The sequence below is a fragment of the Chiloscyllium plagiosum genome, chromosome 33 (genome assembly GCF_004010195.1).
Source record: "Chiloscyllium plagiosum isolate BGI_BamShark_2017 chromosome 33, ASM401019v2, whole genome shotgun sequence".
Lineage (NCBI taxonomy): Eukaryota > Metazoa > Chordata > Chondrichthyes > Orectolobiformes > Hemiscylliidae > Chiloscyllium > Chiloscyllium plagiosum.
In genome coordinates this window covers 26043013-26099871 of record NC_057742.1, presented here as the reverse complement: position 1 = coordinate 26099871, position 56859 = coordinate 26043013, and the positions used below count along the sequence as shown (strand labels likewise).

Below are 56859 nucleotides of genomic sequence, written 5' to 3'. Positions count from 1 at the left end.
AATGTTGTTTCTTATCTCAAGAGGGTTGGAATATAAAAGCAGAGATGTACTCCTAAGACTTTATAAAGCTCTGGTTAGGCCCCATTTGGAGTACTGTGTCCAGTACCTCAGGAAGGACATACTGGCACTGGAACGTGTCCAGCGGAGATTCACACGGATGATCCCTGGAATGACAGGTCTAACATATGAGGAACGGCTGAGGATACTGGGATTGTATTCGTTGGAGTTTAGAAGATTAAGGGGAGACTTAATAGAGACGTACAAAATAATACATGGCTTGGAAAAGGTGGTTGCTAGGAAATTGTTTCAGTTAAACGAGGAGACTAGGACCCGTGGACACAGCCTTAGAATTATAGGGGGTCATTTCAGAACAGAAATGCGGAGACATTTCTTCAGCCAGAGAGTGGTGGGCCTGTGGTATTCATTGCCACGGAGTGCAGTGGAAGCCGGGGCGCTAAATGTCTTCAAGGCCGAGATTGATAGATTCTTGTTGTCTCGAGGAATTAAGGGCTACGGGGAGAACGCTGGTAAGTGGAGCTGAAATGCGCATCAGCCATGATTGAATGGCGGAGTGGACTCGATGGGCCGAATGGCCTTACTTCCACTCCTATGTCTTATGGTCTTATGGAGAAGGGATCAGAGGGGCATGTTTGGTTAAAAGTCACCAACTGGGTGAGTACAATCTCAAGAGTGCTGAGGAACAGCCAGCAATGCAGGAAGAAAGGCAATGACCTTCTCCACTATACCAGAGTAAGTGCCACTCTCTTCTCTCTGCCACTTCACACTTACTCTATCCTAACGACTGCACCCATCTCCTTCCAAGGCTCATGCTCTGCCACTCTCACATCTTTCCACAGTCACTCTCCCATCCTCCAGTTTTCTACACCATTAACCCTGCATGTCCTCTGTGCTGCCACCTTAGTCCTTTGGAATGCTTTACTACCTCTCCCTAACATGTACCACCACTAACAGCCATGCCATCCACTGTCATTTCACTCATTTCTCCCCTTTATCTCAAGATAACCCATGACACAGCAGAGAGAGCCCACACGATTGGTGTCGGACATGCACATCCTCAAACCCTATGAGGATATAATCCTGATCTTTGCAGCAGGAGATGGGGATCGCTCCTGAGGATATGATGAAACATTTGTGTTCCAACAACCAAGTAAGCACCACTCTCTACTCCATTTAACGCTCTCGTTGACCTCACTGACCGTCTCAATAATTGCACACCACTTCTCAGTGGCTGCAACACCTTCTCTCTTTTGTCTTGCAGATTCCACTAACCTCCCCACGAACTCTGTGGAGAAATGCCTAATTCCCTCAGAAGCACCCTCCTTGACCTCCATGGACGAGAGTACAGAGGCCTCAGTGGAAACACTGGCAAGGCTGCTTCCTGCATTCCCCAACCCCACTAGCTCAAATACTAAATCCTGGGGAGATCCTTAGACATTGAGATTGTGAGACCACAATCTGGCAAGCATCCCATTACAGCACATCATCTTCTGGGCAAGGAAGAAACACCTCAGGCTACCGGTACTCAGAGGACTCCCAGAGATCAGGCACCAGCTCAGCCAGAGGCTGGAGAGGATCCTGTGATGTCAACAATCCGGGTTTTTGTCCACAAACACAGGGACAAACAGCAGCGAAAGACAGCTATGTCGGATAGAATGGCCCTCAATACCAGAAGCTGCAGCAATGCAGCAAATCCTGCAACCATCTGTCTGCCTCCATGGCATTTATGTTCCAGATTTTAATGCTCTTGTGGTTATGAATCTCTCTGTGCAGATGTTATACACACTTTCACAGCAGCTGGCAGCACTTCATGGCTAGTCAAGGCTCAATGGATGAAGGTCAGTGCTGAGTCTACTGTACCATCTGGAAGCTGGGGCAAAAGTGCATACTCATGGCATTGAGTCACACTGACACTTTAGCGCTCCTTGTTCAATATCCTGAATGTATAGTTCCTTCTGTGCGCAAAAGTGTTGCTGTCAAAGAGTTGACTAGCAGTGACTGTGCTAGAGAGATGCAGCATACAGAGAGAGAGTCGTTGCTGTCTGATGGCCAGGGAGCAGGCATCTTATCTTGTGTGCCTGTATTCTGAACATTGCATGAGTTTTAACCAATGTTCTTTCCCTCTAAATTTCCATTGCCTGGCGGTTGCTGCAGACTTCTCCCTCACGGGTTGAACCACTTAACTTGCCCATACTAAGTCGGCTTGCAACCACTTTCTTCCCCACTGGGGATTTTTTGTTCCCAGCATGATGGAAGGTAACAGTGAACACTTCTCTGCTAGTGGCTTCCAGTGTCAGCCTGAATGAGCCCCAAACATTCATATTCTCTTTTTAATCACCCACAGGCTCCACATTACCTCAGATCCCTATCCAGTCCATTTCATTTTGTTACACCTGCCTATCTTTCTCACTGAGGCTCTGGCAAGAGGTGAGCATGCCTCATGTGGTCATTAACTGTCAACTACCATGACTACCTTTGAAGCCAAGTTTTACCTGATTATGGATGGCAGCCTCCTCCCACATCATATCCTTCCAAGCTATGCTTTATTGCATTTCCACTTTACCCTCCCTGAAAATCTTGCTGCCTCCGCTCTGCACAATTGTATTGTTCCCCTCTCCAGAGCCTGCAGTCCTCAGTCCTGAACACCAAACTGCCAAGGCCCAGTTCCAAAGCAATGGCCATCTTAGCTATCTGTATCCCCAACTCAGCTCCTCATTAGTTTCTATGAACAGATCTAACAGAGTGACCACAGATCTCCATGACCAACCAGCTCTCGGCAAGACATGCCCAGACCCCTCATTGATGCCAAAACACCTCCCGCTGAGTCAGGACATGGATGAACTTTCTGTAAGACCTTTTCCTATTCCTATTTCTTATGTTAGGGAGCTTTAGTGCTTCTCATTTAGGACTACAACTCACTTTGCTGAAGCTGGGACTCAGTTACTTGAATTAAATCTGGTTTTATTATTTTTGCGATTATAAAATATCACAAAATTGTATGAAAACTTCCAACAGAAGCTACGTAGAGTTGTATGGAATGAGCTGCCAGAGGAAGTGGTGGAGGCTGGTACAATTGCAACATTTAAAAGGCATCTGGATGGGTTTATGAACAGGAAGAGTTTAGAGGGATATGGGCCAAATGCTAGTAAATGGGACCTGACTAGTTTAGGCGAACTGGTCAACATAGGACCAAAGGGTCTGTTTCCATTTTGTGCAGCTCTATGACTCTATTACATCTTTGGCCTATACATCACGTGTGTACTCTTCTGTGTTTTCCTTTTCTCAAGCACTAGCAAAGGGACTAGATTCGATTGTGATATCTGGTTGGAATGGATGAGTTGGACCGAAGTCTGTTATACTGATAACGTTCTGTTAAATCAGTGGTATTTACTTGGTGTTTCTATTGTAGCAAAATTATCAAAGTAGCTTTGATTTCAATATCATTTATCCCTATATCTTTCTGTTCTTGTTGTCTTTCTTTGATTTACAAATTATAATACTCATCTCATGATAAATGCAAGAACATAAGAACCAGGAGCAAGGAGTAGGCCATCTGGCCCTTCGAGCCTGCTCCGCCAATCAGTAAGATCATGACTGATCTTTTTGTGACTCAGCTCCACTTACCCACCTACTCATCATAATCCTTAATTCCTTCAGTGTTCAAAAATAAATCTCAGCTTTAAAAACGTTCACTGAAATAACGTCAATTACTTCACAGGGCAGGGAATTCCATAGATTTACAACCCTCTGGGTGAAAAAGTTCCTTCTCAATTCAGTCCTAAATCTGCTTCCCCTAATTTTGAGGCTCTGCCCTCTTGTCCTAGCTTCACCTGCCAGTGGAAACATCCTCTCTACATGTATCTTATCTATTCCCTTCATAATTTGATATGTTTCTGTAAGATTCCCCCTCATTCTTCTAAATTCCAATGAGTATAATCCCAGTCTATTTACAATCTCCTCATAAGCCAACTCCCTCAACTCTGGAATCAATGTAGTGAACCTCCTCTGCACCCCCTCTAGTGCCAGTACATCCTTTCTCAAGTAAGGAGACCAAACTGCATGCACTATTCCAGGTGTGGCCTCACCAGCACGCTAAACAGCTGCAAGACAACCTCTCTGCTTTTAATCTCAATCCCCTTAGCAATGAAGAACAAAATTCCATTTGCCTTTCTAATTACCTGTTGTACCTGCAGACCAACCCTCTGTGAATCATGCACAAGGACACCCAGGTCCCTCTGCATCGCAGCACAATACATTTTAACATTCAAGTAACAATCCTTTTTACTGAAATGGATGACTTCACATTTATTAACATTGTATTCCATCTGCTAGACCTTTGAGAAACATAGATACTTTGAGTGGGCAGAAAGTTTCACAGGGCTCTGCCATGCCACTTATCTTAGTGACATCTGCAAACTTTGACACACTACACGTGGTCCCCAACTCCAAATTATCTGTGAAAATGTGAATAATTGCAGTCCCAATACTGATCCCTGAGGCACGTCACTAGTTACTGATTGTCAAACAGAATAGCATTCATTTATCCTGGCAGCACAGTGGCTCAATGGTTAACACTGCTGCCTCACACCACTAGGGAGCTGGGTTTCATTCCAGCCTCAGGCAACTATCTGTGTGGAGTTTGCACATTCTTCCCATGTCTCCATGGGATTCCTCCCACAGTCCAAAGATGTACAGGTTAGGTGAGTTGACCATGCTAAATTGCCTACGTTCAGGGATGTGTAGTTAAGTGCATTAGTCAGGGGTAAATGTGGAGTGGGTCTGAGTGGTTTGCTCTTCGGAGGGTCGGTATGGACTTGTTGGGCTGAAGGGTCTGTTTCCACACAGTAGGGATTGTATGAGTCCCCAATCTTTGCTGCCTGTTAGTCAACCAACCCTTCTTCCATGCTAATACTTAACCTGCAATGCCATGCATCTTTATCCTGTGCAGCACCTTGTCAAAGGCCTTTTGGAAATCTAGGCACCCCGCATCTACTGGGTCCCTGTTGTCCACCGTGCTCATAACGTCTTCATAGAATTCCAAAAGATCAGTTAAGCTTGATCTGCCCTTCATGACCCCATGCTGCATCGGCCCAAAAGGACAATTTATATCTAGATGTCTTGCTATTTCTTCCTACAGAAGTTAAGCCAACCAGTCCATAATTTCCCATCTTTTGTCGGCCTCCTTTTTTAAAGTGTAATCACATTTGCCGTTTTCCAATCTTCCAGAACTGCCCCAGACAAAATAAGTCAAATATTTCATTTGGAGCTTGGTGATAGAGAGATATTCAACAGGAATAGATTCAATAACATTTGCAAACAGTGGGCAAATATCACTTAGTGAAAATGTCACTTAATTGAGCCTCAAGAGTGGTATCACTTCATTAATTGCCATATAATCAAATGTCATATGTTCAAATCTCCAGGAATACACAAACCACAGTGAAAAATCCTAATGTTAATAAGTAAGTGATAAGGTACCCACACATTAAGCTACTTAAATGTCTGTGGATTTGGAGCTAGTGTATTAGCATGGATAGAGGATTGGTTCACTAATAAAAGAGAGTTGGGATCAGGTAGGCACTTTCAGGATGGTAACCTGCAACTGTTGGAATGCCACTGGGGTCAATGCTGGGCCACAATTATGTAGAATGAATATCCATGATTTAGGTGAGTAAACATATTATAGCCAAGTTTGTATGACACAAAAATAGGTGGAGAAAGTGAGGTCTGCAGATGCTGGAGATCAGAGCTGAAAATGTGTTGCTGGAAAAGCGCAGCAGGTCAGGCAGCATCCAGGGAACAGGAGAATCGACGTTTTGGGCATAAGCCCTTCTTCAGGAATGAGGAAAGTTTGTCCAGCAGGCTAAGATAAAAGGTAGGGAGGAGGGACTTGGGGGAGGGGCGTCAGAAATGTGATAGGTGGAAAGAGGTCAAGGTGAGCGTGATAGGTCAGACTGGGGTGGGGGCGGAGAGGTCGGGAAGAAGATTGCAGGTTAGGAAGGCGGTGCTGAAATTGTAAAAACCGTACCCTTGTTTGTTGTCCCAAATTGCAATACCTCGCATTTATCCAGATTGAACTCCATTTGCTATTTTTTCAGCCCATTTAGAAGATAAGACCTAGGAGCAGAAGTCATCCATCGGCCCTTCGGTCCTGCTCTGCCATTCAATAAATTCATGGTTGATCTTTTCATGGACTCGGCTCCACTTACTGCGCTCTCACTGTATCCCTTAAATTTTTTATTGTTCAAAAGATTCTACCTTAGCTTTAAAAATGTTTACTGAAGTAGCATCAATTACTTCACTGGGCAGGGAATTCTATGGATTAACAACCCTCTGGGTGAAGAAGTTCCTTTCCAATCAGTCGTAAATCTGCTCCCTCTAATCTTGAGGCTATGTCCTCTTGTCCCAGTTTCACCTGCCACTGAAAACATCCTTCCTACTTCTATCCCTGAAGAAGGGCTTATGCCCGAAACGTCGATTCTCCTGTTCCCTGGATGCTGCCTGACCTGCTGCGCTTTTCCAGCAACACATTTTCAACAAAAATAGGTGGTAAGGCAAAGGGTGAGGATGACAAAGAGTCTGCAGAGGGATATAGACAAGTTACGTGAGTGGGCAAAAACTTGGCAGACAGAATAAAATTTGGAAAAATAAAAGCAGCTGACTATTATTTAAATGGAGAAAGACTGCAGAAAGCTACATTTGGGGGCCTTCGCCCATGAATCACAAAAAGCTAGCATCCAAATTCAGTGGTTAATAGGCAAGGCAAATGGAATATTGGTCTTTATTTCAAAGGGAATGGAGTATAAACATAAGGAGGTTTTGCTAAAACTATAAAGTGAGACCAAGCTGGTATATTGTCAACAATTTTGGGCCCTTTACACAAGGGATGATATACTGGCATTGGACACACACGGTTCACTAAGTTCATCCTAGGTATTGAGGGAACTGTCTTGAGTGAGGTTAAGCAAGTTGGGCCTGTATTCAATGGAACTTCGAAGAATAGAGTCAACTTTATTCAATCATAGGAGGAGAAATTGAGGACTGCAGATGCTGAACTGCGAATCCTCTTGCAAGGATGCCTTCCTTGAAGAAGCTCTCTTCCTCCCTCTACAAGGATTTCACTGAGTCCCTCTCTCACTGCACTCCCCAGGTCATCTCCGAAGGGCTTATGCCCGAAACAGCGATTCTCCTGTTCCTTGGAGGCTGCCTGACCTGCTGCGCTTTTCCAGCAACACATTTTCAGCTTTATTCAATCATACAAGATTCTGAAGGGTATTGACTTGGGAAATGCTGGGATGTTGATCCCTTTCTGGGAGAGGCTACATCAAATGACATAATTTCAAAATAAAGGGTATCAAATTTAAGACCGAGGAGAATTTCTTTTCTCAAGAAGGTAGTGAATTTGTGGAATTCTTTACCAGAGGGTTGTTGAGACTGGGTTGTTAAGTGTATTCAAGGCTGAGATAGACCAACTTTTAATAAGTATGAGAATCAGTGTTTATAGGGAAAAGTGGAATTGAGGATTATCAGACAGCCACAGTCTCATTAAATGGCAGAGTAGACTCTATCCTGAATGACTCACTTCTGCTCCTACACATATCACACCAGATTTGTGCGCTCAGTCAAGGGAACATTGTTACAAATATAGGACTTTACAAGTTGTGTTTTAAGATGCTTCCTTTAGCTGAAGGGGAAATAATTTTCTGCTCCTGCGGATGGAGGCAAAATGGAACCATTGCCAGCAAAAAGGCATACGCAATCTAGTTGCCATGAAAAGAAACACAACTGAAACTTACTGAAAATCAACTAAGTGTTCATGACTTGACACAGAAAAGGACACCTTTTTTTGGACATAGAGATACCAAAACAAAGAAAGATGCTATTGAGAAGAGTAGAGTGTCTGTGCCTGCACTCAGCAGAAAGCTTGTTCTCAGTTTAAAAAGACAAAAGAAATGGGACTTTGAGATTAAGGGACAAGGAGTTGACAAGGTGGAACTTACTAGTGGAGATACCTTAATTTGAGTAGAGTGGAGGTAATTTATTTAGCAGGAAGAGGCGAGACTGCTAGAAAATTGGGTGCATGCTAAGTCTGGACCTTGTAATGTCATGTATCTATACAGCAAAAGGAAGATGTAAGACATATCCTGCTTGCATTAGTTAAGATGAAAGTACTTTCATTTAGTTTTATCCAAGTTGTCTATTAAGTAATGTTTGGTCTATGCTGATTTTAAGTTTGATACAATAAAAATCTTAAAACCTGAAATCTTGCCTCAGCTTATTCCAATTAGTCACTAAGGAAATTATATTTTTGAAAGAAATGTGTGCCCATAGATATCATAACATGTAGGGTTTCTTTGTGCTTTAATGTTTCGCCCACATACTTTCACCATTCAATTGTTAAAGTTTTGACATGAAATGACTCCTGATGATCACTGATCAGCTTGCTGAGAGGTCAATGTCTGTTGTTATGAAGATGTGGATGTACTGTACCGCTAAGAGAATTAAAAGTAACAGAACTACCTGACAGAACCAAGTATTCTGAAATAAAATATATTGTAACATTTGGGCGAACAACTCAATTAGCTGGTTGCCTGGAGACAAAAACAAATTCAAATTCGACCAATTTTAAATTATACCCAAAATACCAACGTCCAATCAAGTTTGAAATGAGTATATTGACAATCTTAAAAGCTAATGGAACAATCCAATGCTTTGGGGGGGGTACAAGACCAGGGAAAACCAAACAGATGAGAGGAGAACTGCCAGGCTACCAGCATGTAGAGACTGCTCGACAAATAGCCCTCTTAAAAGCTACCTTTATTGATCAGTAACCTGTGAAGCAGAGTCCCCAAGGCGACAAAAAGACGACAGGAAATCAAAGAAAACCCAAAAGCTGCTTGGTTTTAAGATAAGTTTTGTTTTGTAAATCTAACTGGGATTTTTAATCAGACCAGTATTGTACAGTAAAAGATAGGTTAGAGAAAGGAGTTGTACATAGTTGTTACTTAATTATTCTCTGTTATGCTTTAAGAAATAAAATTGTTAATTTTTACTTTAACTAGTTCCTGGCCTCTGGAATTTTCACAGATTACTGCACGGGATAAACCTTTTCTGTGTTGCTGGTTTAAATTAAGCAGGAGGGTTTACCCTGTGTCGTAACACTGTTACTCCACTGTCCACTGGCATACTGGCATCTATAAATTCTCAAGAATTCAATGTCTGAGCCAATACTGAAGCACTAAGTAAACTTAAGTTTGGACTTATATCTGGAATTGCTTACTAAAAAGCCAATCAGTAAAATCACATGATACAGATGGAGGCAATTGAACAGTCATGCCTGTACCAACGTTTCAACAGAAATACCTGATTATCACCACTCATATTTTCTTCCCATACCATTGAAAATATTGCCTTTTCATAACCAATTCCACATCTTTTCAGGCAGTGTATTCTAAGTAACAAAGCATGAAAAAAAAATCTTAACTCACTTTTTCCTCTTTCACCAATTATTCTCTCTAAATCGGTTTCTTCTGGTTATAGACCTGCATGAAAGGAGGAAGTATCTCACCATCTACTCATATCAAGAGCCTTCATAATTTTGAACAGCACTTTTAGACTTCTCTTTAACTTTCTCTGCCACAAGGAAAACAAGCTTCGCTAGTCTTTCCACACAATAATTAATAATTCATCATGTGACCTTACTTGTAATCAAATATCATCCCAATGTTTGCTCATCTCTACTAAACAACCGCTTAAACCTGGAACCAATTTTAAATTCTTCATCTTATGTTCAAATCCATTCAATGGCCTTGCACTCTCTATGTAATCTTCTCCAGACCCACAACCATCTGAGATATATGCATGCATTCCTGTAATTGCCTTCGTTTACACCTCAATTTCAATTGTTACACCATTGTGTTGTGAGCTGCCAAGACCGCATCTCCTGGAATTCCCTCAAATTTTTCAATATCCTTTTGTCCTTTAAGATGTCCCTTAAAATCAATCCCTTTTAACAAGTTTTTTGGTTACCCTAATACGTCTTTATGTATCTCAGTGATAAGGTGAATTGGCAAGGTCTTTTTCCCCAAGGTGAGGAAATCCAAAACTAGAGGGCATCAGTTTAAGGCGGGAGGGGAAATATTTAAAAGGGATAAATGGGGGCAACTTTTTCACACAGATGGTGGTGCATAAAGAGAACAAGTTGCCAGAGGGAGTGGTAGAGATGGGTACAATTACAAGATTTACAAGATATTTCAACAGGTACATTGATAGGAGCGGTTGAGAGGGGTATGGACAAACACAGGCAAATAAGACTAGTTTAGTTTAGGAAACAAGTTGGACGAGTTGGGCTGAAGGGCCTGTTGCTGTAATGTATGGCTGTGATTTTATTACATCCTTCCTAAATCAGAGCCCAAGCTTGACAAAATTCCAACTGAGGCCGAACTAACACTTCTGAAGGTTTACCATAACTTCCTTACTTTTGTGCTCTATTTATAAAGCCGAATGTCTGTATATATGCTTTCTTAACTTTAAACGGATAATCAACTATAAAACAGTAGTTTTAAATATCATACTGATCGGCATATTAGGAGGACAAGGTTGCCGCATAAAGTCCCCGTTTTACAAAATGGCTGCCATGAAATAGGTGACATCACATTAAAAGGTGCGATAGTAGCAAGTTAATAAGTAGCTATTTACACATAAATGAAACATAAAGGCGTAAATTAAAACTGTAGTATTTTCACATTTCCAGTCACTATTTCTACCTACACATTAGAATATGCACAATGTACTTAGGGACTGGTTAAGTGCTTGAGAAAATCTCAAAGTAAAAGTCTTGCAAGATACATTTGCCAAATGCTTCTGGCCTCATTTCCAGCTTCAGCTTTTGGCTGAAACCAGAAGTTAAAATTAATTTTTATCAAGGTTGTGAAGTTTAAATTATTTACATCCTAATTTTGTAGCATGTTGTAAGATGTTGTAACTTGTTTTGTTATTATAAAGTTCTTAGTTCAGAAGATCAGACGTAGTAAAGTATTTTTCGTTGTAAACCTAAGTGCTCTGAATCTGAAGGATCTAAAGCCACCTGGAATACAAAGGATAAAGAGCCAGATGCTGCACATGTACAAGTTGACGGCAGAGAACTAGTCAGAATCAGCACACTGCAATGATATTAGACAGTAATGATCATCACACTAAATAGCAGTGTGACAAGGTTATATAATTCAACATAACATCATGAACTCCTGATGCGTACAATGGTACTGATAGACCTTTTATGATCAAATGCTGAGTGACACCCTTGTACAGCACACTAAAAGACATTCTGTACAAGAAGCCAATTATCAAAAACTGTTTTTATTTGTTGAACTTTGAGACCCAAAAATATGAAATAACGTTGTACATTATTTATTCCCAAAAAATGTTAAAAATCAATAACTGGATTAAATACATGAGAACAAAAATGATCAATGCAGTCTTATCCAGAGCTCCACACACCACCTTAACACAAAACAAAAGTGCTTTCGTGTTATTTTCAGGATTCAAAACAGTTAACATTCATCATTGCTTTTCAACTCCTCTATGGATGTAGAAAACTAAGTTGCTGATGCAAGTCTTGACAAGAACTGCTGTAAGGCAAATAATGCTGCTAGGGTCAGAAATTGCACCTTGACCTCATTTGTTTCTTCTGCCAAAATCTACGCTATTCCTGAGATTATGAAATGCCTGTTAACCCAGACCAAGATAAGCTGTTTTATGAATCGTTTCATAAACAGTGCACACTTTATTTATTTGTGGCTCCAGCAAGTGGAACTGAAGAGTGAGGGATAGAAATGCATCTTCAACTTAGGCAATTTGAGTTCTGTTTTCCTATCTAAAGTTTAGTACAAGTATACCTATAATTAGGTATGACCACTCACTGATTATATCATAAAGTTCTCACATCTAGCTCCAAAATGTTATAAAATTTCCCATAAACTGCAAATGTCACGTCTGCCATCTCATTTTACAACCACTTCCAATTGGAGAAATCAACCCAATGATCTACAGATGTAGATAAGGCTTTTTTGCCCTCAACCATACAAATAAGGCAAACCAAACAAAACCAAAACTTAGTTTACACTATTGATATGATTAACCTACATGATATTTCATGATAAAACCTCATCATTACTGTACTTTAACTCAGTAGCTGCACTGTACTTTATTTACACATGATGCTGATATTGAAACAATTCATTGATCAAACTAGTCCACAGTGCTGTTAATTCTCCGTAGAAGCAGAGGTCCTAACAGTCCTTCTATCTAGTGCCTATTGCATATTGCAATTTTCCCCTTTCTTTCAATAACCACTTAATCATCTTAAACATTGGAATTAGTAGTTGAAACAAAGACCATGCCAGTGGTACAATCCAGTCTCAAAAATATTTCTTCCTCCTCATCCAAACTCTCACATTTAATCTTTGATCTGTATTCTCATTTTCTTTGAATTAACAACCAATGAAAATTGTGTTTCAACTGACAATGCTCCAATTATACATAATTGTAAACAGCTCAATTAAATCAATACTTTTAGTCCTCTGCTCCAACCAGAACTATTCGATTAATTATTTATCTTCACTGAAAGGCATAGTCACCTCAAAGGACCATATAAATGTACAAAATATTGTATACTAAAGATATGGTTTAAAGCTTTTATTTCAAAAATCCTTGCAACTTGCAAAAGTCATTCCATGATCCATGTGGGACAATGGGCAAAGAACAGATGGTTCTCTGACATGGTGTGTCTAAATGTAATGCAATTAAATCAGATTGTAGTGGGCTCATTTCTTAACATGTGCTTTTTCTTCATCCCTCTAAAGTAGCTATTAAAATCACAGTACATTTATATGTAAATAGAACAGTTGAATTAGAAGCAGTAGTAGACTATTCAGCCCTTATAGCCTCAAAGCTCCACCATTCAGTAAGATCATGGCTGATTCAAATGGCACCAAATTGCGCTTAATTTCACACAAACTACAGTAACTTTGGGCAGTAGCAAACAGGAATAGATAACAATCCTCACTGCAAATTGCAGAAGCTGGAGTTGAGAATAATCTCTACAGTTAATGATTTAAAAAAATATACTAGCTCTTAATTGTTACCTCAATACATTTTGGGTGTGTTTTTTAAACAATTCAAGAACTTGAGTTTTAAAAGTAGAACACTCAGGTCAAGTTGATGACTTCCAAGAGTTACTGGCTTCTCTCTCCACATGCTGCCAGACTGGCCAAGTATTCTTAGCTTTTATTTCAGATTTCAAGCATCTGCATTTTCTTGCTTTTGTGAGGCTTGTGAAGAATTGAAGTAAACACCTTTGAGATGTTTCAAAAAAGGTCATGCAGATGAACAATTAGATAATGCAACTTTAAGCTATGATTATATAATATCTGTATCCAAATCATACAGAACCATTGATACACTACAGACAAAAACATGAGTAAGCTGGTTTCTGGAGTTTTAAAGACAATTCAAAATGTACAGAGAAAATGCTACAACGTAATTAAGCAAAATGATAGCAAAGGCATTAAACACGCAAACAATACAAGAAAATTAATAGGGATAATTTTACATTTAAGAAATTCAGGATTTTTATTTAACAATCCATGCTACATGTCAAGAACCAAAATCAGTTCTAGAATTTTATTGCAACAGAAACTGCTAGAGAAATTCAGGTCTAGCAGCATCCGGCAGAAGAAAGCAGAGTTAACGTTAAGTCCGGTGACTCAATTCTGAAGAGTCACTGAACTTGAAATGCTAACTGTACTTTCTTCCCATAGATGTGGCCAGACCTGCTGAGTTTCGCCAGCAATTTCGGTTTTTGTTTCAGATCTCCAGCATCTGCAGTTCTTAGTTTAAATCTAGAATTTTACTGATAGCACTTACTAATCAAGTCTGATACGAGACATTGCTTTAACATGTCCACAATAATAAGTTAAGTATTGCACAAAGTGTTGGTGTAAAATCTTAAAGTCTTAATGGACACATAAATCTGGGAACTTTTTAAAAAAAGTGAACTATTCCAACAGTTAATTAAAATAACTGCCGAAGGAAAGAATTTAAAAATAAATGAATAAAGCTCAGGCAACATCACAAATTATCTTCTGGTTGAATAACTGGCTCAGTTTTTAGTGATGGTTTTCTTATTTGCTTTCCCATATTTGGCATCTAACCCAAGTCCTAATGAGAGAAAAAATAGAAAATGAAAATATTATTAATGAGCTCTATGAAAATCCAACATCCTAGCTTCCTGGATGTTTACTAAAATGCAGTTAAGCTAGATTCTCTGAATCTCAAATCAATTTGGCAGCCAATGAGAAGAATCCATTTTTACTCATGGATTCTGAGGATTGAATGAATAAGAGATTTTAGGAATTTTCAAACAGACAAGTTAAAGGATCACTCATATAAAGATAAGTGATTAAAGGTCTAGCAGTGTGATTAAACATCATTCGTTTTACATAAATAAACTACAATTGTGGATGGAAAAAGAATCAATTGGCCCAACTTGAAGAGCGAGGAGCTCAGTTACCACTATGGCATTTGGTGGAATTTAAATTCAATTTAAAAATCTGAAATTGAACGCTAGCCTTAAAGTCTAAAATCTAATTGTGACCATGATATAACCTTTGATTGTCATAAAACCCATCAGGTTCAACAATGTTCTTTCGGGAAGGAACTCTGCCATCCGTATTAGGCTGGACTCCAGAGTCTCAGTAACGTGGCTGAATCTTACCTGCCTTCAAAAATAGCCTAACACACCAATTGCTTTAAGGGCAAATTAGGGATAAGCAACAAATGCTGGCTTTGTCAGTGACACCCACAATCCAAGAAAAGAATACAGCAAAGTTTGTGAGAAGATTTGTAGCTCGGGTGCTCGTTGTTGTGGTTCTGTTCGCCAAGCTGGGAATTTGTGTTGCAGACGTTTCGTCCCCTGTCTAGATGACATCCTCAGTGCTTGGGAGCCTCCTGTGAAGCACTTCTGTGATGTTTCCTCTGGCATTTATATATCACGATAAATGCCGGAGGAAACATCACAGAAGCGCTTCACAGGAGGCTCCCAAGCACTGAGGATGTCACCTAGACAGAGGACGAAACATCTGCAACACAAATTCCCAGCTCGGCGAACAGAACCACAACAGTATACAGCAAAAACAAACAGATGCTCTAACAACTTTAGGACACAGAACAACTGACTGCCTCAATCACTGGCGAACTTTCATAAAATAGAAATGGCATTAAAATGGCATTAACATCTAAAATATCTTCAAGATATTCACACGAACTACAAAGATGATCTCCCTCTGAAGCTGGGAAATGTAGGAAGGGAATTAGGGCAAGCTTTCGTTCAGTACTTACCAATTTTTATAAACAGGCTCAACAAAATAAATTCATATTGGGTTGGTTGTTGATTCAAATGTCTGAATTACTACGCAGAGAACTGTCTTAATTAATTTGATATTAACTTTCTTCTTTCAGGCTTATCGAATTACAACAGACCCTTCACGCCAATTCATTCATGTCAAGTTTCCTAAACTAAATCAGTCCCATTTGACACATGAAAAGCTTATATCTCTTACCTAGAAATACAAAGGCAGTGCCTAGCCACTGCAAAGAGCTAATCGGATTACCAAAAATAAGTACCGAACCAAGGATAGTAAAGAATTTTCTGGTTGTAGTGATGATTGAACACGTCAAAGGTCCAAAGTAAACAACTGTCATAAAGATGAAACTCTGGAAAAGAAATTAAAATCTTTAATTTGACTTTATCCCATAGTACACGTATATTCCACAATGGTTTTTTGTTGATGCCAATATTAGATTAAACAGATAATTCTCTTTTAAGATTTTGAAGTCAAGTCTTTCTACCCACAGCTCATTGTCAACTTTATACAATTCCTGGGCACCTTTACATTACATTATTACATTAAGTTGAATTTATATTTTGCATCGTGTGTTAAGAAAGGGACATCGCAGTCTGCCATTTTTAATTTCATTTGAGAGTTTGGGGCTGTGGTGCCAAATGATCTGGAGGTATGTTTTGATCACATGCATTTTTAATGAGGTTTCACAATCGTGAAGAGTTGGGACAGTTAACAGCTCAATGCAATTAAAATAAAAGCACATTTTTACCTAGCCTATGGATGGGGGTTCCCTACAGTGGAGGCAAGGTAGCCAGACAGTTGAGTTTTATAGAATCATAGAATCTCTACAGTATGGAAGCAGGACATTCAGTCCACACCAACCCTCCAAACAGCATGCCTAGACCTACCCCCAACCCTATCCCTGCATTGCCCATGGCTAATCCACCTAACCTGGACATCACCGGATACTCCGAATAACATATTATGCTAAATCCACCTAACCCGCACATCTTTGGATTGTGAAAGAAACCCACACAGACATGGGGAGAACATGCAATCTCCACATAGTCACCTGAGAACAGAATCATACCCAGATCCCTGATACTGTGAGGCAGCATTATTAACCACTGAGCCACCCATGCCACCCTATTTGAAAGAACAAGAAAGAGAGAGTCTGGTTTGCAGTTTGCTTCTGGTGGCTTGGGGAAAGAGAGGGAAAAATCTGCTAAAAGGGAATTGATTATAGCTATCTCAACAAAAGTCTGAGCAGGAAGCTTTGAAGCTGACGATGACTCTTCACTGAGGTTTGACTGCTCGTAAGGATATTATTCGGATAAAAGTGGTAGCATGAAGCTGAATCTTTTTCTGATGCATTCCAACCTTTCTCATTCCTCATATTGCATATTTTATATTTATGTTTTTTCTTGTTTAATAAACACTTTAAAAAATTTATGTTGGAAGTACACTGGCAGACTCGTGAATGTGTTCAATATCTGACCTCCACAGTTTTTTTTTTAAAAAAATCAGATCTAATTTTGGATCTCAGTTTCACTCTGGGATCTTATCAATACAGCAGCATTAGCTGGGATTATATCAGTGCCGACAAAAAGCTGTTGCACAATTGCCCTATCTTCCCTTGCTTGTCTTTCCATCCAACTTCTAAATTCTAAGCACAGTTAAGTCAATATAGGCCAAAGTCAACTTCAAACTTCGTCCTACTAGATAGTCACATTCGTTCACTAATTCATTGGGATGACCATTTTAACACTTATTTATTTTAACATGATTTTCATCATCTTTCCAGATTTGAAGCTTTAATACTGACTTCCCAATTGATTCCACAATTCTGAATCCACAAGGGGTCAAAGCTTTGGGTATGAAATACATACACAGAGCAAGATGATGGGATTGCTATAAATCGCAAACCCAGAGAAAACTATCAGTTTGAACAAATAAACACAAGTCAAATTATTAAATAGCATCTGAATGTTAAAACAAATTATAGTTTATATTTCCCAAAATGGATCCAAAATATAAACTACATGAGAAGACTGGCTACTACTTCCTAAACCTTTGCATTACCATATCTATATACATTTAAGTAAATGCCAAATTTTTATCACAACTATTTTATCAAGAGCACATTATACAAAAAAATCTTGTGTATGTTATTAAGTATCCAGTTGATGTTGTGTGAGCCTTAAATGCTCCATAGGAATACAAATGATACTGACCTGGCCTAGGGCACTAGTTAAACTAAACAGAAGTATCTTGTGGAGAATACTGGGGTGGCGTTCAGCAAAATACAGAAATTCCCATAATTCTCCAGTACATAGGACTCCTAAAAGAAAAAGAGTTGTTAATAGAATAAGAACTCATTTGATATTTAAAATAGTATATGAAAAGCGATAGGTAAAACAATGACACTTAGGTATCCAATTTACACAATGTATCTAAATATATTTTTGACAGCAAGTAAGGGAAATTAGAATTAATTGCACTCGCTGGACAAATGGAAGATAACAGAAAATTTCACTGTCTTTCACATTTAATTTCTTTCCTAACTCTGGATATGAATCTATAGTGGCAAAATAGGCATTCAAAGATTTTTCGAAAAATCTTTGAATTTGCCTCAAATTTTAAATCTAATCTGAACCAATTCTTCAGAACAGTTAACATCAAAGCAATAGACATTTTGTTCCAAAAATGAAAAAAGAAATTGCAAGTAAGTGTGTTTTCTTTGCCTAGCCATTCTTTATATTTTGCAGTCTGAATATCTAGATCCCTTGGCAATGAGCATGTTCAAATAATGTATATTTGAAGATTCTTTCCTGTTTTCTTGATATGCTAAGCAACTTTCATTACCTCAAGCATGTTTCAAATAGCAAAGTGATCTGAATTTTATTATATGTTCAAGAGCAAGGTGGCAAAACCAGAGCTCAGAATAGTTTGAGCAGAAAATAACATTAACGCCATCCAAAAGAAACAGATTTAGAACTGATGATGGAAGAATGGGAGAAAGTATTTTTCCATTCATTTTGTACAAAACAAAAAAAGCCGTGTTCCAGAAATATCATGCTAAACTACCTTTCATGGAGTAAAATACCCGGAAAATCTAGCACTAACCTTTATATGTAGAGTAATTAACTATCAAAGTTAAAGGTAATCATCCCACGTTGAACAACCAAAAAAAAACAGGCATTATGAAGGAAAACTATTCTATAGGGTTGGGAAAATGCCAAATATACTGGCATCGATTCTGAGAAAATGACAAGCTCTTTGGGGAACTTGCTGACAGATGCCACTGGATTTCATATGGGAAATAGAACATTTTCTGTGAACTATACTGCAGCTACTCAGTTATTTTAAATTCACTCAGATAAAAAGATGTCACATTTAAATAAAAGATATTTTATCTTCAAAGCATTTACTGGTAGGGACCACTTCCTTTCCAATATAAGAAACGCATTCACTGGCTTACAAACGTGATGTAGCGTCAGTTTAATTAAACTGGTTTATCACACATATATCAAATTAGTCCATAACAAAGAAAAACAGCCACAAGAACACATTCTACATTTCACATGCTAGTGACTTTAAAAATATCTTCCTCAACTCCTCCAAAAGAACAAATTGTATATATTTTTAAAATGAAAATCAAAACAGTAACATACACTGCTGTGTGATTTGAGCTTGTCAGAGTTTTGATTCCAAAATGAAATGGGCCAGGTCCAGACATCAATAGCGCCCCCTACCCACAACCACATCCTCCTTCCAAACCATTACTCGCCCCTCTCAAGCATGAATCTTTAATTCAGTAAAATCTTGAGCATGTCAAATGATGTAGGATTGCTGCTCTAGATGAATTGATAACAAATGATGAACGTTGAAATAAATATTAAGCATTCCATAAGTGCTTCCAAACCATAACAAAAATCTACAGCAAAATGGGACTGTGTTATAGAGAAATGCCAAAGCCTGCAGTATCTCTGCCAGTGCATTACCGACTTTTTCCCTTTCATGTTTCAAATGTCACAAATATTACAAATGTTTACATTAACTACTAATAATTGGTGTGCTCAAAACCCCAAAATTGTATTAATATAGCAACTTTTACAACCTAAGAACATTGCAAAAAGCATTGCAGCCAATTAGTTATTCTGAGGCACAGTCGCCATTATAATGTAGGAAACATGGCAACTAATTTGTGTCCAGGAAGAGTTCAAAAACTGCTACAAGATAAATGACCAGATTTTATTTTTTAAAAAGATGTTGATCGAGGGATAAATATTGGCCAGAACACTGGGAACACACATTTTTCTATGAATGGTGCCATGAGATCTTTTATCTGAGAGGATATCACAGCCTTAGTTTAACGTCACACCCAGAAGACAGCACCTCCAATAGTACATCACTCTTGAGTACTGTGCTGGCCAACCTGCCTAGATTTCATGCTCAAGTCCCTGCAGCAGGATATAAAGCTACAACATTATGCCTTAGGATTGAGAATGCTAACTTCATGACATATTTCTACTGCCCAAGTCAATGTCAAGCGTATTACTTGTCTTTGCAAGAATTCCATTTGCGTTCAAATTTCAAGTTCTGTTATAAAGCTACAAAAATGTAATTGTCTTTACTTGAGCACCCTCTTGTGGATTAGAGGAGACTGTGTTAACAAAACTGTAATAAAACTATCATAATGCTGAACGAGAGATGTAACTTATGCAAACTTTACTACCAAATACCATTAACTTGTCAGGATATAAAACATTTTGCTAAGATTATAATACAATTCATAAACAAACAAAACTATACAAGTTTCAGTAACTTAAAATTCTGACAATTAGAGCTTTGAATCATTATACAGTGTGTGTTATGATTTATTAAAAGGAGAAATGGGCACCAATTTACATCTTCAGACCCAAAATGTACATTTCCAAAAGCTTATCAGTAAGCAAAGATTTGAATCTTGAATTGAATTATAGATGCCAGCACATTGGAACTTCTATGAAGAGTTTTCCAAAATAAATTGACAAAATAATTTGTTTGATTTCACAATGCACCAAACAAAGGTACAAGACCACCTGAGGATTTCATCCCTTCATAACAAAATGCTGATCGCGCGAGTATAAACACAACCTAATACAAAATTCATTTAGAAATGAAAAATAGTACTTTACATTTTTTATGCTGTTCCATTTTACTCCCTCAATGCTAAAAGTTAGCCCTCAAGGAAGCAGAAACATGCAAATTCATACAAGGTCACACAAACTACAAGCCTTACATGAGACTGCAGTACTTCAAGTCACCTATATCACAGTGGGTCTAACAGCTTTTTGTCACTAGGTTAATAAGTCACTATTTGTAACATTCAATTTAACCACTCTCCACAGTAGTAAGTTCCACATTCTCACTAGTCTTTCCGTAAAGACATTTCTTCTAAATTTCCTATTGGATTTTCTGGTGGCTTTTAGCATCTTGTTAGCCATTAGTTGCACTCAGCCCCACAAAAGGAAATATTCTCTCTGTATGCACTCTGTCAAAACCATTCAAAATTTTCACAATCTCTATTAGGCCACTCTCTTTTCTACCCCTTCCCCCTCAAGATTGATCCAGTCTGGTATTACTTTCTTCATAAGTATACCCATACATTCCAGTAGAATCTTTGTGAATCATCTCTGGAGCCTCTCCACTGCATATATACCATGTTAGAATACTGCATGCAGTTCTCCTTGCTGAAGTAAAAGAATGGTCGAACTGAAGCTCTTTCCCTAGTTTTCAATTCTATCGCCCTAGAAACAATCTGTGATGTTAGTTTTGTTAATGGTCTTGCTAATTGTGACTTAAATTTTACTCATTGCTATATTTGTGCTTCAAGAGATTTTTCATCCTCTAGTTCACATTGACTTGTATTTTGCAAGTGACATGCTTCATCTTACCTCACCACGTGGTATCCTCAAATTTAGAAACTTTATTTTGGATTCCAAAATCCAAATTATTGATATAAATTGTGACTAACAGTGGCCCCAGCACTGGTCCTTTTGGAACATCAGTATACCAGTCTGCAAGTGAATATATCCTTTAGTCTGCTTTCTGTCTGGCTGTCAGCTAACAATCCATTCTGTCACTTCTGCTAATTTCACATTCTCTGTTAGCATCTGCGAGCAAAGACCTTAACAGAAGCCCTGTGAAAACCCAGATAATCTTTTTTATACCATCCTGCTTTTTCCTTTATAAAAAAAACAGCAAAAGAGGTATAGCATGTTAAGACAAGACAATGCACAACGCTGGTGAAAAAATATCACATTCCTCACAAGAAGTCCTTGAAAAGTCAACACCCCATTCGTACCCTGTAAGGATGTAGAGGGAGGATAAGCCATGAACAAAAGGACTGTCAATGGCATCTCTTTAGCTGAGATACCAGATGTTAAGAAACACAAAATGGCACAAAACATTCATCTGCCATTAGTGTGAAGAGAAGAAAATTGTATGGAACTTGTATTTGGGCTGCTAACCCCTGCCAGTTGATAGGATAAAGAGATTAATACTAAAATACAGGATTTTTTTAAAAAAGTGACTTCTATAAATCCAGTTGAATACAGAGGAAATTCATAAATAACAACTTAATTTTCATTTTAATTTTCACTTTACTGATATGCATTCAGCCAAGGCAATTGCAAGTGAGTGGCAGGGAAAGGGTCAAGACCGAGATCCTTTGAATACTGATAGAGCACAGACAGTACACTTCAGTAACTTGCTCAATACACTGCAACCAACAACAATTTAAGGAATATATTCCAGAGTATTAAACTGGAGGCCTAGTATAGTAACTGCCCTACACACCACCTATTATAATTGCTATTCTTTGTGCAGCTTCAAGTTACTGAAAGATATTTGCCATTTCATAAAACATTTTTAAAACTTCTAAAGCATATTTACAACATTTTTTTACCTATTCCCAGGAATAGACTGGACCAAACATTTATATTCAGCATCATCTGGTTTGACCCAGTCTGGAAATTAGCCCTCATGTGATCTTGTGCTACTCCAGTTAATCCATCCAAGGTCAAGGAGGCTAACTGTAAAAGCAAGGGAATCATGTTTGTCATACACATAAGTATGGGGTGGTCAGTAAGCAATCAGTAGCATAATTCCTTAGTATTAGTAAACTCTAACGGTAAAATACATACATACACACGTATTACTTTGTTAAAATGGAAATAAATTAGTTATTGGCATCAAAAAAACACTTCAGTCCATCTTGTTAAGCCTTAAGGTTGGATAAAGAGACGGAGAACTTAAATGAAGTTGCCAAATAAAATTGAAGAAGCACAAATTGAGAAAAGATAGCACTCAAACCTGAGAGAAGATTGGGTCTGTAAATCAAAAAAGGGACATTATTAAATTAGCTATTTTCAAATGATAGTTAATGTCTCAAGGAAAAAAGTTAAGGGCATTGGACAAAGTTGCTGATCTAACAATATCTCAGACAGCGCTGACATTTTTCTCAGTTCATTCATGGGATCAAGGGTTATAAGGAATAAAGTAGGAAAGTGGAATTAAGGATTATTAGATCAGCCATGATCTCAATGAAGAGCAGACTGGACTCGATTGGCTGAATGACCTACTTCTGCTCCTGAGTCTGATGATCTTATTTGAGTTTTGCTGGCTTAATCAGCATTTATTGCCCATCCTTAACCATCCCCGAGAAGGTGCTGGTAAACTTCTCTCTAGAACTGCCTCAGTCCATAGCTGGGCATATATATGAGCCGAGCTGTTCCACTGTAAGTGATACTTAAATTCAGCTGACAGATGTGTATAAAAATCACTAACACAGAAATACCGTCTTAACCAAACACTCAGGTTGTTTCCTCAACAGCATGTTGGAGAACTTATCTTCCTTTAAAATAAAAGTTATAGGTATGAATCCTATAATTAAGAACCACTATAACAGTACCTTGCATATTTTTAAAAAACATTATTCATTCATGAGATGTTTGTATTGTTTGCAAGGCCAGCACTACAGTTCACCCCTAATTATCCTTAAAAAGGTGAACTGCTGAAGCTTATTGTGATGGTACTCCATGGGGACAAAATTCTAATTTTGATCCGCCAAAAATGGAACAGCAATTTATTTCTGAGATAGGAGGTAATGTGATTTGAAAAGAAACCTGGTGATGCTCTCATCACCTGCTTTCTTATCCTTTTCAGATAAAAAAACATGTTAAGGCTTTCTGCAATTTGGAGATGGGGTGCAGATCAGCCAACCTGATCCAGTGGTGGAGGGATTAACTAGTTAAACCATTGGATGGTTGCTCTTCCCTTGATGTGATCAAGCAAGTGGAGAGTATTCTAAAAACACTCCTGGCATTAGGTAAGGGAAAGGCTTTGGGGAATCAGGAGATGAGTCAATCACTCAATACTCAGCCTCTGTTCTGTCCTTGCAATCATAGTATTGATGTGGCTGGTCTACCTTCTGGTAGATGGTGACGCCCAAGATGTTGACACTGGCGAAGTCACCAGATTAATCTCTGGGATGAGATTGTTGTATGAGGAAAGATATAGGAGATTGGTTTGTACTCCAAAACGTTTCAAAGAACAAGTGGTGACCTTATTGGAATTAACAAAATTCCCTCAAGGTGTGACAGGGTGAATGTAGTTAAGCTGATTCTCCTGACTGGTGATTTTAGATCCAGGGAACATGATCGCAGGATTGAGATCCAGAGCATTTACCTCAGAAGGTGATATATCTTTGGAATTCTCTACCCCAGAGAGCATGGTGGAGGGGTTTGCTGATGTACAAATGTCTGACTAATGAATGTTTGTCCTGACAAACGCAATCCCTTGATGAAGTATTTTTAAAGACCTGATATGTGAACATTTCCTATACTTACAAATGGTTATTTTACATTGTCCTGCACTGGGTTCCAAATTGCGTACAAATCAAGGGGACTGGCTGTCCAGGAGATCAGAAGGACACTAGATATTCAAGGCTTTAACTTTGAATGTCTAACTAATCCAAAATTATTTATTTTAATTGGGTGCTTATCATCCATTATCCATCACTTACGTATACACATTCAGGGCCAGTGTTTTGGATATTTAAGCTGACAACTGCCTCACTTTACAACCTGGGCTTTCATTTGTTTTTTTAAAATCTATTAAGTTTTTGAAGAAGTGATTTTTGAAAGTTTTGCTGACTTCTAAAGTGGCCAATGGAGATCAAAAAGATTCAAAATGTTTTGATGAGTGCTTTAAGAAAGTAAATAGAAATAAAGACTGCTTGGATATAACAGTTTTTGACACTTTCAGGCAAGAGAATGGAAGAAAACAAGGGAAAAAAGGCAAATCAATTTAATGTTTTAATCAAATAAAAAGCATCTGACTTCCGGGTTTCTGGTCTGGTGGAACTGGAAGCAATGCCATAAGAAGGTCAATGTTCTTGCTATGTAAGGCAGAAGAAAGTAAAAAGAAATTGGAGGGATGTGTGCCATGATGTCTTAGGTCTTCAAATCCATGTGGAGGTAAATATGGGAATAAGTAAAATATGGGAAGGTATCCTGAATAGTTGGATATTGGGATTATTGGGAGTTGGGACCCAATGGTATCTGAATGTATATGCGCCAGATAGCTGTATCACCTTTGTCGAGATGAAGAATGCTGTATCAGGCTGTCTTGCATCTCCCAGTCAGTTGTACATTCAGTTAATGGTATCCTAACCAAATCACACACTTCTTCCTCCTCCCATTCATCCTCCTCCAGGGAGACAGAACACTCATCTTCCACTTCCGACAGCTCCATTCTTGTTGAGCAAACCATAAGCAGACCATTATTGCTTTAAATACCCACTGGTGCATATTGAACGGTGGTCCATGGTCTGTCCAGGCACCTGAATCACCTTTTTAGCTTCCCAACTGTTAGCTCCATGCTGATGGCTCAAGTGATCTGATGTCTTCAGTTGTACGTATACAGGACTGGGTTCCACATATGTATTGCCAGCTATATCTAAAGGGCAGTATGCTGGCAAATGGGACTAGATTTATTCAGGATATCTAGTCGGCATGGACAATTTGGACCAAAGGGTCTGTTTCTGTACTGTATCGCTATGACTCTTATTCCTCAGCGATTGAGAATTATCTTTACAGAACCATTTAGCCATCATCGTAAATTTTCGCTTTGCAATTTATAAGACTGGCCAGCTTAAAAGATTAAGAAAAGAATTGCAGGGGGTAGAAATCTGAAACAAAAATAAAAATGCTGGAGAAACTCAGCAAGTCTGGCAGCACCTGTGCAAAGAAAGCAGAGTCAACATTTTGGATCCAGTGATCCTTCTTCAGAACTGCTTGTGGCTAGGAAAAGGTAATATTTATGCTGATCATGGGGTGGGGGGGTGGTTTAGAAGGAGTAAATGATAGGTGCAGATGGAGCCCAAAGACACAAAACAGTATCTAGTAGCTTGACAGCCAAAGGCTTGGCTGATGGCGAGTCGAGGAGAAAGAAACTTGACAAACTGAACCATTAGTTGGTGAAATGGCTGGGCTATGATGAAAGCAGCTCATGTGATGATGGAGCCAAGGGTGTAAAGGACATGGAACTAGCTGTTCAAGTTCTAAGATTAGTGAATTCAATATTGATTCCTGAAGACTGCAGTATCTCCAAGAAAGAAATAAGATGTTGTTCTTACAGTCTACACTGAGCCTTGATGGAGCACTGCAGCAGGCTCGAGTCAACAATGTTGGCTGAGGAGCGCAGTGATGTGCTGAACGGATAGGCAACCTAAAACTCGGGGTCATTTTTGCAGACAGAATACAGGTATTATGCAAAGTGGTCGCTCAGTCTTTGTCCAGGTGAAGCAGTGATTTATCTGCACTTCACTCCATCTAGTCTACTGTATTCCCTGCTCACAATGTGGTGCCCTCTACATTGGAAACATAAAACACATCCCATGACTGCTGTTCTCTCTGGGCCCTATCTCCACCTATTGTTTACTCCTTCACACCACCCACTCCATCTTCAGCATATATATCACATTTTCCATTTTCTTGGCAACAATCAGTTCTGAAGAAGAGTCGCTGAACCCGAAATGTTGACTCTGTTCTCTCCCCACAGACACTGCCAGACCTGCTGAGTTTCTCCATCAATTTATATTTTTGCTTTAGGTTAGAGGTTAGATCTGATGAGTCCAAAGGTTAAGGTACAATAAGAAAAACATATTCAATAAATAATGAAAACACTATACGATGTTTACTTACTAATAGTGCTTCCCCAAATCCAAAGATGTGGTCATCTGCACTGCCAATCCCTTTTTTAGGTTTGTACATAAATAATGCTACTCCCAAAACTATGAGCAGCACACACATATACTTGGTGAATGGGTATCTTTTCCTCCCAAGAAGGACTCCTAAAACCATCACTGAAAGACAAAACAAAATAACCAATTGTAAAAACTTGAGTACAAATCACAACCTTATAAAGATCATCATCTAGACTGGAGCAACTAAAAAGAATGCGATATTGTAAACACGGATCAAAAATCAACACAATCCCACTGATTTATCCATAAAAGACATCAGTACTCACTAAGTATGCCAATAATAATCTAGTAGAACAGTCACAGATTCCTTTTAGGTATCAACATATGGCAAGACGGAACACTGTCTACGTTATCAACCTCCATTATTTAGTACTGCATTGTTTTAAGATTTTGCCAAATTAACAATTGGTCCTGTAACTTTTCTCATGTTGATGTAATCAATTCTGTAACATTATTTCAAGAATAAGGAATTATCTTATAAGGTAGGCCAACATCCCTCCAAATTTCATCAAAAATAAATTACTTGGTCTTTCAAGAGATCAAAGAAATTGGCTACTGCATTTACTCACGTAGTGACAGTAAGTGCAGCTCAACAAATGATTTGAGAGATGTGAAGTGTTTTGGGGCATCATGGAAAGATGAAGTCTTTGTCTTCAGCCAATGTCATAAATTCTGCATTCTAGCCAACATCCTTGACAAGGCCACTGATAAACTCAGCCAAAAAAAGAATGAATTCAGCTTCAGATTTCTTTCTCAAAACATCTGCCTATTCACCTCTATTACAATATTTTAGCAGAGAACAGGAACTCATCTATTTCACTAAGTCCCTTCTCCTCCCTCAGTAATGCCTCAGGGAAAGAATTTAACTTATCCTTCTGTTTGATGCCCTCATGACTTTGTCCCTTCCTATCTCTGAAATCAGCCACCACTTTCCCTATAACACCTGAGCCCTGCCTGCCTCTCGCCTGTTTATTTTCTTCACCTTTTACTCCATTATTGGCAATCTTATCTTTCATGATCTTGAACTTTTAAGTTCAGCATTCATTCCTTTTATGCCTTTGCAAGTGGCATGTGCATATCTGTTATCATTGCTGAAGTACAACAGGACCTGATACCAGTTCAACTGATTCATGTTAACTTACCTGGAATAGGTTTACATGATTTACCTAGAACCTGAAATGAAAAGAATAATCATTAGACGTTGAAGACAATAACTGTCATGAGGAATAGTATTTTATTGAAAAAGAAATATACTACATAACGCACTATCATAATTTGTTTTCTATTAAAAATCACACATCACCAGGATATAGTCCAACAGGTTTAATTGGAAGCACACTAGCTTTCGGAGCGACGCTCCTTCATCAGGTGATCACCTGATGAAGGAGCGTCGCTCCGAAAACTAGTGTGCTTCCAATTAAACCTGTTGGACTATAACCTGGTGTTGTGAGATTTTTAACTTTGTACACCCCAGTCCAACACCGGCATCTCCGAATCTTGTTTTCTATTGCATGTTTGGATACGACCAGTGTACAGATGCTCCCTAAAACTGATTTTAGACAGTGTAAGATGCCTAACTAAGGAAAAAGTATTAAATGAAGACCGTAAGTAAACCGTAAGTAATCTACTTTTGTGTTGTGTTGTTTGGACTGGCTGGAGGGGGAGTTAGAGTCACTGTGGAGCATTCAGGAAGCTCAGACGTGAAGGGTAGTGGCTTTACAGAAGCGGTCACACCACAGGTAAATGATTAAAAACAGGAGAAGTAGGAAGGTAATGCAGAAGTCTCATATGGCTATCCCCAATCAAACAAATGTACCATTCTGGATAGTTTTGAAGCCGGGGGTGGGGAAGTGGGGTAGCAGCCTCTCAGAAGAAAATATCAGTGGCAGTCAGGGTTTAGGCATCATGATTGGATCTTTTAAGTCAAGTTTGTCATGGTTCAAAATTGCAATTATTATAGGGGAGTCTTCAGTCAGAAGCACAAACAGGCGATTCTGCAGTTGTGAGCAAAATTCAAAATGTTGTGCTGTCTCTTTGATGCCAGAGTAGATTAGATTAGATTACTTACAGTGTGGAAACAGGCCCTTCGGCCCAACAAGTCCACACCGACCCGCCGAAGCACAACCCACCCATTCCCCTACATTTACCCTTTTACCTAACACTACGGGCAATTTAGCATGGCCAATTCACCTGACCTGCACATCTTTGATCTGTGGGAGGAAACCGGAGCACCCGGAGGAAACCCACGCAGACACGGGGAGAACGTGCAAACTCCATACAGTCAGTCGCCTGAGTCGGGAATTGAACCCGGGTCTCTGGCGCTGTGAGGCAGCAGTGCTAACCACTGTGCCACCGTATAGGTAGAGAAAGGGATGTCGTTTTCAGAGAGAATACAGGAAAGTTAGGTAGGAGGTTACAAAGCTGGACCTCAAAGGCAATAATCTCTGGATTATTTCCAATGCCATGTGCTAGTGAGAGTAGGAATAGGTGGATAAATGAATGGCTGAGGAGATGGTGCAGGCAAGGATTCTGATTTCTGGATCACTTGGTTCTGGTTCAAAAGGGCTTGGTTTCAGCTGAACTTGTAAAGGACGAATATCCTGGCAGGGAAATTTACTTGTGCTACTTGGGAGCCTTTAAACTAGCATGGGGAGGGGGAGAATTATCCTAAGCAGTAGTGAGGACAGACAGAAAGCTGAGGAAGGGCTTTGAAGTTAAGCAGAGCAGGTCAGTTAGACAAGGTCAGTGAGAGCACTTCAGAGATTGAGGTAATTCTGAATAATTAAAATGCATTTAATTCAATTCAAAAGGTCTGACACTAAGGTGGATGAATGGGATTGGGACAGCTATTACAGAGACATGAATTAGGGATGGACAGGGCCAACAGCTCAATGTTCTGGGGTCTAGATCCAATAGGAAACATAGAAAGGGAGGCAAGAGGAGAGGGGGCATTTTTGATTAGACAGAATATTATTGCTGAAGGAGGAAACTATGGAAGATTCGAGCAGTAAGGCAATATGGGCAGAGCACAGAAATAGGAAGGGTGCGGTAACAATATTGGGGCTGTACTACAGGCCTACCAACAGCAAATGTGAGATAAAGGTGCAAATATGTAAACAGATCTTGGAAAGATGTCGGAGCAACATGGTGGTGGTGACAGGAGGTTTTAATTTTCCCAAAATTGACTGGGATTTACTTAGTGTTAGAGGTCTAGATGGAGCAGATCTTGTAAGGAGCATCCAGGAGGGTTTTCTAGAGAAATATGTAAATAGTCCAATTCAGGAAGGGGCGATGCTGGACCTGGTGTTGGGAAATGAGGCTGGCCAGGTGGTTGAAGTTTCAGTGGGGGGATTACTTTGAGAATAGTGATCATAATTCCATAAGTTTTAGAATACTCATGGACAAAGAGAAGAGTGGTCCTGAAGGAAGAGTGCTAAACTGGGGGAAGGCCAACTATACAAAAAATCAGCAGGAGCTAGGGAATGTGGATTGGGAACAACTGTTTGAAGGTAAATCCACATTTGATATGTGGGAGGCTTTTAAAGAGAGGTTGATGAGAGTTCAGGAGAGGTATGTTCTTGTGAAAATGAGGGTTCGAAATGGCATCATTAAAGAACCATGGATAACAAATGAAATTGTGAGACTAGCTACGAGGAAAAAGGATGCGTACACAAGGTCCAGGTGACTGAAGAGAGACAAAGCTTTGGAAGAATGTCAGGAATGTAGGACCAATCTGAAATGAGGAATTAGCAGGGCTAAAAAGGGTCATCAGTTATCTTTAGCAAACAGATAAGGAAAATCCCAAAGTCTCTTTTTTAATATATCAGGAGCAAGAGGGGAACTAGAAAAAGGGTTGACCCACTCAAGGATAAAGGAGGAAAGTTATGCGTGGAGTCAGAGAAAATGGGTGAGATTCTTAACAATTACTTTGCATCGGTATTCACCGAGGAGAGGGACATGGTGAATGTTGAGGCGAGGATAGATGTTTGATTACTCTAGGTCAAGTCGACATAAGGAGGGAGGAAGTGTTGTGTATTCTAAAAGGCATTAAGGTGGACAAGCCCCCATGTCCGGATGGAATCTACCCCAGGTTACAGAGAGAAATGAGAGAGGAAATAGCTGGGGCTTTAACAGATATCTTTGCAGCATCTTTGAACACAGGCAAGGTCCCAGAGGACTGGAGAATTGCTAATGTTGTCCCCTTGTTTAAGAAGGGTAGCAGGGATACTCCAGGTAATTATAGACCAGTGAGCCCTGACATCAGTGGTGGGAAAGCTGCTGGAGAAGATACTGAGGGATAGGATCTATTCCCATTTGGAAGAAAATGGGAATATCAGTAATGGGTAGCATGGTTTTGTGTGGGGAAGGCCATGTCTTACAAACCTCCTTTGAGGTGCCAAAGTTGGGGAAGGGCTGTAGATGTCATATACATAGTTTAGTAAGGCATTTGATAAGGCTCTCTATGGTTGACTGATTGAGAAGGTGAGGTCGCATGGGGTCCAGGGTGTTCTAGTTAGGTGATAGAAAACTGGCTGGGCAACAGGAGACAGAGGCACTAGTGGAAGGGAGCTTCTCAAAATGGAGACCCGTAACCAGTGGTGTTCCACAGGGATCTGTGCTGTGACACTGTTGTTTGTGATTTATATATAAATGATTTGGAGGAAGGTATCGGTTGCCTGATTAGCAAGTTTGCAGATGACACCAAGATTGGTGGAGTAGCAGATAGTGAAGGGTACTGTCAAAGAATACAGCAGAATATAGATAGATTGGAGAGATGGGCAGAGAAATGGCAGATGGAGTTCAATCCAGGCAAGTGCAAGGTGTTGCATTTTGGAAGGTCCAATTCAAGAATGAACTATATAGTAAATGGAAAAGTCCTGGGGATAATTGACGTACAGAGAGATCTGGGTATTCAGGTCCATTGTTCCCTGAAGGTGGCAACGCAGGTCAGTAAAGTGGTCAAGAAAGCATACAGCATGCATTCCTTCATATGACGGGTTAATGAGTACAAGGGTTGACAGGTCATGAGACAGTTGCATAGTACTTTGGTTCGGCCGCATTTGGAATATTGCGTACAGTTCTGGTCGCCACATTACCAAAAGGATGTGGATGCTTTGGAGGGGGTGTAGAGGAGGTTCACCAGGATATTGCCTGGTATGAAGGATAATAGCTGTGAAGAGAGGTAGAGTAGATTAGGATTATTTTCATTAGAAAGACAGACGTTGAGGGGGGACCTGATTGAAGTCTACAAAATCATGAGGGGTATAGACAGGGTGGATATCAAGAAGCTTCTTCCCCAGTGTACAGAACTCAATTACTCGGGGTACGAGTTCAAAGTGAGTGGGGAAAGGTTTAGGGGAGATACGTGTGGAAAGTTCTTTATGCAGAGGGTGGTGGGGACCTGGAACTCATTGCCAGTGGAGGTGGTAGAGGCGGGAACGATAGCGTCATTTAAGATGTATCTGGACGGATACATGAATCAGCAGGCAGCAAAGGGATACAGATCTTTAGAAAATAGTAGGTTTAGAGAGAGGATTTGGATCAGCGCAGGCTTGGAAGGCCAAAGGGCCTGTTCCTGTGCTGTAATTTTCTTTGTTCATTTGCTATACTTAGAGAGGATTTTTCTGGGAGATCATCCAGTAAAACTATATGGCTGGAACTCAAAAATAAGAAAGGAATGATCACTTTGATGGGATTGTACTGTTCACAGGTAAAGGGATGACTGGCAAGTGGGAAATTTGTGGAAGTGAGATAACGAGAGGTCAGAGGCAGAGTGAAGGGTAAGGCTGGTATTAGTAGGGAACAATCAATGAATAGAGGTGTTTAGGTTCTGGTCAAGAAACCAGCACATGGCATTTCTCAGGTATAGTCAAATGGGATCAAGTGAATCTCTTGGAAGAGTAAAAAGGGAGTATGGGCAGGGAATAAGGAGGGCAAAACTGGGATCTGAGATAGCCTTGGCAGGTAAAGTTAAGGACAATCCAAAGAGATTCTACAAGTACATTAAGGGCAAAAGAGCAACCATGGAGAGAGAATAGGGCCCCTTAAAAATCAACGAGGATGTCTATGTGTGAAACCACAGGAGATGGGAGAGATACTAAACAAATATTTCACATCAGTATTTAGATTAGATTCCCTACAGTGCGGAAACAGGCCCGTCAGCCCATACAGTCCACATCGACCCTCCAAAGAGTTCCCACAATCCAAAGATGTGCATGTCAGGTGAATTGGCCATGCTAAATTGTCCATAGTGTTAGGTGCATTGATCAGGGGGAAATGGGTCTGGGTGGGTTGCTCTTCGGAGGGTCGGTGTGGACTGGTTGGGCCGAAGGGAATCTAATTTAATCTAACCCATCCTGATCCACTTCCCTCTGACTAATGCACCTAGCACTATGGGCAATTTAGCATGGCCAATTCACCTAACCTGGAGTGTGGGAGGAAACCCACGCAGACACGGAAAGAATGTGCAAACTCCACACAGACAGTCAGCTGAGGCTGGAATTGAACCTGGGATCCTGGTGCTGTGAGGCAGCAGTGCTAACCACTGAGCCACCATGCCGCCCATTTACTGTGGAATTTGGGGAAATAAAAACATATTGAAAACAGTCTACATTACAGGAGAGGTGGCGCTGGAGGTTTAACAAGCGTAGAGGTAGATAAATTTCCAGGACCTGATTGAGTGTGTCCCAGAATATTGAGAGGAGCGAAGGAAGAAATTGCAGGGCCCCTAGCAGAGACATTTGTATCATCTACAGCCACGGGCAAGGTGCTGGAAGACTGAGGGTGGCTAACATTGTGCCTTTATTTAAGAAAGGCTGCAAGGAGAAGTCTGGGAACTTTTGACCAGTGAGCCTGATGTCAGCGATGGGTAAGTTGTTGGAGGGGATTGAGAGACAGGATTTACACGCATTTGGAGAGGCAAGGACTGATCAGAGATAGCATGGTTTTGTGGGTAGGAAATAGTCTGTCACAAACACACAGTTTTTTTTTTAAAGGACGTGGCCGATAGATGAGGCCAAAGTGGTCAAAGTTACCTACGTGGACTGTAGTAAGGCCTTCGACAAGGTTCCGCATGGTAGATTGGTTAGTCAAGTTAGATCATACGGGATTCAGAGAGAGCTTGTCAAATGGATACAAAATTGGCTTTATATCCATTGTAGGAGAGAGGGTGGTGGGGGAGGGCTTTATTTTCAGACAGGAGGCCTTTGACCAGCAGTACTCCACAGGGATTGGTGCTTGGTCTCCTGCTGTTTGTCATTTATATAAATGATTTGGATGAGAATATAGGAAGCATGGTTAGGAAGTCTCCAGATGATGCCAAACTCAGTGGTATAGTAGACAGTGAAAAGGGTTATCTAAGATTACCAAGGGATCTTGATCAACTGGACTGAGGAGTGACAGAAGTTTAATTTAGATAATATGAGGTGCCACATTTTGGTAAGGCAAACCAGAGCAGGGCTTACAAAGCTAATGGTAGGGCCCTGAGGAGTGTTATCAAACAGAGACACCTAGGTGTTCAGGTACATAGTTCCTTGAAAGTTGCGTCACAGGTAGACAGGGTGGTAAAGAAGGCATGTGACATGCTTGCCTTCATTGCTCAGACCATTGAGTAAAAGAGTTGGGACATCATGTTGTGGTTGTACAGGACATTGGTGAGCCACATTTGGAGTACTGTATGGAATTATGGTTGCCCTGCTATAGGAAGGATTCTGTTTAAGTGGAGAGGGTGCAGAAAAGATTTACAAGGATGTTACTGAAACTGGAGGGTTTGAGTTGTAAGGAGAGGCTAGGACGTTTTTCATTTGAGCGGAGGATGGTGAGCGGTGATTTTATCAAGGTCAGCATTCCAATTTGCATTGCACATTAACGGGGTTGTGTACTTTTTTAAATCCATTTTTTCTAGATCTACTCCAACAAAATATTGTGAGAATTTGGAGCATTTGGATTGCTTGAAACACATTTACTCCCTCAAACACTCATCTGTTTAGTACACAATTTAGTGGTAAATTTCTTCAACACTTGCAAATATAAATGCTACTCTCAAAGGAAGAGATCTGTAAAGTGTTATTCAAAGAGAGCCATATATTTATATTTATGGATTGTGGACAGAAAAGTCACTTTTTAAAAATTTATCACTTTCTTTAAATAAATGAATCAGAACAACAATTATAAGGGTTAGCCAAGGTTAGGTTTACATTATTTATCTCTAACTGTCTTACAATGCAAATAACAAAACAAATACATATCCAGTACTGTGAAATATCTTGTTTTTAAAAGGAAAACATTATTCTTAAGTAGATACAGACTTGAACATTGGGAGAAAAAAATTTCTGAAAAGACTATGCAATGTCCAGTACCAACCTGTGTTGGATAGTTGACATACTGAAGTGCAGAATTACTAGAAACCATTGCTCCTAAGTAGGACATTGAACAAACTGCATACAGCCAGCGTGGCGTTCGTTCAAGTGAAGGTTTTTCCAACAACTGTATAACTAGAACAAGATATGTCAGTCAGATATAATTAATAAATACAACTTAAATATTTGGACAAATAATTTCATAATTTTGAATATCATGCTCTACTACTGAAGTACTTTGCAATTCTTTAGATATGTAAATACCCATACTTAATGACACTTCACCAACAAAAAAAACCATTCACACCACATAAATACAAACTATCATTGAACTGAAGTCAGACCTCAAAGTGCATGCTTCCAGTTTTTTAAGGTGGTTGGGGTGTCAGAAGCTTTGTTTGGAATGCCCCTTAACATTAGTCATCACCTTTTACCTTGCCAATAGATTTATACCCGCAGCTGGGAAAACAGTAGGAACTGCGGCTTATGAAAAATACATGATCATAGTTTAAAATGCAGTCAGTGGTGTATGTCTTCACTTTGCTGCTGACCACGAGATCCAGGCCAGTAATTGTCATAAACTTTCCACTACAATAAGTCCAAAATCTAGAAAAGTTAGGGAAGTTCAAAATATAGTTTGTACACATGTAAATACTCAAAATATTTATAAAATATTTTTCAACATCTTTAATATTACTTACTTAATTTAGAAAAGATGGCATTAACAATACACTGTACAAACACAAGTGATTTTGCGTAAGTAAATGATTCTTGCTGCTCTCCATATTTGCCTCTGGTTCTGTAATACAAAAGATGTAAGTGCCCAAGTTAGACAATTTCTGGTAGCAAAAAAAAATCACAATCATTTCAGTTACCAGTTAGATATCAAATATGTAAAGAAAATTACTTGCATGAACAGAGACCAGACCATAAACACTGACTTCAAAACCACATCTCCGAAATCATTTAGGTCTAACGTGTAAATGAAATTTAGTTCACATTCGTTGCACACATGTAAACTGAATTTAAAAATCAGGATTGTTCCTAAAACATCCTGGATGAAGCATTGATTTGGCCTGACTGAACACAAAAAGGGTAACACTCAGATACTGTCCTCACATAGCGCAGTCATAGACCTCAGCTCAGATTGTTAGCTACGTTATAGCTACCATTTTAAGATGGGACTAAAATGAAACTGGCAAAGCTAAAATATGGCTCCACATCACTCGTTAACCAGAGAAAGCAGTTGTCTACCGCAAAATCAGACATTTTGGTATCAGAACTGAAAAGCATGAGAACCCTATTTCCATATCAATATTATACTCAATTACTGATCTGAAGAAGACAGCGCTGATCAGTGCGAGTTAGAGACTATAACTTGAGAGCTAACATTATCAACATCATCTGTGGCCACCCCAGGTTCAGGCAAAAGTACTGCAAGGTAAAGGTTACACCACCACTGTAAAGATTCCCAATTCACTGTCTTCATATCCTTCCAGACCTCACTGCTGCCCCCATGTTTTTAGATGGAACTTGTCGGTGTGATTCTGCTGTTCCCAATTACACCCCTTGTGGACCAATCTTCTATTTCTATTGTGTCATGGATTTTTATTATGCCTTGTATCATCATGTTTCGCTATATGCACTACAAAAGTACCAGTCAATGACCATCTCAAACAAAATAGAATTCACAGCTAACTTATGAAGGAGCAGGACTCCAAATAAACCTGTTGGATTATAACCTGGTGTTGCGTGATTTTCCTTTTAAGATTGAAGAATTTAATAATCTCCCATTGACATTCAACAACATTACCTTGGTTGAATGCACCATGATCACCTGGGATTACCACTGACCAGAAAGTGAACTGGACTCGCCACAGAAATACTGGGGTTACAAGAGTAAATCAGCAGGTTGGAATTCTATCGCAAATAATTCATTTGATTCTCCAAAGTCAGTCCATCAACTTCAGGGTACAAGTCCATAGTGTCATCCAGAATTCTCCATTAGCCTCAATGAATGCAGCTCAGATAACACAAAAATAAACTTGCGTCATCCCACCATCACTTAGATGGATAAGTGCAACTGATGCACAGGAACACCTTCCACACCGAACTTGGAACTACTCATCTTTCACTGTCATTTGGTCAAAGTCACACAACTCTCTTCTAAACAGCACTGTGGACGCACCTACAAAAATATGGACTGCTACAGTCCAAGGCGGCAGCACATCAACATCTTCTCAAGGACACATCAGGAAGGAGAACACTTGCTCATCTAACAATCTATGGAAGAAAAATGTTTCACCCATACCAGCTCCCAGTCTATCACAAACCTTACGATTTGGTCTTTCCTTCCTTTCAAACTTCTGATTGGCACAGCATTCATCTTACAGCTGCAGATGGACTTATCATGGAGAATCCATGAGGCTGAGAACATTGTGGAAAGCATGTTTAGCAAGTTTGTCACACCACTATAAGGGGCAACCAGACCAAAAAGAGCTAGGTGATTACAAGGAAGACTCGTTATCATGACAGACAGTTCAGAAGTCCCCTATGATCATCCCCTCTTAAACAGATATACCATTTTGCACCGGTTTATCTCAGAAGGCAATAGATGTGGGATTATTGACTCTTGTTAAGGAAGGAAAAGGAAGATTTTTGCTAGGGAGGAGAAACAAAGATGATCAGTAGTATATGGAAATGTCAAACTTGCAACATGAAGAGATAACATTATCTGAATGGCAGAGCAGGCTTGAGGGACTGAACTGAGTCATACAGCACGGGAACAGACACTTCAATCCAACTTCACCAGGTTTCCTAAACTGAAATGGGGTGGCATGGTTGCTCAGTGGTTAGCACCGCCGCCTCACAGCGCCAGGGACCAGATTTCGATTCCACCGTCGGGTGATTGTCTGTGTAGAGTTTCACACTCTGTCCATGTCTGTGTGGATTTCCTCCAGATGCTCCAATTTCCGACCACAGACCAAAGATGGGCAGGTTAGATGGACTGGGAATGTTAAATTTCCCATAGTGTCCATGGTGTGCAAGTTAGCAGAACTGGAAATGTAGCATTACAGGAACGGGGCGAGTCTCAGTAGGATGCTCTTTGGAAGGTTGGTGTGGACTCGATGGGCACAATGGCCTGCTTCCACACTGGAATTCTGTCCTTTAAATAGTCCCATTTGGCCCATATGCCCCTAAACCTTTCCTATCCTTGTACTTGTCCAAATGTCTTTTAAATGTTGTATTTCTACTTTGCCCCACCACTTCCCCTAACAGCTCATTCCACATTTGCACCACCCTGTGTGGAAAAAGGTGCCACTTTTAAATCATTCCCCTCTCACTTTAAACCTATGCCCTCTACGTTTGGACTATCTTACTCTGGGGAAAAGACCTTGGCTATTCACATTAACCATGCGGCTCATGAATTTATTAACATTGATAAGGTCACCGCTGAGCCTCCTATACTCCAAGGAAAACAGTGCCAGTCTATCCAGCTTCTTCTTATAACTCAAGTCTTGATAACATCCTTGTAAATCTTTTTCACACCCTTTACTGTTTAATAACATCCTTCCTAAAGATGAGCTACAAGAAATGTATGCAGTACTCCAGATGTGGTCTTATCAATATCCTGAACAAGAACATGGTGTCCCAATTCCTGTACTCAATGCTTTGCCTGATGAATGCAAGTGTGCCAAACACCACCTTCACCATCCTGTCTTCATGTGATGCCACTTTCAAGGAATGATGTACCTGCACCCTTAGGTCTCTCTGTTCATCAGCACTCCCTAAGGTCCTACCATTCTTTTTTTGGCAGTACAATTGTTTTTAATGAGCACAATGAAACGAGTAGAAACGACACTTTTTAAACAAAAAGGCACTGTCCGGTACACAAAAATCCCTCACCCTGAAACACCGCCCCTGCAGACCGGTGAGGTTACAGATTGGAGTTCCGTCTAAAACTCACAACACAGTAAGGTGTTAATCAGACTGCTCAAACACTGTAATTACTGTAATCTCAGACCTCGATGTAAAAACAGAGTGTCCGTTACAACAGAACAATTCATAACACTTCTCATCCTGAACCAATGCAGCTTTAAGCCAGAGATTCCACCTTCATTCCCAGAAAGTTTCTCGCCCCAGTCATTTCAAGTTGTCCTGGCACCTGGTTAACCGAGTCTCACCTTCACAATCTTCCCCTTTGGGAAAGGTCCTACCAGTAACTGTGCAAGATCTGCCCTGATTCGTCTTACCAAATGCAAATACCTTGCAATTATTTAAATTAAGCTCCATCTGCCACTTCTCAGCCCATTGACCCAACTGATCAAGATCCCTTTGTAATCATATAGAAACTTCATGACTTTCCACTACACCACCAACTTTGGTGTCATCTGCACACTGCCTAACCATGCCTCCTATATTCTCATCCAAATCATTTATATAATAGCAGTGGACCCAACATCAATTTTTGCAGCACACTGCTAGCCAGAGGCCTTCAGTCTGAAAAATAACACTCTACACCACCCTCTATCTCCTACGTTTTATATCCAATTGGCTAGTTCCCCCAGATCCTATATGGTCTAATCTTACTAATCAGTCTACCATGCGAAACCTTGTCAAAGGCCTTGCTAAAGTCAATGTAAACCTACTTCTACTCCATTTCTAGCTAAGGAGACAGATTTTTTTTTTGGGGGGGGGGGGGGGTGGGTGTGTGTTGGCTGGCCACAAAACGCTTAAAGATGTAATGAGGAAATGGGAGATTGGCAATAGCCCAACAGCTCCAAAGGGAATGGGCTCTTTTCATGACCATAGCTGTCGATTTTTAGAGAGACCAGACAGTACAAGGAGAAATAACACCTTATATTCATTAGTATGGGAATGAAAACTGATAAGTTCATTTAAAAAAAGAGTAGCCAGCCAGGATATGTAAAATCTCACACAGCTTGTAATATGTTTATGAAAACAAAAAACAAATGTTGTTCTCTTAGAGCTAGAGATGGGAGAAGTTGTAATGTGGAATAAGACAATGGCAGAGACACTGTGTCTGCCCTGGGTGCAAGGGGTAATATGAATCCATTATAATTGGCAGCATCTGACCATTAATTACAAAGCTTTTGATAGTACCAAGTTTCGTTTCAGGGTCAGAATCAAACACGGTCATTAATTTCACAAGGGAATGGCTGTGAATGTTATCACTTGGTATCCTGTTCACACAAATTCACAGATGCTAAGGCAAATGTTCTTAATTGCCTTATAGCATCCTGTTATTACTTGGTGAGCCCAGATATCCCTGTCTTCTGCATTCCTCGAGTTCTCCACTTTTTCTGAGCCTTCCTGCCAGTCTATTTTCTAGTGCAGTAAATGCGTTCTATAATTCCGCACTACATTTTAGTCTAAATGTTGAAAGACAAATTTTAAGACTATAGACTTTCTCAGAGGCAGGGGTAATGGGTTAACAAGGTGGAAAGCATTCATTATATAGAGTCATTTAACAATATTGGAAGCATTAACAGTAAATGGCTTAATCTTTACTATTGACACTCGCTGATTGTAACCGTCACCCAATCAATATTTAGGTTGCCTGATCCGGATGTTCCTCTCTGTAAAAATGACTATAATTCATTAAGAAATTGCTGTTCGAGAGAGAAGATTGAGAACATGCCCCTGCGCACATGGATGATCATTCTCTCTCTCTTTCTCCACCCCCTCCAGGGCCCAGAATAAAGATGAAGGAGGTAAAACTACTTTGAGTTTCTAAGCGTTTTGCTTCAACTGAGGGGGGAGGGGGGGGGAGAAACAAGATGACATATAGCTGAAACCCTCCAATCCTGGCAATATCCTTGTAAATTTTTTCTGACCCCTTTCAGGTTTCACAACATCCTTCTGATGGCAGGGAGCTCACAACTGAACACTATTTGAAAAGTGATCTAACCAATGTCCTTCGATGGTGAGTTTTTTAAGAATGTAACTAGTAGAGTAAGAAAGGGCACCTGCAAATGTAACAAGTTTGGATTTCCAAAAGAAATAAGGTATCACATATGAGTAAAACACAAGAGAAGGACACAAAAGTTGAAGGTAATATTAGCATGGAGAAGACTAGCTAATAGACAGGAAACATACTAGGAATGATTTTAGCATTTCCAAATTGGTAGCGTAACTAGTAAAATGTCAATAATCAATGTTCATTACTCCGTTATTTAAAGTCTATATTAATGACTTAGAGATTTACTGCAATGTATCTCTGATTTACTGACAGTACAAAGTTAGGTGGTAACATAAACTGAGATTAGGACACAAAAGAATCTAGACAGATTCAGTGAATCAGCAACAAGGGAATAGACAGTATTTAACATGGGAAATTGAAAGGTTAATTGTTTGGTAATAAGAACAAAAGTGGAATTTCTTTTTTTAAAAATTGTATCACATTTAAATGTGAATATTGAGACACTAGTTATTCACAAAAGGAATAAGGTTAGCAATACATTACAGAAAGCAATTAGAAAAGCAAACTGCAGATTGCATTTTATTCTAACAGGATTGACATTAAAAAAGAAAATCTTGCTAAAATTGTACAGGGTTTTGGTCAGACACATCTAAAGTACTACATGCAGTTTTGTTCTGTATTTAAAGGAAGAATATACATGAATCATAGGCAGTAAACAAGAGTTCACTAAATTAGTTCCTGGGAAGAGAGGACCATCCAAAGATAGGAGATTGAGCAAATCAGAATCTCAAATTTAGAAGAGTTAGAAAAGTAATCTCATTAAAATAGAGCTTCTGAAGGAGCTTGACAGGAGACAATTAGAGCAATCTAAAACATGACAGCAAAGTGTCTTAAAATGTATATTGTCACAAAGAGGTGTAACAGTCACATGTTTTGCTTTTGAATTTTGAAAGTATTGATACATTTTCAGAGAAACAATAAATGTGAAAAAAATACTTTAGGCAACAGAACTAGTTTTTCCAAATCAAACAACTCAGTGTTCTGAAACTGGTTTCCAGTGTGTGGCCATGAAGAGCCTGGATCTCAGTAGCTCTTCAACTGTAGGAACACAAACTGCCACATGTCTGCAGAGTGCATTGCATCATCTGTGCATCACTGCAATAAAACTAAGAACTGCGAAACGATCAAAAATAGAAATAGTTGGAGAAAATTCTTCAGGACTGATCAATGGACTCAATGTTAACTCTTTCATTTTCCATAGATGCTGAGTTTCTGAAACAATTTCTCTTTTGGTGCATAATTTCACTTGAGTTTATAATTTCGAAGCAAACAGTAAGCCTGTTTATTCTTTGGGGGTTTGGTAGGAAACAGGCCTAGGCTCTAGGAAAGGATTGATGAGTCTCCCTGTTTGCTGCATCTCCACCTCATCATTGTTGCCCCTGTCCTCCCCCCTCAATGCCGAGCAATCCGGAGCTGCACCGCCATTTCAATCAGGAAGCCTCACTCTGTCTCTCTCTTCCGCACACTCACATCGTCTCCTGCAGAATCCCGTAGTAAAAGTAACAGACGAAGACTCCCAGGAAACAGAAGAGCAGCCGCAGCTTCTCGCTGGGTATTTTCTCCATGGACGGTTCGGTCGCCTCACTCGGCGCCTCCGGCTCCAGGGCAACAACTTCAACCGGTCCCATCAGCCTCCGCGCGGACCACCATCTCTCCTCCCACTCCCTCCCCAAGGAGGGAGAGGAAGGCAGCCCAATCCTATTGCCTGAAGACGGAATGGGTGACCACAACGTCAGCCCCGAGCCTGACAATTCAAACAGCCCCCTGATCGTTCCCTGTTACATTTTAAAAAATATTGATATTATCCAGCAGGCTTGTCCCAGAATGGAGGAAAAATAACCGGCACAGCCGAGTCCCTCGGCCAAAGGGGTCCTGTAAGAGACGGTTAGGCTGTCGTGTGGGTTGTTGATAGGGCGCCTGCGCGGGAGACGGATGACGGACCATACAGGGTTTATCGTGAGACACTGGAACCGAAGTAGGCCACTCAGTCCATCGTTACTGCTGCACCATTCACATGGCTAATCTAATAATCCTCAACTCCTTTCCCTCCTCGATCGCTTTATTCATTAAAAAAAATGTCCACCTCAGTATACTAAATGACCTCGCCTTTTACAGTAAATAGTTCCACAGGTTCACGTGCCTTGTAGGAAGTTCGTCCTCATGTCATTTTGGGGACGCCCGGTGGTTAGCCCTGCTGCCTCGCAGCGCCAGGGAGCCGGGTTTGATTCTCGCCTTGTGAAGTTTGCACATTCTCTTCGTGGGTCGCCTCTGGGTGCTGCAGTTTCCTCTAAAAGTCCCAAGGTGTGCAGGTTAGGTGGATTAGATACGCCAAACATTGCCCCTCACAGTCCAGGGATGTACAGGTTAGGAAGGGATGTCGGTGGGGCTTGCTCTTCAGAGAGTTGGTGCAGATTTGATGGGGCGAATGGCCTCTTTCTGCACTGTAAGCGTTCTATGATTATGTCTCAAATCTTTGACCCCTTACTCTGGTCCAAGACTCTCCCACAAGGGGAAACAATACCTTCTCAAGTCCCTTAAGAATGTTGAATAGGCTCGAAACATTAACTCTGCTAGACCTGCTGAGTTTCTCCATTGTTCTCTAGATTTGTTTTAGCTTAATTGTCCCCTTTTTTTCCCAATTCCCTTTCAAATTTTTAATAAATAAAATACTAGTGTGTTTCACTGATGTGAATAATCATTAGAACTCTTTGGGTCACTTAAAGTCACACACAATTTGCAAACTATTATTGTTTTGATAAGCTGTAACTCTGATTTTTTTTAAAGAAGTTCCTGCAGACTACAGTCCAAGAGGACAATGCTTTTTTTTCCCATTGTCTAGATTTATATAGGATATATAAATAAATATTTCCAGATGCTGCTGCTTCCAACCTCAGAAATCATTCAACACTTCACAATCAATGTAAAACTTTGAAATGCAGTAATGGTTTTTCATGGCAAAGATTTCAAGTATTCCCTACAAAAAAAATCTATGACACCAATACTACAGAGGCTGCTGCAGTTCATAAAGGCAGCTAAATGTCATCAATGAATAAAGCTTTACCCACAGCCTCAGTAAGAAAAATAAATAACATTAATATTGAATTTTTTGTAATCGATGTAATCATTTAATACCAATCCCACTGTCCAAACATTTTAAAAAACTGTAAAAATCTAAAGTTTGGAATACAGTATAAACTATATCTTTTCTAATATAAAGATCCAGCTATTCCAATCATATTGGACAAAAAATGCAGACTAAAGTTTTGATCAGTTTTGTCCTCTAATTCTCTAGACAGGAACTTCCCACTATATATCAAGAAAAGCAAGGTCTAATGAAAGCAGGATTAGAGGTCAAGCTTAAATGCCTATTTTTGCTCCCATCAGACATTTCCTGAAATACAATTGAGTTCACAGACATTTTCTTGGCTTAAGTCTTTGTTTTGCTGTTCACCAAAAGTATTGCAGATATTCGGTACAGTGGCTCAGTGATTAGCACTGCTGCCTCACAGTGCCAGGAACCTGGGTTCACGTCCAGCCTTGGGTAATCATCTGTATGGCATTTGCATGCTCTCCCAGTATCAGCCTGGGTTTCCTCTTAGGTGCTCTGGTTTCTTCCTAGAGTCCAAAGATATGCATGTTAGGTGGATTGGCCATTCTAAATTGCCCCATAGTGCAGGCCAGGTATGTTAACCATTGGAAATGTGGAGTTACAGGGGTGGATGGGATGTCTTCAGAGGGTCAGTGCCGACTTAATGGCTGAATGGCTTCTATGATTCTGCATGTATCTTATTGAATAGGCCATCCTAGACTATGTATTGTGTAAGGAGAAAGGAATAATCAGCAAACTACCTGTGTAAGATCCTTGGGGAAAAGTGACTGCAATATAATGGAATTCTTCATTAAGATGACACTTAAATAAAGGAAACTGTGATGGTATGAGGTGCGAGTTGGCTGTGATGAATTAGGAAATGTTACTTAAAGGGTTGATGGTGGATAGGCAATGGCAAGTGTTCAAAGTGTGCAAAGAGGAACCACGATACTTATTAATTCCTGTCTGGCTCAAAACTAAAAGGGGAAAGGTGACCTGATCATAGATAACAAGGGAGATTAGAGATAGCATTAGATCCACAGAAGGGGCATAAAAAATGGCAAAAACAAAAGCAATACGTGTGAGGATTGGGAGCAGTTTATATTTCTGCAAAGGAGCACAAAAGAATTGGTTAAGAGAGGGGAAAATCAAAACTAAGCTGATTGTAAAATATTCTAAGTTGTGAAGAGAAAAAGAGAACATATATAGGACCCTTACCATCAGAAGCATGGGAAGTTATAATGGGAATAAGATGGTGGCAGACCAATCAAATGCATATTTTGGTTCTGTCTTCACAAAGGACACAAATAATGCCCCAAAAATGTTGGGGAACACACGGAAAACGGTCCCTATGGATTAGAAGAAGGCTAATGTAACCCCACTATTTGAAAAAAGGAGGTAAAGAAATTAAAGGAAATTAAAGACCAGTTCAACTAATATCAGTAGTACTGAAAATGCTGGAATCCATTACAAAAAGTTTAATACCAGAGCACTTGGAAAACAGTGGCAGGATTGGATAGTGTCAGTATTGATTTACGAAAGAGATATCATACAAATCTGTAAGAATGTTTCAAGGTTGTAACTAGGGGTGTTGATAAGGGTGAGCCAATGGATGTCATTTACTTGGACTTTCAGAAGGCTCTTAATAAGGTCCTAAAGAAGCGATCAGTGTTTAAAATTAAAGCACATGGGATTAAGGTGTTGTGTACTAACATAGATAGAGAACTGGTTTGTGGACAGGAAACAGAGTAGATGTAAATGGGCCATTTTCTGAATGGCAGGCAGTGACTAGTGGAGTACCACATGGATCAGTGCTTGGACCCCAACTATTCACAATATATATTAATCATTTAGATGAGTGTACTAATTATAATATTAGCAACTTTAAAAACAACAAATGTGTTGTAAGGTAGAGGGGGTGAACTTTGAAGAGAATGTAGAGATGCTTCAGTGTGATTTGGACAAGTTGAGTGGGTGGGCAAATGCATTGTGGATTAAATATAATCTGAAGCTATCCACTTTGGTATCAAAAACATGAAAGCAGATTATTATCTGAATGGAAAGGGGAAGGTGCAACAAGACCTTGGTGTCTTTGTGCACCAGTTACTGAAAGTAACCATGGAGATTTGATTTGATTCATTATTGTCACATGTGCCGAGATACAGTGAAAAGTATTGCTTTGCATGCGAACTTTGTCATTTACATAAGTATATCAAGGTACTAGAACAGAATGCAGAATATAGTGTTTCCTCACAGAAAAGGTACAGAGAAAGATTAACTTTTAATATATGAGAGGTCTGTTCTTAAGTCTAATAACGAGCAGGCAAGAAGCTGTTCTTGAATCTCTTGGTATGTGTCTTCAAACTTTTGTAAGTATCGCCTGGTGGAAGAGCGTATAAATGGGGTGGGAGGAATCTTTGATTATGTTGGCTACTTTCTCGAGGCACCGGGAAGTGCAGATAGAGTCATTGGAAGGAAGGCTGGTCTTGGGCGGAGCAATTGGATGCTGTGTTGCATTTGGATGGGATGCTTTCCATGATGCATCTATAAAAATTGGTAAGAGTCATTGTGGGCATGCATATTTCCTTAGCCTTCTGAGGAATTAGAAGCATTGATGTGCTTTCTTGACTAGCATTGACATGGATGGACCAGGACAGATTATTGGTAATATTTACTCCAAAGAACTTGAAGGTCTTGACCACCTCCACCTCAGCACCATTGATACAGAAAGGGGCGTGTCCTCGACTCTGCTTCCTGAAGTCGGTGAGCAGCTCCTTAGGGTAGCAGGTGGTGAAGAAGCCAAATGGTATGTTTATCTTCACAGCAAGAAGATTTGAGTACAGGAGCAGGGTTGTCTTGCTGTAATTGTACAGGGCATTGATGAGACTACACTTGGAGTATTGTATTCAGCTTTGGTCTCTCTATCTGATGAAAGATGATCTTGCCAAGGAGGAAGTGCAACAAAGCTTTGCCAGACTTTTATGAATGGCATAAAGAGAGACTGGATTAGTTCGGATCACATTGGTTGGAGTTTAAAAAAATTAAAGGGGATCTCATAGAAACATATAAAATTCTAACAGAACTAAACGGGGTAGATGCAGGAAGGATGTTCTCAATGACTTGAGTTCAGAACAAGAGATCACAGTCTTAGGATACTGGATAGGCCATTTAGAACTGATATGAAGAGCAATGTCTTCACCCAGAGAAAAGTGAGCCTGTGGAATTCTTTCACAGAAAGTAGTTGAGGCCAAAACATTGAATGTTTTCAAGAAAGAGTTAGATATAGTTCCTAAAACTAACCAGATCAAAAGGTATGAGGACAAAGCAGGCATGGGGTACTAAGTTGGATAGTCAGCCATGACCATATTGAAGGACTGAATGACCTGCTCCTGCTCCTAATTTCTATGTTTCTGTGTTTGACCTTATGTATTTTTAAAGTGCTCATGAGGCCTTGTGACCTTGGTTTTCAAATGTTGAACTTATTCAACAAAACATAACTGCAGTGAAGCGGCCAGTATTTTACTGGCAGCATGGTTGTATTTGTTCTTAGAATTCTTGAGGAAGAGAATCCAAATGTTTTATCTTTCCATAAAATGTTGATGAGACTGGAAAGACCAACATATTTGTTGCCCATTCCTAACTGCTTTTGAACTAACTGGCATTTCAGAGGGCAGATAAGAGTCAGGCACCTAGCTGTGGATCAATTGTGTAAACCAGACTAGGTAAAGACAACAGATGTACTTCCCGAAAGGGCTGTAGTGAACCAGATGGGGTTTTTATTACAATTGATGTTTCATGGTCACCATTACTGAGACTTGCTTTATATTCCAGATTTAAGAATTGAACTCAAATTCCACAACTTACGATGGTAAGATTAACACCAATGCCCTGACCATTAATGTGGCTGTCTGGATTATTAGTCCAATGATATTATGAACATGCTACCATTTTCTCTTTTCCCCGCACCTTACAGCAGTGCTGTCACTAACACAGCTAGTTATATTTGCCACAATAGGTCTTCGTGAGAATTTGCTTCCATCTTATTCCTAGACCTGTGGAAATGGATGACTGCACTAACCCATTTACCAAACTTCTCAGCTTCATTGTCAGAATATCATGTCCTACTGTCCTGTCACCTGAAGTGACCTTTCTTACTCCTCCTGTATTGTTATTTGTGTTCTCCACCAATAATCTTTTCTTTACCCCTTGTTTATCATCTACATGTTACTCTTAAGTGATTACGTGAGGCCGAACCAGATTATTTACCACCTCGGTGACCTCAACATAAATTTCTGATCAAATAGTCACACAGCCTCTAAGTTTACCAATTTCACATACAAGATGGAATATAGAACAGTACAGCACAGTATAGGCCTTTCAGCTCTCGATGTCGTGCCGACCTTTGATCCTATTGACCTACACACCCTTCATTTTACTATCATCCATGTGCCTATCCAAGAGTTGCTTAAATGGCCCTAATGTATCTGACTCTACTACCATCACTGGCAGTGCATTCCACACACCCATCAGTTTCTGTGTAAAGAACCTACCTCTAACAAATCCCCTAAATTTTCTTCCAATCATCTTAAAATTTTGCCCCCTTGTGATAGCCATCTCTGCCCCCTCATCATCTTGTACACCTCTATCAAGTCACCTCTCATTCTTCTTCGCTCCAATGAGAAAAGTCCTCGCTCCCTCAGCCTTTCTTCATAAGATATGTCCTCCAGTCCAGGCAGCATTCTGGTAAATCTCCTCTGCACTCTCTCTAAAGCTTCTTATAATGAAGCGACCAAAACTGAACACAATATTCCAAGTATGGTCTAAGCAGGGCTCTATAGAACTGCAGCATAACCTCACAGCTCTTAATCTCAACCCTCCTGCTAATGAAAGCCAACACATCATATGCCTTCTTAACAGTCCTATCAACTTAAATGGCAACATTGAGGGATCTATGGACATGGATCCCAAGATCCCTTTGTTCCTCCTCACTGCTAAGAATTCTGCCTTTAACCCTGTATTCTGTATTCAAATTCGACCTTCCAAAATGAATCACTTCACACTTTTCCAGGTTGAACTCCATCTTCCACTTATCAGCCCAGTTCTGCATCCTGTCAATGTTCCATTGCAACCTACAACAGTCTTCCACGCTATTCACCACTCCACCAACCTTTGTGTCATCGGCAAACTTACTAACCCACCCTTCCACTTCCTCATCCAAGTCATTTATAAAAATCACAAACAGCAGAGGTCCCAGATCAGATCCCTGCATCACCGCGCTCCAGGCTGAATACGTTCCATCTACTACTACCCTCTGTCTTCTATGGGCCAGCTAATTCTGTATCCAGAGTTGAAAATGTGTTGCTGGAAAAGCGCAGCAGGTCAGGCAGCATCCAGGGAACAGGAGAATCGACGTTTCGGGCATAAACCCTTCAAATTTCCCTGTATCCCATGCCTCCTTACTTTCTGAATGAGCCTACTGTGGGGAACCTTATCAAATACCTTGCTAAAATCCACTTACACCACATCCACTGCTCTACCTTCATCAATGTGTTTTGTCACATCCTCAAAGAATTCAGTAAGACCTGTGAGGCATTACCTGCTCCTCACAAAGCCATACAAATCAGTTTCAATAAATGATATTTGCTGAAAACAATTAATATGGATTCTCCTGATTTACATTGATAGGAAATTTAAATACATTGAAGTACATAAAACGTTTGATTTTGAAATTCTCCATAAGAAATCTAAAATAGAAAATATTAGAATTTAATTGGACATTTTAAATTTGAAATGTCCAATCAAATTGACACTGTTTCAACATTTTGGTCTTTCTACTGTTGATGTATCATGGCCACCTAGTGGATGAACAAAACAGCAAATAAACCTGAAGTGGTAATTTCAGTACCTTTTGAATTACGATTCTTTCCTGCAGCTCACTAAAGCTGTCAGCAATTATTTTAATTTTATTACTGTGTAATACCAAATATTATTTACTACAGGTTTTCATAAAGCAGGTACTAATGCCAGGTAGTGAGCTGATAGACCCTTCTCATTGTAGCATGTTTGTCTACCATCACTGTTTTCTCCTGGCCACAGGTCCTAGGAGCAGTAAGCCATTAGTAGATGGAAGGATATGAGCAGTGAGCTAGGAATGAATAGGAGCAAATATCTCCAGTCATAAAACTGATAATGCATAGCAGGGGATGTCTCATTAGCAGTGAGCAGCAGACACCGTGCTGGCATGAGCTTGGAGCTACATAGAACACATATCTTGAGCCCAGTAAGTGTACAGGACAGCCTCCCATCTGAGCAGTGAGCTGGTGATGTATGACAGAGCTTACCCAATAAGCAGCATGCTACACTTGGCCATGATCATAGCCATTAGTTTGCTCTAGGGAGGAGTCAGTTCCAACTGTAAAAACACAAGTATGTAGCTGTTGCTGTAAGATAACGATTACCTCAGCCACTGGGCGTGCTTCAATTTGCAACATAACTGGGTTTGAGGATCTTGTTGTGCAAATAAGTCAACAAATCCTAGTTATGAATATTCATAGCATAACCATTCACAGAATATCCCAATTATAAATATTTACAAGTAACAAAAACAAACTTGTACTCTGTCAGATTCTATTCTTCTGCTTTCCAAAGTTTGTTTTTAACTTCAAATGTCTCCCAAGGATTTACCCCGACCCAATCACCAACTGCTCTCCTGCTCCTCCAGTACCGCCTCCATGTTTTCATCAAAGGCTGCACTTAGAGCCATGATCTGCCTACTTTCTGAAGTCACTTTCTAAATTATTTAAGATTAAGTAAGCCTTCCCAAATTCCATTCCTTCAACCATTACAGCACTGCCCCAGTCCGGTCCTTCTGTTTTCTTCTTGGCCCCTTAAAGTATTATTGAGCATCTTTCTGGACGTGAAGAAAGAGGCAGAGCGTAAATTGTTACTTTTAAGACATAAAGCAGGATTTTTCTGTTCTGACATTAAAAAATGGTGCTGCGCATGTTAAAATTAACCATGTCCATCATGCTCCAGGGTATGTTATTGTGCAATTGTGTGCTTTACACCTTATTGTACACGCAAGATTTTGTGCAAGTTCATTGGCAAATCATACGGAATAATTGGGCAGGAAGATGTCGACTCTGCTGGGGACTTTCCAAAGTTCAAGGTTCAAGCGTCATATTGAAAGGCAACCTGCAGGTTGTCAGGGACATTATAGGAGCCTGTGAGTTTTGTTCCTAACCAGCTAATAAATGTCACAAAATACACAGAAATGTTCCCAGCAGTTTACTGACACCTCCTTAGAGATTCTGCGGTATGCTGTCTGGGAAAGAAGGGATCTCCCTGCTTAGTAAATGGCACTAGAAGGCCCTCTTATCGTACACATCCAGCTTGGTCACAGGCAATTGCACAGGATAGCTATTGTCATTAGCTCCCATTTCTGCCACCTCCAGCAGGATGCCACTACCAGACACAAATTCCCCTCCCCTCCTTGTCAGCCTTCCTCAGGGATTGTTTCCTTCGGAACACCTTGCTGTACTCCTCCTCCACTTCCAAAACCTCCCCACACCCCCACAGCACCTTCCCATGCAATCACAGAAGGCGTAATACCAGCCCATTTACTTCCTCCTTCCTCACTATCCAAGGCCACAAACACATCTTCCAGGTGAAGCAGAGCTTTACTTGTACTTCGTTCAATCTAGTTTATTGTATTTGCTGCTCACCATATGGTCTGCTCTACATTAGGAAGATGAAATGTAAACTGGGCAACTGCTTTGCACAACACCTATGTTGTGTCTGTAGAAATAATTCTGAGCCTCCTGTTGCCTGCCACTTCAACACACCACCATGTTCCCTGGCCAACATTTGTCTCAGGCTGCTCCAGTGAAGGTCAGCACAAACTGGAAGAACAGCATCTCATTTTCCACTTGTGGATCCTGCTATCTTCTGGACTCAGTGTTGAGTTCAATTATTATATGGCCTAAATACCTTCTCCTATGTCCTTATCCCAACCCACAGACAATTGTCTTTGTCACCACATCGACTACTATCACAAATAACCCATTGTCAACTACTTGTGATCCCCATTAGTAGCTACTGATTCTCCCAGGCTGACTTTTAGCCATTCGTTTGTCTGCCCAACTGCTGTTCTCTCTCTCTGGGTTCCTGCCCCTCCCCCAACCCAACGTCAGCATATATGCCAAGCTTTTCCTACCTACAAGCAGTTTGGAAGAAGGATCAGTGGACGCGAAACAAAATGTAGAGAGAAAATACTACAACTTGATTAAGCAAAATGATAGCAAAGGCATTACACACGCAAACAATACAAGAAAATTAATAGGAATAATTTTACCTTGAAGAAATTCCGGATTTTTATTTAACAATCCATGGTACATGTCAAGAATCAAAATCAGTTCTAGAAATTTATTGTATAGAAACTGCTGAAGAAATTCAGGTCTCGCAGCATCCGGCAGAAGGAATCAGAGTTAACGTTGAGTCTGGTGACTCAGTTCCAAAGAGTCATAGAACATAGAACATAGAAGAATACAGCGCAGTACAGGCCCTTCGGCCCTCGATGTTGCGCCGATCCAAGCCCACCTAACCTACACTAGCCCACTATCCTCCATATGCCTATCCAATGCCTGCTTAAATGCCCATAATGAGGGAGAGTCCACCACTGTTACTGGCAGGGCATTCCATGAACTCACGACTCGCTGAGTAAAGAACCTACCCCTAACATCTGTCCTATACCTACCCCCCTTAATTTAAAGCTATGCCCCCTTGTAATAGCTGACTCCATACGTGGGAGATGTAGCGTGCATAGATTTGAACACAGCTTTCAATACATGCTTAACACATCAGCATGAACAGATGCCTGACTATAATGAAACGGAGTATCAGGCTGACTGGTTCATTTTCAGTTTACCAGACTGAGAGAGTCTCTGTGTCGCCGGGATTAGTACTGGGGTATCATCTAATTGCAATATATATTTACGATAACATTTATTCCATTAAAAGTACAGTTAAGAGTCGCAATATACGAGAAGGAACTCGGAGGCTAATAAAGAATATAACTTGATTGAGCAGAAGGTAACAATTTGCACCTGGAGAATAATAAAGGAAAAAACAACTCATCAATTTTATTATTGCTCCTTTAAAAATCATTGTTCCTCTTCTTCACCCTCCCTTTCCTTTTCCATTCTTTCTGCCTGTCTCGTGCTCCCTCTCTTTTCCTTATTGTCTATTACACATGTACCCAGCCCAACTTCTTTGCACGGTCATCTTACAGGTTCCTTCCCTTTTCACCGACCCACCCACTGACTCACTTTTATCTGTTTCTCACTCGGCACTGTTTCTCTCTCCTCCAATGATGTGCTCCTCCAAATTGCCAATGCTGTCTCTTTCGCACTCCATCGACAACTCCATTAACTAACTTCAACAACATTTGTTTTTGTAATCTCCATTCTCATCTCTAAGTCCACGAGTATGATTGAATTTCCATCGATAATGAGTAAGTAATTCAAAATTGAATAATCTGATCTCACAAAGGTGCACGTTTACCCAGCATAACCAGCGGCAATGAATGTCCCCTCTACACAGGATTGATCACTAGATGCTCATTGTCTTCCTGCCCCCACATTTTCGAGCATGCACAATGGGATCAAGTCTGAAGAGCAGCAAATTTATCTCATCTCCACAAAAGATTATAATGATGCAGAACAGAGAGGCGATGGCTCAAGGTTTGGAATCCAAGGATTTGTAATCTTTTTTCGGATGTGGGAAATCCCGAATAAATAAATAATCGGTCCCTGTCTCACATAAAAGAACAACTGTAGGCTTGACTCAGTGCCACGCGTCGATGAAAGAGAGCCATCTTCTGAGCAGGGAATGGACAGCAGTGCACATTCACGGTTATCGTGTACCTGGAAAGATAAGGTTGAGCTTGTCTCTCCTGGAAAGACAGGAATTGAATTTACAACACTTATTACAGAGAATGAATAGGGAAGCCTCTATAGAGAGCAAAATTGACATTAGAGAAATATTTGTATCTTCTGAGTTTGTCTCCTGGAGTGACAGTAATTTTTTTAAACTGATTTTACAGAATGTTGCAAGAGGACTTGCAGATCGGAATCTTGCACCAGATAGCATAACAAAATCTGAGCGCGTTACCTCATTCATGGCACTTTAAACTATGTATGTTGTTGGTCTTTGACTTTGAATATTGAGTAAAATAAAATTGATATAAATTTCAAGCCTTAAATCTCCCAGTAATTCTTGCCTAATATCTCTAACTGGTGTGCCTTTTACTTGCAGCGAATCGAAGCAGCTGTTTTATATCTAATCTATCAGAATGTATCATAAACCGAGAGACCATCATCAAATCTCACCTCAATCTCCTTTGCTCTCTGCAATACAGTTCTCTAAAATCCCTCATTCCTTGATCCAATCTAGTAAATGTTCATTTATATTTCTCATGGATCCTGACATGCGTAGTATTCATTAATGGTTTGTGCAGACCCAAACCTTCTATGTTTATGTAATGTTACCATGCTCTGGCAATTACACAATAACGTCACCCTGATTCCAGGAATTCTCCTAATCAGTGATAGCTTCCTTTGATGCCAGGCTTTGTGATATCTTCGAACTGCAGGTTCCACCAACAATGAAATCAAATCAGTGTTTTAACCAATGAATTACAAAATTGAGCATCTCATGTTGTTCTCAGTTATCTGTGAGAAATTCACATGTCTCTCAGAGCGGAGTGACGCCTTTATCGTGGATCCGAGTTGATTTCCAACGACTGTTTTGTTTAATTTCTTACTTTCTGCTCACCACTGTGACATTGTCTAACTTGCTCAGTTTCCAATACCAGGCCACACTGTCTTTATCATTTTATTGTTACTTCTTGTTCCTATATTGTTACTATTGTTACTGACTCTCTAAATGAGATTTGCACAGCTAAACATCCCCTGGAAATTGCCTGCCTTTAGGGCAGGAGCTTAAATGAGGTGATAATGATGCAATATGTGCCCAAAATAATTACTCGCATATTTTTTAACAATTTAGGGCTTTTCAAATTACAGAAAATTTAAAGCTATTCTTCAGGATTGTTGTCAAGCAACTTCTTTTGCATTGTCACATAATGAAATACAAGAAAGGTGACTGATTATGTTATGGTGAAATATGCAATTTTCGAGCAGTACATTAAAGAGAACAATGGAGGGGAAGCGGTTTAATAAGGACATTGCACAGCTTATGGTCTTGGCAGCTGAAATTTGTGGACACCAAAATATGAGCAGTTTAAGTCAAGAATACTCCTAAGTTCAGTACTAGTGCAGGACAGATATGCCAGAGGGTATTTCCTGCTATAAATGCATTAATGGGATGTGGGTATCATGGTTCGGCCAGTCCTAATTCTGCTTGAGAGAGCTGGAGAAGATGACAGAATTAGACAAATGGGAAACTATCAAGCGATTTCAATGGAAGGATGAGAAATTAAAAGTTTACCTGAGTGAACACGAGGTCGTGAGTCGACAACCATAAATGTAATCGCACTGTGGAGAAACCGAGGAAAAGTTGTGGTTGTGGGAGGAACTAATTTGCCTGTCTGACCTGGAAACTCACCGATGCTGTCGTACAAATACCAGTCCATTAAACTGCTCAGAGTATTGGAAATGTTCACTCGGTCATCTAAGCTCCAGCAGTAGCAGGTCATTCAGACTGAGGTAAGACCATTTCAGCGCAATGATTGTGGGAAGTGCTGTAAAAACGCTAAGGGACTGCTGAGCCATCAATGTCTTCACACTGTGGACAGATCTTAGAATTGCACAGATGGCGGAAAATGTTTTTAAACTTCGGGGGACTTGACATTCCATCAAGTATCTCACATTAATTAGAGACTACTTAAATGTCCAAACTGCGGAAAATATTATAAAACTTCTGGGGACTTCATGTCTCAGTAACATCATTATAGTAATGACAGATTGTTGTTGTGGTTCTGTTCTCCGAGCTGGAAATTTTTGTTGCAAACGTTTCGTCCCCTGTCTAGGTGACATCCTCAGTGCTTGGGAGCCTCCTGTGAAGCGCTTCTGTGGTGTTTCCTCCGGCATTTATAGTGGCCTGTCCCTGCCGCTCCCGGTTGTCAGTTTCAGCTGTCCGCTGCAGTGGCCGGTATATTGGGTCCAGGTCAATGTGTTTGTTGATGGAGTTGTGGATGAGTGACATTCTTCTAGGAATTCCCTGGCTGTTCTTTGTTTGGCTTGCCCGAGAATGGTAGTGTTGTCCCAGTCGAATTCATGTTGCTTGTCGTCTGCGTGTGTGGCTACTAAGGATACCTGGTCGTGTCGTTTCGTGGCTAGTTGATGTTCGTGGATGCGGATCGTTAGCTGTCTTCCTGTTTGTCCAATATAGTGTTTTGTGCAGTCCTTGCATGGGATTTTGTACACTACATTAGTTATGCTAATGTGGGTATCGGGTCCTTCGTTCTGGTGAGTTGTTGTCTGAGCGTGGCTGTTAGTTTGTGTGCTGTTATAAGTCCTAGTAGTCGCAGTAGTCTGGCTGTCATTTCAGAGATGTTCTTGATGTATGGTAGTGTGGCTAGTCCTTTGGGTTGCGGAATGTCCTCGTCCCGTTGTCTTACACTTAGGCATCAGTCCCAAGCAAGGACTGCACAA

The 56859-nt window shown here is 40.1% G+C and overlaps 1 protein-coding gene across 1 annotated transcript; it reads right to left on the bottom strand.

Annotated features, from left to right (window-relative positions):
* Positions 1-11360: 11360 nt before the first annotated feature.
* Positions 11361-43136, bottom strand: slc35b1 (solute carrier family 35 member B1). Its single transcript, XM_043675188.1, has 9 exons — positions 42568-43136; positions 35795-35892; positions 35098-35228; positions 27879-27909; positions 26675-26835; positions 22375-22501; positions 17657-17763; positions 15639-15792; positions 11361-14238 (listed from the first exon to the last, which is right to left on the bottom strand). The coding sequence occupies exons 1-9, from the start codon at positions 42723-42725 to the stop codon at positions 14180-14182; spliced, it is 1026 nt and encodes a 341-aa protein (XP_043531123.1). The 5' UTR covers positions 42726-43136; the 3' UTR covers positions 11361-14179.
* Positions 43137-56859: the final 13723 nt, after the last annotated feature.

Excerpts from the sequence above, each read along its gene's own strand:
- slc35b1 (XM_043675188.1), bottom strand. The coding sequence starts at position 42,725 with ATGGGACCGGTTGAAGTTGTTGCCCTGGAGCCGGAGGCGCCGAGTGAG. Across the intron at positions 15,793-17,656 it reads TAACTAGTGCCCTAGGCCAG|AGTTTCATCTTTATGACAGT; the intron begins GTCAGTATCATT and ends TTTCTTTTCCAG. Across the intron at positions 14,239-15,638 it reads CACTGCCTTTGTATTTCTAG|GACTTGGGTTAGATGCCAAA; the intron begins GTAAGAGATATA and ends TTCTCTCATTAG.